The 69,177-nt window shown below is 34.8% G+C and overlaps 2 protein-coding genes, 1 long non-coding RNA gene and 1 other non-coding gene across 9 annotated transcripts; all 4 read right to left on the reverse strand.

Moving 5' to 3' along the window:
• Nucleotides 1-639: 639 nt before the first annotated feature.
• Nucleotides 640-34,283, reverse strand: LOC109011543 (putative receptor-like protein kinase At4g00960). 4 transcript variants are annotated; one of them, XM_035688422.1, is made up of 7 exons: nt 33,330-34,283; nt 2,774-2,908; nt 2,439-2,560; nt 2,104-2,314; nt 1,740-1,977; nt 1,471-1,624; nt 640-1,330 (listed from the first exon to the last, which is right to left on the reverse strand). In XM_035688422.1, the coding sequence occupies exons 1-7, from the start codon at nt 34,144-34,146 to the stop codon at nt 986-988; spliced, it is 2,022 nt and encodes a 673-aa protein (XP_035544315.1). In that variant the 5' UTR covers nt 34,147-34,283; the 3' UTR covers nt 640-985. The 4 variants fall into 4 exon arrangements, with proteins under 4 accessions (XP_035544315.1, XP_018848341.2, XP_018810434.2 ...); XM_018992796.2 differs by lacking the exon at nt 33,330-34,283 and adding an exon at nt 4,151-5,128 and having other exon boundaries at nt 642-1,330; XM_018954889.2 differs by lacking the exons at nt 640-1,330; nt 1,471-1,624; nt 1,740-1,977; ... (1 more) ...; nt 2,439-2,560; nt 2,774-2,908 and adding exons at nt 30,609-31,155; nt 31,295-31,448; nt 31,618-31,855; ... (1 more) ...; nt 32,310-32,431; nt 32,647-32,784 and having other exon boundaries at nt 33,330-34,277.
• LOC108983298 lies at nt 26,027-28,105 on the reverse strand. Of its 2 annotated transcripts, none has more exons than XR_001994840.2 (2): nt 27,692-28,105; nt 26,027-26,315 (listed from the first exon to the last, which is right to left on the reverse strand). It is a non-coding gene; the product is annotated as an uncharacterized LOC108983298 (long non-coding RNA). The 2 variants fall into 2 exon arrangements; XR_001994839.2 differs by having other exon boundaries at nt 26,027-27,035; nt 27,692-27,986.
• LOC118348115 lies at nt 27,167-27,274 on the reverse strand. Its single transcript, XR_004801260.1, has one exon. It is a non-coding gene; the product is annotated as a small nucleolar RNA Z152/R70/R12 (small nucleolar RNA).
• Nucleotides 34,284-39,693: 5,410 nt separating the features above from the next.
• Nucleotides 39,694-48,749, reverse strand: LOC109003501 (cysteine-rich receptor-like protein kinase 10). Of its 2 annotated transcripts, XM_018981651.2 has the most exons (7): nt 47,654-48,749; nt 41,683-41,811; nt 41,298-41,419; nt 40,961-41,171; nt 40,626-40,863; nt 40,279-40,429; nt 39,694-40,168 (listed from the first exon to the last, which is right to left on the reverse strand). In XM_018981651.2, exons 1-7 carry the CDS (start codon nt 48,474-48,476, stop codon nt 39,857-39,859), a joined length of 1,986 nt encoding a protein of 661 aa, XP_018837196.1. In that variant the 5' UTR covers nt 48,477-48,749; the 3' UTR covers nt 39,694-39,856. The 2 variants fall into 2 exon arrangements, with proteins under 2 accessions (XP_018837196.1, XP_035544321.1); XM_035688428.1 differs by lacking the exon at nt 47,654-48,749 and having other exon boundaries at nt 41,298-41,531; nt 41,683-41,784.
• Nucleotides 48,750-69,177: the final 20,428 nt, after the last annotated feature.

Raw genomic sequence — 69,177 nt, forward strand, 5'->3', positions numbered from 1 at the left:
ATTGGCGTCATTCCTTATAATGCTAAGCCGTGGGAGCAACAGGTACAGAGAAGAAAAGTATTCTCCAATTAACACATCTTGGTTGTTTCCATCTCTAGTCTACAAATTGAAAGATTCCAACGAAGGAGCGGTTTGAAATCATATATATGTGACTCCCGCAGTTTTTAAGGAGAATAGGAAGGATGTAGTGGCGCTGCTTCTTTGTAATTATGAAAATTGATGATGCTGAAAATTCCGATTCTTAAAAGAATTCAAGCACTGAAGTCCATAAATTAGATTATATGGACTAACAAATGTAATTCTGCACAGCGTCAAAAGCACCCACTGTATGTCTGTTTGAAGCACGAAGCAAGCAAAAATATGCAGTGTGCTTTGTTGTAAAAAAATGGTAAATTAATATCACAAATCTAATTTAAATACCCTCACAAGTATCCATACATTTCGTCACAAACAAGATGATCATCTTAATCAAGAAATTGATATATCGGTCTCTTAACTCTAAAATTTGAACCTTCTAATCTTTGAATTTTTCACCATTTATCAAAATTATTCTATTTGTCGTTACATTCATGTCAATAAACCACTCGAATAATTGTTCGAAATGTATAATTCACATGCTTTATATAGAATTTTAAGAAAAAATAACAAATTTCTTAATCAACAAATTTACTATAAAAGAAAATTGAGAAAATAATCGCAAAAATTAGATTTCAAACAAAAAAGAAAAAAAGAAAGGAAAAAATGACCTTCCTTGATTGGGGGAGGGAATTAATCACAACATTTACTACAGGGAAACTTTAAAGTTTAACCACATCTAAACATTTGGGATGAAGAAAATGACACCATATATATTTTTGCTGCCTAAGTACACACCGATGCACCATCTTCATTTATAGAGAAGTTGCTTAAGCAAATGAAAAATAGGGGGTGGGGGATGGGAATGTTGAACCTGTAGAATTGCATTCCCACTAGCTTCCATCAAAAGTTAGCGTCCATCTAGCTCAGATATTGAAGCTTCATTTATTGAGGCTTGGATAGATCTACTTTGACGCGTATCTGGTCTTGTTACCCCAACACCTTTCTCCAATTGGGACGACACATCTGATCTAGTGCTGTACATAAGAAATGCAGGTCTCGAGGGTACTGGTAGAGTAACAGAGTGGCTATTAAACATGAGGACGACTGTAGCCATGGTTGGTCTGGCAGCCACATTTTCTTGAACACATAATAATCCAATGTGGATGCATCTCATTATTTGAGTTGTTGACCTGGCCTTTAGTGTGGCATCTACAAGATTTGAGGTTGTCTCCTCCCTCCAGTTTTTCCATGCCTGCAGGATGGTTACATTGGGAGACACCACAATAAGCACAGAACATTCATTTATTTTTTCAACATCATATGACTTACCATTTGGTCGGACGTTGAGATGAAATGGAAATGCATATAAAAAAAGAAAATTTTTGCACTTACATAACTTAGAAGGCCGCCAGCTTCATTCTCTTCTTGAAAACTATAGTTATTTTTTTTACCGCTCACTATCTCCAGAACTAACACGCCAAAACTAAACACATCAGATTTTACTGAAAATTGTCCGTGCATTACATATTCTGGAGGCATGTATCCGCTGCAGGTGAACATTATCAGCATCATTAGTTTAAGTTGAAGGACATCATAGCTTTTGGTACATGTAGTTTTTTATGAAGTTCATTAATTCCATCTTATTTATTGGAGTTACTTACAAGGTCCCCACAATTTTGCTCGTATTGCCTTGAGTTTGATCAGGTACAAACAATCTTGCCGTGCCGAAATCTGAAATCTTTGGATTCATATCTGCATCTAACAAAATGTTGCTAGCCTTGAGATCACGATGAATAATACGAAGTCGTGAATCTTCGTGAAGGTAAAGAAGTCCTCGAGCTATGCCTTCTATAATTTTGTTACGCATTTCCCAATTCATTAGTGCACTCTTGTTTGGATCTGCATATTCATGCAAATGTACTGTGAATTACATGTTGAAGCAATATACGTGGAAGACAGGACAATTCCATTAAAATGTAATTACTATGAATAGAACTTGGGATTTGAGAGGAATGGCAAACATACCAAATATGAACTTCTCAAGGCTTGCATTAGGTACAAACTCATAGACTAGAAGTCTTTCCTTTCCTTCCAAACAGAATCCTAGGAGCCTTACCAAATTCCTGTGTTGAAGCGTAGCCACTAACTCGACCTCATTCTTAAATTCTAGATCTCCTTGTTGAGAAGCCTTGGACAACCTCTTCACAGCTATTTCATGTCCATTTGGAAGCACACCCTGAAAGATATGAATATACCAAAATTTAGCATATATAACCTCAACATTCATGATATTAGATTTAACTAACTATGACGATGACGAGTAAAATGAAATAATTTACGACTCGATTGGGTCTCATTACCTTGTAAACAATACCAAATCCACCTTCTCCAAGCTTGTTTGCAGCAGAAAAGTTGTCTGTAGCGACTTTAATTGTCCCGACGTCAAATTGCAAGGAATCAGCACTACAAATTTCATCCACGCCTTCATGTAAGAACAATCTGAATTAGATTAATGCATCGCCAGAAGAAAAGTAATGGAATTATTTAAAGAAATGCAATTAACTTAGAGAAGATCCTCTTTAGAGATGCATCACGTCAAAGGCATGCAGCAAGGTGTCTAGATATCTAAATTTTCCCCGCTACTTAAAAGAAATTATGATAGCAACAATGTAAAATAAACAAATACTGAACTTACTTTCAAGTTTGTCCCTTGGCTTCTTCACTCTTAAATAGAAGAGGTAGAAACATGACATGCAGAAGATTAGTATAGCTGAAACAACAACCGACACCACTATAGCCATTGTAGTTCTTGATGAGTTACTTTCCTTCCCTGCAGCCACCAGAGTTCTGCTTTTATAAAAACGAAACTAGAAATTTGTTTAAAAGGGACTGATTTTGAATTAGATATCTGATGTTAGGTATAAATAAAATTGTATGATCGAGTCAGTCTTTTTCTTTTCCCAAATTCGACTGAAAGATATTAGCGATTTGCGCGATCCGACTATAGACGAGAGGGTATTCACCCTTCATAGTTGAGGACCAAAAACAACTATGGATTCTTGCATTTCATATCTCCAAGTACTTTGTATTATTATTGTTGGTTTTCATTGAAAATAAATAAATGTCTCTAATAATTGCATGAGTTGGTGGGAAAAGAAGATTAATTATTTAATTAATATTTTAACAATTTTCTCACTTTTTAATCAAACTCTTATTTAATTTATTAATTCAATGCATTAAATACTTGCTTTAAATAATAATATTAAATATAAGTTTAGAGTGTACAAATTTCGTACAAATTCTATATATACAAAAAGATTAATTACCCTAAAAACAGAGATTTTTTTCATTTAAGTAGTTCTACTGTATTTTAAAGGACTTACATGACACTTGTAAATTAAAATTTTATATAAATGATTTTTTTGATTTTAGTCGATGAGATGTGGAGTTAGAAATAAATTTTAAAAATTAATTTATACTTAAATACTTAATATCATTTGAAAGGCCAAATGAATAAAAAGCGATGAACTGAATTATATAATTTTATATTCTAAAAATATAGATATGGACCACACGGCATCTCTGCTCCGCATGCCAGAGGCTCTTTATAAGAGGTCACTTTAATAATTAAAAAAAAAATTTGCTCAGCGGTATACTGTAGTGGTGCGGCATAGTATCCTTTCTCCTACTTCCTAACGCGTTTAGAGGGTACATACTTTAAAGGTAGTTTCAAAATTTCAGCTGGGGAGACGCCGAAACGGCACCGCCCAGGGGACCATTCGTTTACACCCACAAGTATGACTTTCTCTCTGTGGAATAAAGTTTATTTAGACAAGAAATACAGTGCTGCATAAAGACGGCTCATTTCGGCAGGTGAATATGGTAAAGTTAAAGATATATACCTACGATTACAAATAATAATTTTCTAATCACCAATCGAAATTCTAATTTATATGTAATATTCATCTCTCAAAATTCCTTTACGGTCCATAACTGATAAAACGTTGGCACAGTAGGATTTATATACGTTGTAGAACCAAAACAGAACGAAAAGGTCGCCTACCAAGCGTACCTTGTGTGGGTGGAAGCAGTTGTAGTGGTGGGGGAGAAACTGGCTGCGTTATAGGCGGTGGCGGAAGCGACGGAGGTGGTGACTCAGCTGCAGGGTCATAGAAACTGTATATCTCATACCTTATATAACAACTTGGTGTTACGAATACTCCTCCCACCTTTTGGCCACCACAACAAGTTGTCGTATATTCAGATAACTGTTGCAGGCAGTTGTTGCAGTCCAGCCAGTTCAAATCAGGAGTACACTGCAAATGTGACTGGATTGTTTGGAAGTTTGGGGCTGCCACGCTTCCCAGAGCGAACTTACGAGTAGAATTTCCGAGTGCGGTGCTATTTCTAAGCCTATCTAGCAGGGGTCTTAGCACCTTGTAGAACTCTTTTGGGTCGGGTGGGTTTTGTACGTTATAAGAAGCCATCATAGGCTGGACTTCCAAAACGCCAAATATAGATCTGTTTGAGTATCGTACAGTACAGTCACCGGACCATTGGATTGCCTCCTTCTGGTTGGGACAAGACTGTAGGAGTTCTTGAGTTGTGGAATTGATACAACGACGGCATCCCTCCGGCGTAACGTATCCTCTACAAACTGCAATTGCGTTCACTTTGTCGTCTTTTTCTCCGGCGGTAAAATTGTAAAATAAGTAATCGATCGTCGTGTTGGAAGACATGGAAGCCAGGAGGCCAACGAGGTTTGCCCTGTAGGTACTGTTGCTGGTGTAGTTACCAGTTTGAAAACAGTGCCGCTGAGCCGTGGAAGTAACAAAAAGTAAGATCAGAAGGATACCAAACAATAAAAGTCGTTTTGAATAACACATGATCTTCGTTGTTCCTCTGCAAATCAAGGAACCAATATGATTAGGTTTTGTGGAGAATAGGAAGGATGGACTTGCGCTGTACCTTAAAGATACCAATCTGGAAATTTGTGTTGCTTCTGTATTTGTAACAAACAAGCAGTACTGCGGGCAATTAGATGTTGAAAATTCAAAGTCTCTGGTCATACACTTTCATTTGTCATAATTAGCGGCTTCCAACTAATAATGTATGTAATGATATATTAATGGTATTAGCCATAAACTTTTAATCTTAACTTTTTTAAAAAAAATAAAAATAGTTAAGGATGATAAAAATATAATATTTTATATAATGGAACGAAAATAAGAAAAAAATACGTTATAAGATATTACTCTAATAATATTAAGAAAACTCTTATTATAAATGATATGAGATACTTCTAGCATCCAAAAAGAGTCTATTCTCAAGAGTTTCTTGCCCACTTAAATTCCCTCCGCTCCATCATCGACGCTCGATTCTTCATGAGCATTGAGCCAGGCCGATAAATTTATTAATACAACATGCCAATTCATAGAATCTTCAATCTTGAATCGACTTTGCGATCCAATTAAATCATTCAAAATCTAGCACTACACGTACAGTAAATTGTACCGTTTCAACCTCAGAGCACCAATATCTGACAGAGACAAATAATTAAGAGTAATACTACATATAAATTTTAAATAAATAAGTCTCATGCATGTCTTTTATAAAAAGTGAATCTCCTTTAAAAAAAAAAATTAACATTCTTTAAAAGTGAATTTCATTTTTTTATAAAAATTTTTGTTTACTGTAACGTTTCAACCTCAAAGCACCAATATTTTATAACATAGACGAATAACTAAGGCTTGGTTTGCATCTCTGAGAACAAACAAGTAATAAGAGAAATGTTAGTTATAAGTGTTAAATAAATCAATTTTTATAAAAAAATGAGTTTCAATGAAAGAAAAAATAATTATTTTAATATTTTTTAAAGTTTAGATTCACTTTTTTATAAATATTTGTGCAGAACTTATCTATCGGAACTAGCACAAATTATTTCACAACAATTAATGCGTTTATCGCCAATATGGGCGTGATTGAGGAATAACGTCATAAGCAATGCACTTGTACGATTAAGTTTCTTTTTTCCTTTTTTCTGTATCGGTAAGGTTGGTTTTGGTATTCCATGATGAGAGAGCATTTCATTTGTTTCCAAGAATTCGAAAAATCTATTTTTTAAAAAAAAAATAATAATAATAAGAATGTACACCTTTGCTGAAATTCTGAAACAAAATAATTAGAGAGAGCCTCCAGGCCGGTCGGGTGTTTCACCTCATTTTCCACCTGCAAATCATAAGCTGCCACGCAAGAGTTGCAGCAAAATATAATTTACACTTGCACACATATGAACATTTTATTTTACAGCTCTTTCCCTCCCTCCCTCACTCTCTTTTATCTCCCTCTAGAATACAATCTTTGCCTCATATAGGTGCAAATTAAAACTTGATAAATTAGAGTGGCAGTGTGGAATCTAAGGGCTGGTGGAAATAAGAAAACAAAAATAAAACTCAAGATCCCGCATTTTCCCAACGGCCAAACAGAAATAAATCTCACATTTTCTTCCATCCAAACAGAAATACATTTCTTTTACATCCAAACAGAAATTTAAAGACAACAAAATCAGACTAGGATTTCTAGTTATTTAGAACTCCCTCCTTTGTGTTATAAAGAAAAATTTTCACTTTGGCATTCTGGAACCGTTGGTTGAGCTCCAAGCTTTGAGTTTTCTCTAGATTGGTTTTGATTCAAGTGGTCTAATTGAATTTCGAGTTTTCTAAAAAATGTTGGCAAATTTTTTAGAAAGTAAAGGTTGTTAGTTCCAGGCTTGGTTAATATTGAATTTTTACAAGTGGGATTTGGAATTAAAGCTGTAGAAATGGAAGACCAAACTCTTGAGGGGGAGACAGTCTGTGACGGGCTTGAGATGAGAGAGAGAGAGAGCATGACTGAAGTCTAAGGGGCGAGAAAGAAGAGCTCAGGCTTGAAGAGAGATAGAGAGGACAAAGCTCAAATTTGTAAGAATATTATTTTCTGCCATCTCTTGGGTTCAAGGGAGAACTTCGGGGCTAGAGGAAAGAAAGAAGAGAGAGCGAGGAGAATGTATTTGCACCCATTGTAAATTTAATAAATCTACCACGTGTTACAATTTTATTAGTGAGTGTAAAAATGGAATGGACACCCGACTGATTTTAAGTTTTTCTCAAATAATTAATATGAGTGATGAAGTACTTTGTGTCGTTAAAGATATCGAATGAGGTGACGAGCACTGATGCTAGTCTCAGTACCATAAAATATTCGAAGACAATCACCTTTCACTTTATTCACTCATCTAGTATATATATCTGATTATTTTTTTTTTAAATATTACTTTACCTACTTCATTTATTCCCTCATTTTAACATCTTATTTATTTTTATTTTTTTTATTTTTTCTTTACGTAATTAAAGAAGTAATTATTAGTATATCAATTTTTTTTTTATAATTTTAAAAAATATTTTAAAATGATAAAAAAATAAGAATAAAAAAATTGAAGAAAAATTTAAAAAAAAAAAAAAAACTTTCCACCAACAGTAAGATGGAACGGTACATTCTAAAAGGAAGTTGCATTTTTTTAATCAAACTTTGATCAAAGAAAGATGAATGAGAAAAGGATACTGTTTCTGCGTGACTTTAGCATTTCAAGCCCCGAAGTGCACGACGTTGAAAATTCCAAGCAGTCGTGAAAATCATAAGCACCGTTTGTCTACTTTAGACAAGGCCCACACGTTTTATGTCGTGCGTGTAAGGACGATATTTTCTAAGCGAACTTTCAAGGATACATACATAAAGCCTGCGGGCAATTAGAAATTTATGTTGAAAATTCAAAGTCTCTAGTCATACACGTTCATTGGTCATTACCCTTCCAACTAATAATGTATCTAATGATATATTAATGGTATTAGCCATCAACTTTTAATCTCAAGTCTTTTTAAATAAAAATAATTTAAAGGTGATAAAAATATAATATTTTATATAATTGAATAAAAATAAGATAGAAATACGTTATAAAGTATTACTCTAATAAGGATAATGTTATCCTTGCACTTCTTTTATTACTTGTATTTTTTTAAATAACTATTTTTTTTATTTTGTTCTTTAAATCTGGATTAAAAATTCCAAAACATCACATTCTTGCATAATTAAAAATAAATAAATTTAATCAATAAACATAATCATATAATTTAATTAAAAATAAATTTAATTTTACAAAAAGATCTTCTATCAAACTTATATAATATTTTTATAATTTTATATTTAAGTACTTTCATCTCATCTCATGTATATAACAAAATGAAGCCTTAATATATTTAAAGCAATATTAGGTACAAGTCTCAAATCGACAAATACCATACAATTCCTTCGTAAAAAAAAATTGGTCTCAATATTTTTAAAATTTTTTTTTAAAGGTAGAGTTTACTTTTTTTGTAAAAATTTACTTGAGACTTATTTATTTAGTACTTGTAGTACTCTTAGAGCATTAGTAGTGGATTTAATAAAGTTTGATCAAAATTTAACTAGAAAATTTATTTTTATAAATTTAGCTAGTCACTTTTCAACAACATCAATTAACAGACTCTCCAAATCTATCATTATTTTATTAAAATATTAATTTTTAAATTTTTATTTATTTTAGTTCAAATTATAATTTAAATATTTATTTGTTATTTAAAAAGTACACATTAATTTTTATTTATTTATTATTATTACTAAGCCAACGACACGTTAAAAACTTAAAACCCTGCTTAATTTTGTTGTACATCAAATACTTATAAAAAAAAAGTTTATAAAATAGATGTTAAAAGTTTTTCTTTGTCAACATCAAACAAAATAGTGATCATAACAGATTCAAGATGTGTACTTAAAAGCTTCACCCCAGACAGGAATTCGGCGTGGGATTGAATCTCATATGTTTGTGGTTTTTCTTCATTTTTTCTTCTTGCGGAGGAGAGTAGCAGACAGTAGAAAGATAAATTATTTAGTCCAAAATAATATTTAAATTTGGCCAGTGATATAACATTGAGTTATAATTACTGTTCATTTGTTGAATCATTACTAATCTTCTTACAATCCGTATCGGCGTGATTGAGGAATAACGTCATAAATAATGCACTTGTATTTAGTACGTACGTTTCTTTTTCTTTTTTCTGTATCGGTAAGGTTAGATTTAGTATTAATGCGATGGGAGAGCATTTCATTTGTTTCCAAGCCAAGGATGTTTTTTTTTTTCTCAGGAAAATAACTTGCATTAAGATAAAAATGAACGATTACAGACATATCAAACATAGAAATAAAGACATAAATAAAAATCTGTAAATACGAAAAATCTGTACACCTTTGCTGAAATTATGAAACAAAAGAATTAGGGATAAAGAGATGCTTACATTTTATTTTATTTCATCTTAATATTTAAATATATAAATAAAAAAAATTTTTAATTTTAAATTTTCAACGTTTTCATCTAATCATTACCTAATTATTATAATTTTTTTAAATTTTTGAACAAAACAAAATAAAAATTAATTCAACTTTTTCAAATCACAAAATAAAAATAATATTAAAAAATCATATTCTAATAATATTTTTATTTTATAATATTTTTATTTAACATTTTTTCTCTTATTTTTCAAAATCCTATAAATCATTTCTAATTCAAATAATTTCTAATTCATCTCATCTCAACTAAAATATCTTACGACCATACCTTACCATGATGAGTGATGAATTACTTCTCGTCGTTAAAGATCTCGAATGAGGTGATGACTAGTACTGGTGCTCTCAATACCATAAAATATTTTCTCCTCCGATCTTGATCTCTGAAAGACAATCCCTTTCACTTTATCTACTGATCATCTCGTATATCTGATTATTTTTTCAATATTTTAACTTTGATTAGAGAAAATGATCCCGAATGAAAAAAGTGTACCTGTTTCTGCATGACTTTAGTATTTCAAGCCCCGAAGTGCACGATGTTGAAAATTCCAAGCAATGGGATGAGCCTACATACATCCGTGTATTTTACGTGGACCAGCTGAATCCGATGCGACCATATCTTATTGCATGACTTATTCAAAGCATTTAAATATCAATGCAACTCATCTTGATCGTGACTTGAGTGACACTGGTTGTGGGAAATGGGGAAGTCGAATGGAAAATCCTGAAGTATTTCAATTATTTTGTTGCAAGTTTTACCCTAAGATATTGTACTTATAATTTACACCAAGTTTTGATTTGCCAATCATTAACTCTGACATATATTTTATATATATATATATATATATATATATATATATATATTGAGTCCTGCTACAGCCCCCGCTCCCTCTCCCGCTCTCGGTCCCGCTCAGTGTAAAATGTAGTGTTTTTTTATTTTACTTTTTTATACATGTATTTTTTAACACTATAAAATATTTTTTTTAAAAATAAAAAAAAATTATAATATCATTAAAAAACACTTACTTAATCATTAAGTAAAAAAAAATATATTAAAAAAATAATTTTACACTGAGCGGGACCAAGAGCGGGACCGGGAGTGGTGAGAGTAGCATTATTCATATATATTTACTAGTAAGGGCTCAACATGCACTTTTGCCCAGTTGGAAGAACAGAAAAATTGTGCCTAAACATAAACTTTTCTGTAAAAGCAAATAATAGCATGAAATAGATTGAAATATGACTATTACGTGTATTAGGTAATAATAGGATAAACTTGCAGCCGTGAGAACAAATTGGATCCTATTAGGTTACATCTCACTCCACAATGAACAATAGGATGGAAAGAGGATGCAAAATCGATTGATAAACTGTGTAATGGACAGATGGATAAATCTCACTACAACAAAATATGTCTTTTGTGATAGAAAAAATTTTTCTCACTACAACAAACGTAAACATAAATGTTTAAACGTAACGCGTTTAAAGTTCAGACGTTATTTCAAATGTAAACGAAAGAGCGTTTGAATGCAAGTTCTTTCTTCGAACGTTAATTGCTTTATCGCTCAAACAATTTGTTTGTTTTAGAAAAATGATAGGATTAGTACTCATTTATTACTTATATTATATTTATTTTTTATCACTTTTTTTATATCTTTAATCATTAAGAAAAAATTAAAAAAATATATAATTTTATTAATAGTCATTTTTTTATCTATTAAGTAAAATTAAAAATTAAAAATAATTAAAAATAATAAAATAATAATAAGATAATAATCCTATCATTTTCGAAATAGTTAATATGAGTGATGTACTTTACGTCGTTAAAGCTATTGAAAGAGGTGATGAGTACCGGTGCTATCAGTACCATAAAATATTTTCTCCTCCGAACCTCTCTGAAACCAAAGACAGTCCCCTTTCAATTTATCTACTCATCTCGTATATCTGATTATTTTTTTAGAAAAATATTATTTTTTCTATTTTATTTATTTCTTTATTTTGACATCTCATCTATTTTTTTTTTACTTAATAGTTAAAAAAAGTGACTATTAATTTATCAATAATTTCTTTTATAATTTTTTAAAATATTTTAAAATGATAAAAAAAATAAAAATAAAAAAATTGAAAAGAAACTTTCAATAAGCGGTAAAATGTAACAGTACATTCTCAGTGATAGAATAACACTGCTCATTTTGTTAATCTAACGTTGATTAGAGAAAGATGAACGAGAAAAATATACCTGTTTCTGCATGACTTTAGTATTTTAAGCCCCGAAGTGCAAGATGTTGAAAATTCAAGTGAAAATCATAAGCGTCGACTCCGAGTCAAGTTTGGCAAGGCTTCGGAAGTCCTCGCAAGACCGCAGTCAACCAAATTTTTATTACAAAATTTTTAGTTTTAATGTCATTTTGATTATTTGAAAAGGAGATAAATCAGAGGATAAATATGAGAAACCGACTAAAAGGAGAGGAAAAAATGCAATAAGAATTGGCACGTCAAAACCACATCGTTCTATTGGTGATTTGGCTCCTCTAGGGTCTGGGTGTCGCAGAAATAAATTTTAAAATTAATTTATACGTTAATATCAGGCTAAATTAATAAAAAGCGATGAATGAATTATATAATTTTATATTCTAGAAATATAGATATGGAAATAAAATGGACTAGACAGCATCTCTGCATGCCAGAGGCTCTTTATAAGAGGTGACTTCAGGCTCTTTAATTTTTTTATTTTTTTTAGTTAATGAGTAAGTAAATGTTTTTAAATGAATATGTGTTTTTTTTTTTTTTTAAATATCTAAATACTTTAAAAAAATGGTGGAAAAAAAAAAAGAAAAAAGAGAGTTGAACTGTTCGGTAGAAATTCTTTGTGGACCTAATAACTTTCTTTTTCTTTAGAGTATCCTCGTTGGTTTAACCAAATAAGGAAGTTGGTTAAAATTTACATAATTGATATAAAAAACATCTTACATTGAATTGGATAAATCTAAAATAATTTAAACTTTTACTACACTAATTGGCCAAATATAGAGAACTATAATTGATTTATCAAATATTAAAATACTAATTTTTTACTCTAAATAAATATTAAAATATTAGTTACTCACTCCAAGCAAAAATATTATTTGGCTTGTAATTAAGAAATTTAAATAAATTTTAAATGAGTTTAATCAAATATTTTTTGTTATTAGCATTAATGACTTTTGAAAATATGATTTTTTTAATTTTAATTTAATTAGAATATAATTATTATTAATATTAATTAATAGAGATATAAAATGTGATAAAAATAAAATAAATAAAAAATTTATTAAATTAATAATATTTTATTATTATATAAAGAGTGAATAGATAATGTAATGTAAAGATTGAATTTAAATAAAATAAATAAATGTAAAAAAATATAATATTAATTAAATTTTAAAAATAAATTTGATTAAATCAATAAAGATGCTCTTAGAGAGTAAAGACTTGAAAGGGATTTATTGCACCGCACAGGGACCATTCGTTTTCTTCACGTTGGACCAGAATGCCTTTCTCTGTTCATGGAATAAAGATATTTTTTTTTTAAAGAGTAATTGTCATCCTTTATTGATCAAGGATGCCAATCCGGAAATGTGTTGCTTCAGTATTTGTAAGCTCCAAGCAAAACCACTGCGGGCAACTAGATGTTGAAAATTCCAAGTCTGATCATTCGCGTTCATTTGTCATTACCCTTCCAATCATGATAAAATTAAAGCTAAGTCCAGTCCTAAATGACAGGCTTTGTAAAACAGTGGCGCCACTAAAAAACAAATCAATTAATTATGTTTAGATATTGAGATAAGTTAAGTTAAATTATGAATAATAATATTTTATAAGTTCTATTAAAATATGTACCTGATGAGATGAGTTTAATTTTTTATATTAAAATATATTAAATAAGTTAAGATGTGTTTAATTTTTCTAAATGAGTACTCGATTTTCAAAAAGTTTGCATACAATCACGCGTGCCATCATGGCTCGTGGCCAAGTATAGACGAACGCATCTAGGCCTGCACACTGAACCGTCCAAGCCAAATTTGTGCCCGACCCGATCTGACCCACAATAAAAACTAACCATCTTAAACCTCGGGTTGATTTGTAAAATTCAGGTCGGGTTGAAACAGACATATTTTTTAAGCAAGTTAATTTTATTAAACAGGAAATGTGATATGTGAGGAGGAGGTGAGATTCCTCAACAATCATCCCAAAGTAATAGAAAACAGTACTAAAAACAAGAGGAGGGGGTGGGGTTTATTTGGGACCAATATCTTGATCCCTACCCTTGTCCTACAATAGGACGCATCTTATATAAAGACGAAAAAATGTTTGCAAAAAAATGAACAATAGAACTACCACTTGAGACTGTAGTGCTTCCGCTGGAAGCGATAGTGGTGGCGAGTGCACTGTCACATATTGTCTGGAATGGATTTTTGAAAATATCCACGATCTCTCTTACAAGATAACTGGTTAGGGAAAGCAGTAACATAGAACATTCGGAATCCAAGCCGAGTCAGCGGCAACTAACCAACACAGGCGGTGGCGGCGCGTGTATGACACACGCCACCTAAGGAGGTGAATGGACAAACAGAATTGAAGGATTTGAGGCCTCTGAGATTGGTAGGGCCGCGCGTGGCCTCCAAAGCCCCACTAGTACATAGTTGCGACTGAAAATCCTACACGACTGTGGCCGCGCATGCATCGAATTCGCATTCTTCTTCTTCAAGCATGAAGATCGGCGACCAAAGAGACTAAATCGGCGTCGCGTGTTGGTCAGAGGTTGTCGGAAGGCATTTGATCGGGGATGATCGGCGCTAAGGAGAGAAAACTAGATAAAAAGTTAGGGAAAAAAAAACAGCAAACTATATGCACTAAAAAGCCTCTAGGGCTGGCTAGGGGAGGAGGTGGTCGGAGCCTAAACTCCGAACCCCTTCCGCCCAGTGAAAACAATGGATCGGTAAACTTCATAGAGAAAGAGAACTAGAAAAATATTATTTTGTCCATTTTATTTATTCGTTTATTTTGACATATCATCTATTTTTATTTTTTCTTTCTTTCTTTACTTAATAGTTAAAAAAATTATTATTAGTGTATCGATATTTTTTTATAATTTTTAAAAATATTTTTAAAATGATAAAAAAATAAGAATAAAAAAATTTTAAAAAAAAACTTTTACCAAATGGTAAGATATAGCGGTGCACTCTTAGCGACAAGCAACGCTTATTTTTTCAATCTAACTTTGATTAGAGAAAGATGAATGAGAAAAGTATACCTGTTTCTGCATGACTTTAGTATTTCAAGTCCCGAAGTGCACGACGTTGAAAATTCATGTGAAAATCATAAGCACCGTCTGTCTACTGTAAACAAGGTCTACACGTTTTATGTCGTGCGTGTAAGGACGATATTTTCTAAGCGAACTTTATAGGATACAGTGCACTAAGTCCTTGTTTGGATTTGGGTGGGAGCTCCGACTTTCACGGAATGGAAAATTTAAAGTCTGGAATTGAAATCGGAATTGGAGGGAAAAATAATCGGAGTCAAGTTTGGCAAGGCTTCGGAAGTCCTCGCAAGACCGCAGTCAACCAAATTTTTATTACAAATGTTTTAGTTTTGATGTCGTTTTGATTATTGGAAAAGGAGATAAATCACGGGAGGATAATATATGAGAAACCGACTAAAAGGAGAGGAAAAAATGCAATAAAAATTGGCAAGTCAAACCACGTCGTTCTATAGGTGATTTGGCTCCTCCATGGTCTGGGTGTTGCAGAAATAAATTTTAAAATTAATTTATACGTTAATATCATTTGAAAGGCTAAATTAATAAAAAGCGATGAACTGAATTATATAATTTTATATTCTAGAAATATAGATATGAAATTAAAATGGACCAAACATGGACCAGACAGCATCTCTGCATGCCAGAGGCTCTTTATAAGAGGTGACTTCAGGTAGTTATTTCCTAACGTTAGAGCATCTCATAATTTTATCAAAAAAAGAAAAAAACATCTCATAATTGGTTCGGTCACATGTATATTTAAAATTTAATCAATATATATATATATATATATATTTTTTTTATATATTTGTTCATTTTATTTAAATTCAATCTCTACATTAAATTAGTCATTCACTCTCTATATAATAATTAATATTTTTTTATTTAATTTATTTATGTCACATTTTGTAATTCTATCAATTTAATATTAATAATAATTATATTATAATTAAATTAATATTAAAAAAATCATATTTTCAAATGTCATTTAATGTGTTAATAACTAAAAATTAAGATTAAACTTATATAAAATTTTATCTAAATTTCTTATTTATTAACCAAATATCTAACAACATATCCATTTTTAAAAAATCTGCACCGACGTAATACCTACAAGTGGTTGGAGTGAGAAATTACTATTTTAATGTTTGGTGAATCAATTGTAATTCTCCATCTTTAACTAATCACTGTAGTAGAAGTCTAAATTATTTTAAAAATATTCAATCTAATATAAAATCCTTTTAATACAAATTATTTAAATTTTAATCACCTTTCAATTTTAGCCAAATAATGAGAATCCTCTCAGAGGGTACAGACTTACTTCAAAGGGATTCATTGCACCGCGCCGGGGACAATTCGTTTTCTGCACGTTGGACCAGAATGCCTTTCTCTGTTCGTGGAATAAAGATTTTTTATTTTTTTGTAAGAGTAATTGTCATCATTTATTGATCAAGGATGCCAATGCGGAAATTTGTGCTGCTTCTGTATTTGTAACCTCCAAGCACAATCACTGCGGGCAACTAGATGTTGAAAATTCCAAGTCTGATCATTCACGTTCATTTGTCATTACCCTTCCAATCATGATAAAATTAATGCTAAGTCCAGTCCTAAATGACAGGCTTTGTAAAACAGTGGCGCCACTAAAAAAATAAATGAATTAATTATGTTTAGATATTAAGATAAGTTGAGTTAAATTGTGAATAGTAATATCTTATAAATTCTATTAAAATATGTATTTTTTTTTAAAGATGAGACGAGTTTAATTTTTTAGATTAAAATATATTAAATAAATTAAGATGTGTTTAATTTTCCTTAATGAGTACTCAATTTTCAAAAAGTTTGCATAGAACCACACGTGCCCGTCATGGCTCGTGGCCAAGAAGTATAGACGAACGCATCTAGGCCTACACACCGAACCATCCAACCCAAATTTGTGCCCGACCCGATCCGACCCGACAATTAAAAAACTAACCATCTTAAACCTCGAGCTGACCCATAAAATTCGGGTCGGGTCGAAACAGACATACCTTAATCATTAAAGAAAATGGAAAGCAGGAAAGTGATGGCATACGGATTGGAGGGTATTGGTAATATGTAAAGTGATAACACTATGCAAACTAACAGTAAAACCAAGCGCCATGCCGAAGAAATTTGTCTTCCGCCAAGAGTAGCAAGCGCCATGGCTAGAGATGCTCGAGCTTTGGTCTATCCTCATGCCCACCTGTGCCACCTTCATCATTGCAATATTTGAGAGTTGCTGGGCGTTTTTTTTTTTTCCCTGCGAGTGATCGGTTTTAACCGATGTTAGGGGTAATAAACCAGGTAATGGATTTAACCCATTCAACCCATTTTTGGTCGGGTGGGCCTATTTCAGGCCTTTCGGATTGATCGGGCCAGGCCTTTAATGCACAGGCCTAAACGTATCACTTGCTTCTCTCCTTCAATATTTTAGTCGAGGGTTAAAAACCAGTAAAAAATTATTTAAAACCTGGACGCGTTGCAGATGGCTGTAAAGGCTAACGTCAGTTCTCCTCTCATTTGGGGCCTCCCATCCCATACATTTATAAGTGTATAAGTGGATGGAGGTGATAATAATTAAGCGAAATATATATCTTATATTATCGTATACATATATTAATGCTTGATTTGCAGTGCATTAATGCTCGATTTGCAGTCCTGCCATCAAATTATAAATTTGTTCGATCGATAGGTACTTAATTCGTTTTTTTCCCAAAACACAAAAGTACTGACTAAAACAATTGGCATGATGTTGTAACTTGAATAGGCATGCGTGTATCATACTTGAGCAAATGCTCTTCAAATATTACCTTGCGTCTGTTGTTTTCGTACTAGAAGATACATGAAAGACTGTTAATTATTAGGTAATTTCAAAATATGAGCAAGTCTGTAGTCTCATCAATCCTATTGTAGTCTTACGCTTTGATGGGGATCAATATCTTGATCAATGCGTGGTGTCTTTATTGTACTAATGCCATGAAAATTTCTTTTTCGTTAGAAGAGAGAATGATTTGTGATTTTGACTTGGTAATTCTTTGTTTATTGGTTGGATTTAGGTTCTTAGTGCAAGCACATAAGATGAATCATAGCTATTGAATCAAGAGTCAGAGAAGACTTCAACATTAAATCATCAAATGAATCATATATAATAGCAAGTGAAATTTGCACAAATCCGGGGGGATGCGATACTTGGTTCCTAGGCTTTCTCGTCGGCATTGTAGGCCGAGGTAAGGGGCAAGGCAAGTCCTCAGGAACACGATGCCCTGTCCACCTTGATTTTCTCATCGGCCTCGTAGGCTAAGGCAAGGGTTAGGCAAGTCCATGATGACATGGTGCTTTGCTCACCCTGATCTTCTCGTCGACCTCGTAGACTGACTAGTCTGCAAAGATCTGGAAATGCTTGGAACCACGGCCACATGGCGAAACAATTTGAGGGTGCCGAGAGTGTAAATAATCCCTCTTGACCTGGCGTCAAAGCATGGGGCCTTGAAAGGAGTTGATCTCAAGTGCACTCTTAAGCAACCCCGCCAGCTGAACACTCCCCTCCTTGTATCGGTGTAGCCTTTGGGTTGTTGAGAGAATGAGCCTATATCCCATAGGGAGAGAGGCCAAGATGCTTTTAGGCTAAGTCTTCCTCTTTAGCATCCCTGAGAGAAGGGGGGGCATGAGCCGCCTTGTAGTCAATGAGTCATCTCACTCCGGTCATTTTGCAGAGGAGGATTTCGATAAGAATTTCAAGGTGCTATTTGTTTGGCGTTCCATCGTTAGAGATGGCGTAATGTCGGGCAGTTAAAGGACTAAGCCCACTCTCCACTAGGGGGGAAGGGGTTGGATGCCCCAGGCTAAGCCACCCCTTAGGTCCTTCTGAGGAGACTTCTAATGTATCACTGGAAAAAATAAATAAGTTAACATAACCCATTCTCGACCTACGAGTGTAAAATTTGCAAACCAATGTTGTTTTGCTGGAGGTGTGAGACATTAGTAGCTTGGAGTTTCGTTTGCTGGAGATGGATCGTGGAGAGGAGTCTTATGCGTTGCTCATTTGGTATCCCATTGTTGGAGATGACGTTGTGTCGGGTTGTCAAAGGACTAAACCCGCTCTCCTTTGGGGGAGGGGTCAGGATGCCTTAGGCCAAACCCGGCCCTTTAGTCTCTCAAGGAGGTAATTTGTCGGATGAATGAGAATTTGGTCCGCTCTTCATCGTGTGGGGGTGGGGTAAGTTGTTGAGCAGTTTGAGATTGGACTCGTTCACACCCGTTGATACCACAAGAAAGGTGAGTGTTGGGTCAAGCTGGTGCTAATCCCACTCTTCGTTGCGGCGGAGGTCCAAGTAAATTGTTGGGCAGCTGAGGGGCTGGACCCTCTCTTCGTCGTAGGGGGCTAGATGGCCTTAAGGCGCATCTTGCCCTCTATCTCCCGCGGGGAGGTAAGTTGTTAGGTAGTTTGAGACTGAACCTACTTCCGCCTATTGACGCTCACGAGGAAGCTAAGTGTCGGGCAGCTTAGCGTTGGCCTTCTATCTACCTCAAGAATGATAGAGCAGCCTTTTGCGTGACACATCTCTTTAGTACCTCACGGAGGTAAGTGTAGGACATGTGAGCAACCAGTCTGCTTTTCACCATGATGGGGGCAAGGTAAGTTGTTCAAGGAGCTAAGAAGCTGGACCCACTCTCCTCGCGAGGGAGGTTAGGCCATCCTTTAGTCCTCCTGGAGAGATAAGTAATTAGGCAGTTTGGGACCGGACCCGCTCCCACCTGTTGACATCACATGAAAGGTAAATGTTGGGTCAGGTTTGCGCTGACCTTGCTCTTCAGCTCACGTTGATCTCACTCTTCGTTGTGGTAGAGCTCGGGGTAAGTTGTAGGACAACCGAGGGGCTGGACCTACTCTCAGATATGGGAGGAGCGACATGGCCTTAAGGCGCATCTCACTCTCTATCTCCCGTGGTGAGGTAAATTGTTGGGCAGTCTGGGGCTGGATCATCTCCCGCTTGTTGATGCTCACAAGGAATGTAAGTGTCTGACAACCGAGGGTTGGTCCACTCTCCACCACAAGAAGGATACAATAGCCTCTGACGTGACTCGTATCTTTGGTGTATTGCGGAGAGGTAAGTAGTCGTTTGAAGTAGATTTTGTTGATGGAGATAAATTAATGAAGATTACGTCGATGGAGATTACGCTGGTGGAGATTACATCGATAGATATTACGTTGGTGGAGATTACATTGATGGAGATTACACTGATTGAGATTAAGTTGGTGGAGATTGCGTCGATGGGCGAGACGTATTTTATCCCTGAAAAGTCACACTTTACTTAATAGAATTTATACATCGTTGAGGAAATGTAAGTTACAAGTCATAAGGTTCCTTCACAGTGAAGCTCCTACAAACGCTTGGTGTCCTGTTGGCTGATTATGGCATTGTACGATGAAGTGACCTTCACCACCAAGGAATTGACCATGATAGAGGCCGTCGAAGGGGCTCTGACTGCCAAGACAAACAATGTAATGGTTCCGACTGGCTAGACCATGTCCTTGGAGAAGCCCTTCGATGCGGTGGGGTTGGTTGGAGTCCGAAGGCGTCTATTCCCATTCGTGTAAAGGCTTCCTAGAACAGAATATCTGCGAAACTGCCATTGTCAATAAGGATCCTCCGAGTAGTAAAGTTGGTGACCAACATAGTCACTACCAAGGTATCATTGTGAGGATAAAGGACTCCCTCCTCGTCATCCTCTCCAAAGGAAATGATTGGGGCCTGGTCATTCCTTTTGTACTTGGCGGGGCATCACTCCACCGAATACACCTCTTGGTTTCTCGCCCGTCTGGCGTACTCTTTCCGCCCGAATGAGGTTGCACCTTCACCGATGAAGCCTTCTGCGATAGTTTTGATCTCCCCTAGAGGCTGTCCTCCTTGATGCGATGTGCGGGGGCGATCGCGCTAGGGTCCTTGCACTACTATTCTCTACCTCGGGCTCCCTTCCTTTCTTGGCCTTTTGATCCTCTCCACACTTCTTTCCCGCCACCTCAATTTCCTCTCTAGCCTTCGGGTGGGAGGTTCGACTGCCTCAGCCGCCCAAGCTGCTCTCTTTCATCTTTCAGGAGAAGGTAATCTTCAGTGTTGTAGGTAGGGGACTGGTGGTAGGTGCAATAACAGCGGCTATCGCTCCTGTAGTCGTCCTCTTGGTCTAACTGGTGGTTTTCTTTCTAGATGGCGAGCGTTGTCAAGTTAAATTGAAGACGCGGGGCCTTCGTAGGGGCTTCTTCCCACCAACTATTGTGTGGCCCTCTTTCCAACTTCTCGCGAGCCTTGCCTTTGGTTGGAGCCTTGCCTCTGGTCGGTGCCTTCACCTTTTTCTTCACCTATTCCAGTTCTCTCATTCTCGACTCCTTTAAGGCTTGAAGCGTATCTTCGACATTGATGTAGTTGTCGTCCATGAATTTTCACAAGGTGGCGGGAGTTCTTCTTGCCAACTCTGCCATGAACTGGGATCGAGGCCACACTCCTCCCAAGAGGGCCGCCAGAGTTATCTTCTCATCTTGGTCATCCGTAGTCATCCGCTCTTTGTTAAACTTGGATAGGTATGTCTTCAGGCTCTTGACTTCTCCTTACTTGATGGTGAGGAGGCATGTTGTGGGTCGTCTCCTTCTTCGGCTCGCCATAAGCTGCGTGAGGAATAGACGAGCCAGCTCCCTGAAGCTGTCTATGGATCCAGGCACCAAAGACCCAAACCATACTCTTGTTGGCCCCTCAAATTCAATGGGAAGGCCCTGCAGGCCACCTCTCTCGAGAAACCATGCAGAGTCATGTGGGCTCTGAAGGTTTTTAGGTATTCGAGGGGATCTCTAGTCGTATCGTACATGTCCATGTGGGGCACCCGGAACTTTGGTGGCAGGGCAAGACCATCACCTCCACGCTGTATGTGAAGCTTGTGTTGGTGACCAATTGGTCTACCGACGACGACGTGTCCATCTTTTCGTACTTTTCCTTGAGGTTGTGCAGCTCGTCCTGCATATTTTTCCTTTCTTCTTCCGTATCACCTCCCCCTGCTGCGTTGATGGATTCCATGTGCTCGCTATCACTTAATCCTGCATCATTCTCTGGTTCATTGGTGGCTACCTTGAGCGTCTCGTTTTCTCTCCGGAAAGCTTCCACTTCCGTGGTTAGCTTTCCCACCAGTTGTTCCATCGTGGCGAGCCTTGCTTCCATGTTTGTTGATGTTATTGTTTCTTGTTCCCAAGTTGACTAAGAACGGGTTGTCGTAGGCATACGAAATACACGGGAAGTCTATAGAGATCCGTCAAATAGCGCCATTGTTAACGTCATGTTTTGCGCGCCTTTGGGCTGTGTTCCAGCAACTCAGGTCTTCAGACTTTCACCTACACACTTAAGCAAACATAGAGAATGGGGGACCTTAGTGGTGGCCGGGAAATCTCCGATGCTAAAGTTAATATATCTCCTTTTGTACTTTGTTCGTAAATTTAGAGGAATCAGATATAGTTCTTCGTACCTGGGGATAGACTTCTAAATTAGGTTTTTGGTGGGGATAGCTCATACCTGGTTTTGAGGAGCCTATATCATTTCCACTGTTCGTTCTGAATCCTTTAATGCGGCGTGACTTATGGGTCGGCGTCATTAATGTGGCGTAGAATCCTGGGAGTGGCGCCATTAATGCGGCATGGCTCCCTATTAAGTTCATTCATGCTTGATGTCAAGAGATTAAGGGTTTTCTCTATTTCCCGCCCACCTGTGTGCACATGTTCTAGAGTGTAGGGTGTCATCGGGAAGGTGTCAGGGCGATGAGTCTCCTCTGCCTCTATCGTCCAGTTTCCCCAAGTGTGAATTGCTTTGTGGGTGGGTGTCGCTCATGCGCTGAGTACTCTGTAGAGACCCACTGACTCTTTTTAGAGTAAGGTCATTGGCCCCTACCAAGCTCTTTGACTTACTTCCTAGTGGCCTTTCGTGTACTTGCCCTGTGGGCCAATGGCCCGATAGGGAAAAAACCCCTTTACAGCAAATATACAATCTTCAAAGTTTCTCTCTGCTTCTCCCTTTCCCATCTCTATTTTCTATTTTAATTTTTATTTTCTACAAATCTTATAAAAATACTTTCTATTCCTTGTAAAGTTATAAAAAAAAAAAAAAAAATAATAATAATAATAATAATAACAATAATAATAATAATAAATTGATCATTTCACTTACCATTCTAATTGGGAGATCATAATGTCCATTTTTAATAATTTTTAGTTGCATGGATGCATAGGAATAATTTAATTTATTAAATGAATAAATATAGCTAGCGACCCTTAGGCATGGACTAACTGACCGAAGTTTTGCTGGATACGAGATGGCACAACTGGAACTAAACGAAAATACAGACTATGTTGAATGTTCCCAATTGTGATCACAACACAAGTGCCAATTGAAACTGGTGGACCGATCGAAGATCAAACAAACTTTTCTTGCAGTCCAGAATAACGTGAGCACGTACGGAATGTTTTGGGTCTTCATGTTAATTTTTATATATAGTTTAATGGATTTTTTAAATTAATTCGACCAATTCCATATATAAATGTGAAACTAATATCTGGGAATGATCAAGTGGCACTTCGGTTAAGCATCACTTGCATACGGAAACATCTGATATTCCGATCGAACAATTAAAATTTGATGTTTAATTGGAGTCATCAATAAATTATTATATATTTGGTCTCCTTTTTACTATTTCGAGTTGAAGCAAATTAATGCTGATTTGTACATTCGCGGTATGCATGCATGAAGGTGTGTAGTTGGAATAGTTTTAGCGGCATATATAAAGCTTCTTAATTTCTACAATGACGAGGAAAAGTAAAGCAAGCCAAATAATAAGAAGAATAAGAAAAGTCAGCCAAAATAATAATCATATCTACGTACTATCCATAATTAATTAAGCATGGACCTCATAAGTGGCTTTTAAGGGTTAGGGATATTTGGAAATAATTCTCACCACAACCTATCTTATTCTATTATATTTTATTTATGATTTAAACATCACTCAAATATATATATTTTTAAATTAATTATTATAACTTTTTTAAGCTAATCACTTCTATATGGCTGCCTACACAGCACGACTTAGTGGATTTTTTTTTAGTAATGTTATTTATCATCTTAATTTTCATCATTTTATTATTCTATGATGTGGTAATAAATGATTAAAAATTATTTATTACATTTCACTTGTAAACCTATCACCACATCATGAGATAATGTGAAAATGATGGAAGTTGAGATGATGAATGGATTTTTTTTAAAAAAAATTATTTACATCAATCCGTAACCGCAGCACACTTAATGTATTGAGTTAAAAAAAACATCATGTGAGATGTGCTGCTGCTGTATAGCCATTCTCTCTTTTTTTTTTTTTCCTAATTACTAAAAGCCTAAAAGGTGTGTTTTGATTGTAAAATGTTTTCCAGCACACCCTCCATTCGTCCATTCGAAATCTTTTGCATCCCCCGCCATTAGAAATCTTCTCTAGCCCCCCTCCCCTTTACGACGCGCCATTACCCTCAAGGTAAATTTCTTTACATTAGCTTTTGCCCTAAGGTCCATTCGAATTTCTTTACCCATTGGTGCGTTTTTGTGTTGCCCAAATTTCTCTCTCTGAAGGTAAATTTATTTTCATTAGCTTTTGCCCTCAAGGTCCATTCGAATTTCTTTACCCATTGGTGCGTTTTTGTGTTGCCCAGCTTTCTCTCTCTCAAGGTAAATTTATTTTCATTAGCTTTTGCTTCAAATATTTGTTATTTTCTAAAAACTATGCCCCCAAAGATAATGTCTTTGCTTTAAGCTCTCTTTCAATGTCTTCCTCTACGTTTGTAATGGTGCTCAATGGGTAAAGCTGAGATCTTTCATGTCTTATTCGGAATTTCCAGCAAGTCATTGTGAAAACTAGGGCTTTTTTTTTTCTGTTTCTACAAATTATAATTTTAAGTTTGGTACATATTGAAGCTTAGGGTAGTTATGAGTGTTGATGTTGTTATTTTGAATATCGATGCTTGAAATGTTTCTCCACAATTGAAGCTTATGAGGTTTTTTTGTGTCACGAGATGTTATTTTGGAACATTAGGATTGATAGTTGTTCTTTTAGAGTGGGGGAGAGGTTCCAGAATTTTTATAGGCAGAACCATTGCCGTGGCTTGTCATTGTAGAATTTTCAATACATGAGTATGTTATGTAGATGATCTTAATGTAAGAAAATAGTGAATTAAATGGAAAGGATTGGAATGAATTGTGTTGAGTGTAATATGATTTTTGTAATGAATTGAAGTTGTTTGTGAAATGGAAACTGTGAAATGAAAATTGTATTGATAAGCTACAAAGTTATTATGCATGTGGTATTGAATATTATTTGTGTTGTTTCAAGTGTGTGACCATATTGATCCGTTGTAATTCCATGGAGTTGCCTAATTCAGATATGTATGAAAATTTTACTTATTAGTATTTTGGTCAATTATTAGTGTGCACTATTATTGACTAGACTTGCCTCTATTTCTTTGCAGCATCGTTTGACTAGACAAAGGCTTGAGAAGATTTTTCTGTAGCATCTAGCATGTGATTGGACTTGAGAATTATTTTTTGGGAGCTTGTGTACATACCGCTTTTCAAACATGTGCAGAATTTTTTGTGGACATAAATATTGGCAGCTTGTGTGGATAAACATGGCTAGATTGTGTATATGCTGTTTGTGGCCAGTTGTGTATAGCATGGCTAAATGTTGTGGATTGTGTCCAGGTGTATGTGTGTGGATGGTTTTGTGTCTAGTTGTGTATGAGTTTTGTATATTTTGGGGGTTGGAGACAAAAAAAATTGGAGATGTATAGATTTTGATTCAAAATCAAGAACCGGAAGTACTTTTTATAATGTTTATCATGTGAATTTGTATATAGAATCAATCATAGTTCAATGTAATTTCGGTTGATTACTGTCTATGCATGCTTGTGCAGATCTTTGTTCATGTATCATCCTATGTGTATAATAAATTGGAAAAAAAAAAAAATATATATATATATATATATATATATAGGGTATAGATTGTTGTATATAGCTTTTTGTTCCAATTATCATCCTATGTATATAATAGATTGATCCAAAATGTTATGAAGAATGTCTTAGATAAGCTCAAATGGAACTTTAAAAATGGAGTCAATATGTATATAGCCCAGTAGATTCAGAAAAGTGACAAAAAAACAACAGACTTTTCATAGCCTCCATAGTGCCATTACAATTTATTCATACAAGAAAAAAATATATATATCCACCTATTTACATGTGCCCTATAGTTTATCTGAACCAGGCAAAAACTATTACAATTGATACAATCTAATACAAATACAATAATATTCGTGCATTTCTATCCTCCATAGTCCTCCTCTCTCTTCTAAACTGCATTCTCTCTTCTTCGAATGTTCTCTTTTATCAAATTAAGTATATCTGCCCAATCCAAAAAATTCACATCTCGCATCTCTCTGCACACAGTACAAACATTTTACATGAGGAAGTAGCTTTACTATGTTATACAAAAAATGAGAAGCACAGCCAAAAAAATATACCAGTTGCCATACCTTGTTATAATTTGGGCAGGAAAAAAATTTTCTCTCAAGATTTCTGTTAGTGTGTGACATCTTTAGTGGTGCTTTCAACATCCAAGCATGTTAATTATTAACGAGTAGATACAAACAATGATGGGTCCTATGCAAAAAGTAATGTTTATCTAGTATTTTATTTCTTACCCATCCGCAGCATTTGCATCTTTGGCCTGTCAAATTCATGAAATGATGGGTCTTATGCCAACTTATTAATAAAACTTGGCTGCTTCAAGTGATTAGTTGCCTGCTTGAAGTGATGGATAATAATCTAGGCATATATGATGGGCATTCTTACCAAGAGAATATTTTTCTTCTTCATTAGAATTCTCACTAAGAGAACTTATCAAAAAAAAAAAAAAAGCAGGAATTACTACTAAGAGAATATACCACTCACAAACTTGAGTTGCCAAAATCACAAACTTGTTCAAGCATTGTGCCCATCATCCCAAGTTCATGATTTTTACTAATTATGGGTTTCATAAGGTTGATGACAGGGAAGTACCATAAACAAGTATAATTGCTATCTCAGCCTGTCGGTACAGAGTAGCACTTGGGGGAGTTCCAGAATTGGTGATGGACGAAACTCCATTCACATCCCATCTACATATCATATTCCAAAACCCCACCAAAAAAGAAAAACACAAAATCAATCTCCCACTCATGTTAAAAAACCATGCAGTTTCAAAGGACATTTAATATCAAATAGCAATGGATTATTTTTCTGGGACTAGTGTGATCAGTGGAAGGAGAAGTCGTTTAATAAAATGGGCTCATGGCGAGAAATCAATCTCATCCTCTGCCCCAAAACACATCTAGTGTTTAATCTCATTAATCTCATCATAGCATACACATCCCAAAAAATATATTTGTGAAATAATACAGAGATCATTCCAAAAACAACAAAAACAAATGGGAAAAAAATATTGAAACTTCAAAATGAGGGCTTTAGTGCAGTTGATGGGCACACATAGACTACAATTTTTGGACACACAATTTCCTTTTAGTTCAGGAATTCCAACAAATAGTTTATGGGCACAAAAAACATAATCAAAATTAAAGGAAAAGTTAGCACAAAACAACCTCTATACAACAAATTTGACAAACCACTATCTGCAGATAAATAGCAGATTTCTCCCTACTCTGCTTCACCTCTCACTCTCTCTCTCGCTCGCTAGCTTCGACGCTATTGATACAGACTTGAAGAAAATGATCATTGCAGAGAAGAAAGAGAAGAATGCGGAGAAGAAAGAGACTACCTCCGAGGCGAGGCGGGTTCAAGTGCTGAAGATTCAAAGGAATCGCGGTAGTAATTGGTGTCGTGGTGGTGGGTGGGATCCGAGAAAAGCACGCCGAAGATGATGCTCTATCTGAAACATGATCACTCGGGTGTTCTGAGGGAAGATTTTTTTTTTACCTTTCGGATGTTATTAGAAATAAGAGTGGAGGAAGGGTTTTGGGTTGAAAGGGCTCAGAATATGTATGAGAATATTGTGAAGGAGGTTGAAGATAAAAACTGAAAACTGACACGGGAATGAGAAGGAACTAACAGACGGGATCTGTTATAAGGGAAGAGAGGAGAGAGACGAAAGCTAAGACGGTCATTCGGGAACTCGTTGAACCGAACCGTGACTGGGATTCAACCGGGTTGTTACACGTCAGGTGTGTTGGGTAAGTCTCACGAACCGGCCGCTGAGTAGCTTTTCTTAAAATTTAAAAAAAAAATTAAAAAATTAAAAAAATCTAATTTAATCTATTTTATTACTATTTATATATCATGTAATAATTAATATTTATAAAATTCTCGTTTAATATTTTCCCAACAGTCCTGTATGTGTATACTTTTTCAACGCGGTTGCGGGGTGGATCGGACAAATAGCCCATCCATGGGGCCACTCATTTATTTTAAGTTGACTGCAACGGCCCCACAAAAGATGTAAAACAAATGCTCTGACCTTGCTCGAACTTTGCTAGCGGAGGAAGTTAATTCGTTTTTTTGGATGGAAAAGTTTCTTACGATCAAGTTCGCACACCAAATTGGGTATCAATATTGATATATAAGGTATATATTTAAGCAAACGATGTGAATCAAAGGTAAAAACGATTTTTATAAGATAGGAGACTTTTTTTTTCTCTCAATTTTTTTTCTTTCTATTTTTTTTTCAATTAAAAAAGAATAAGAAAAATGAGATGTTTTATGGTTGCTGTTTTGGATGCTTCATGTGTTCTGAATTATGAGAAAAATTATATTCAATTGATAATTTTTTTTTATCTTACTATTTTGTTGGAAGTTTCTTATTTTCTCATGGGTGTTCCAGTGTGATACTATTAGAAATAGGATAGCAGAATGACCATTATCCAAGATTTTTTTTTTTTTTAATCTATGTAAGTTTCTTCTTTTCTCATAAATGTTGTAATGTGATACTGTGATGCTTCATTTTTATTGAGATCGAAAAAGAGTGATAGGATTATATTTGATCTTGCGATTCATTCGAAGTTATTAAAAATGTAGAATTTTAAGAGAGTCTAGAGATGTTAAGAACCAATATGGGTTTAGTTTAAATCAGTTTTTCAAAATATGAAAACTAGTACCATATCAGTTTAGAACCAGTTTTTGTTCTTAAAACCGATATTGCACCAGACCGCTTATAAAGGCTCATTCTGGTCTGGTTTGGTTTAACCGATTTTTCAATTTTTTTTACATCTCTATTGCTATGTATGATTGAGGATCTTCTTCTTTTTTTAAGAAATACTAAATAAACTGACGGTTTGTCCAATGATTTTATTTTTAAAAAAATTTCAACGACTAAAGAAAGTAATTATTAGTGAATTTATGTATTTTTAAAAAATATTTTAATATTTTTAAAAAATTGTAAAAAGAAAAAAAAATAAAAGCAAATTACTATTATCGGTCAAACAATTGGTAACTGATATCCGGTAGCATGGCCTTTTTTTATTATTTATTGACATTTATCTTCGAATAAATAAGTATATTCTTATTTTATTTTCTGAAGAGTGCACCTAATCTGCTACGTAGAGATCAAATAAAAAAAAAGGTACTTGAAGTCTTGACCTGCTTCAGCCGCTCGGGTTGACATGGGTTAAGCAAACCCTTCTTCCTCGGTGCAAATGCTTTGCGTCTTCACCAACTACGAAGAAAAAGGTAAAATTTAGTTAAAATTATATGTTTTATTTTTTATTTTTGTCACTCCAAATAGCGTCGTCTTTGTCGGTATTTGCTCGGATGAAGAAATTGTAAAACCGGTTATCGACCTCTTTTTTGGAATTTGAATATATGGAGGACAGGAGGCCAACGAGGTTTGCCTTGAAAGTACTCATGTTGCTGGCGTAGTTACCAGTTTGATAGCAATGCTAAGCCGTGGGAGCAACAGGTACAGAGAACAAAAGTATTCTCCAATTAGCACATCTTGGTTGTTCCCCACCTCTAGTTTACAAATTGAAAGAATATTCCAAAGAAGTAACGGTTTGAACTCGTATATATGGGATTCCCGCAGTTTTTAAGGAGAATAGGAAGGATGTACTGGCGCTGCTTCTTTGTAATTCTGAATATTCATGATGCTAAAAATTCCGAGTTTTAAAAGAATTCAAGCACTGAAGTCCAGGATGTCGAAATCTCGAGTCTGTAAATTAGATTAAAAGATGGTCTTGGAGTATATATGGACTAGCACAACACGCATGATGTCATGATTAACAAATGTAATTCTGCACAGCGTCAAAAGCACCCATTGTATGTCTCTTTGAAGCACGAAGCAAGAAAAGATATGCAGTGTGCTTTGTTGTAAACAAATGGTAAATTAATATCACAAATCTAATTTAAATACCCTCACAAGTATCCATACTTTTCGTCACAAACAAGATGATCATCTTAATCAAGAAATCGGAAGGGTTGGAAAGCCTTTTCGCTTGTCTTAGTAGATGTCAATAAACCTTCTAATCTCTGAAATTTTCACCATTTATCAAAATTATTCTATTTGTCGTTACATCCATGTCAATAAATCACTGGAGACGTCTTGTCAGTTCCAATAATTGTTCGAAATGAGTCATTTAAGAAAAAATAACAAATTTCTTAATTAACAAATTTACTAGAAAAGAAAATTGAGAAAATAATCGCAAATGACACCATATATATTTTTGCTGCCTAAGTACACACCAACATTTACAGCAGGGAAACTTAATTATTTAAAGTTTAATCACGTCTAAACATTTGGGATGAAGAAAATGACATCATATATATTTTTGCTGCCTAAGTACACACCAATGCACCCACTAGCTTCCATTAAGAAATTGAAAAACAGGGGGTGGGGGATGGGAATCTTGAACCTTAAAGAATTGCATTCCCACTAGCTTCCATTAAAAGTTAGCGTCCATCTAGCTCAGATATTGAAACTTCATTTATTGAGGCTTGGATAGATCTACTTCGTCTCCTATCTAGTCTTGTTACCCCAACAACGTTCTCCGATTGGGACGACACATCTGATCTAGCGCTGTGCATAAGAAATGCAGGTCTCGAGGGTACTGGTAGAGTAACAGAGTGGCTATTAAACATGAGGACGACTGTAGCCATGGTTGGTCTGGCATGCACATTTTCTTGAACACATAATAATCCAATGTGGATGCATCTCATTATTTGAGTTGTTGACCTGGTCTTTAATGTGGCATCTACAAGATTTGAGGTTGTCCCCTCCCTCCAATTTTTCCATGCCTGCAGGATGGTTACATTGGGAGACACCATAATAAGCAAAACATTCATTTATTTTTTCAAAATTATATGACTTACTATCTGGTCGGACTTTGAGACAAAAAGGAAATGCATATATTAAAGAGAAAATATTTGCACTTACATAACTTAGAAGGCCGCCAGCTTCATTCTCACCCTGAAAATTAGAGTTATTTTTTTTACCGCTTACTATCTCCAAAACTAACACGCCGAAACTAAACACATCAGATTTTACTGAAAATTGTCCGTGCATTACATATTCTGGAGGCATGTATCCGCTGCAGGTGAACATTATCAGCAGCATTAGTTTAATTTGAAGGACATGATCATAGCTTTTGGTACATGTAGTTTTTTATGAAGTTCATTCCATCTTATTTATTGGAGATGGTTTAAAGGACCTCCTTGTTCATGCTTGTTTCTATGGCACAGACTATAGGTGTTACTTACAAGGTCCCCACAATTTTGCTTGTATTGCCTTGAGTTTGATCTGGTACAAACAATCTTGCCGTGCCGAAATCTGAAATCTTTGGATTCATATCTGCATCTAACAAAATGTTGCTAGCCTTGAGATCACGATGAATAATACGAAGTCGCGAATCTTCGTGAAGGTAAAGAAGTCCTCGAGCTATGCCTTCTATAATTTTGTTACGCATTTTCCAATTCATTAGTGCACTCTTGTTTGGATCTGCATATTCATGCAAATGTACTGTGAATTACATGTTGAAGCAATATACGTGTAAGACAGGAAAATGTAATTACTAAGAATAGAATTTGGGATTTGAGAGGAATGGCAAACATACCAAATATGAACTTTTCAAGGCTTGCATTAGGTACAAACTCATAGACTAGAAGTCTTTCCTTTCCTTCCAAACAGAATCCTAGGAGCCTTACCAAATTCCTGTGTTGAAGCGTTGCCACTAACTCGACCTCATTCTTAAATTCTGGATCTCCTTGTTGAGAAGCCTTGGACAACCTCTTCACAGCTATTTCTTGTCCATTTGGAAGCTCACCCTGAAAGATATGAATGAATATACCAAAATCTAGCATATATAACCTCAACATTCATGATTTTAGATTTAACTAACTATGACGATGCCGAGTAAAATGACATAATTTACGACTGGATTGGGTCTCATTACCTTGTATACAATACCAAATCCACCTTTTCCAAGCACGTTTGCATCAGAAAAGTTGTCCGTAGCAACTTTAATTGTCCCGATGTCAAATTGCAAGGAATCAGCACTACTAATTTCATCCACGCCTTCACGTAAGAACAATCTGAATTAGATCATTAATGCATTGCCAGAAGAAAAGTAATGCAATTATTTAAAGAAATGCAATTAACTTGGAGAAGATCTTTTCTAGTGGTGCATCACGTCAAACGCATGCAGCAAGGTGTCTAGATATCTATATTTTCCCTGCTACTTAAAGAAATTATGATAGCAAAAATGTAAAATAAACAAATACTGAACTTACTTTCAAGTTTCTGCCTTGGCTTCTTCACTCTTAAATAGAAGTGGTAGAAACATGACATGCAGAAGATTACTACAGCAGAAACAACAACCGACAGTACCACTATAGCAATTGTAGTTCTTGATGAGTTACTTTCCTTCCCTGCAGACACCAGAGTTGTGCTTTTATATAAATGCTTTTATTGATTTTAGTCGGATGAGATGTGGAGTTAGAAATAAATTTTAAAATTAATTTATACGTAAATAAATAAATAAAAAGCGATTAACTGACTTATATAATTTTATATTCTAAAAATATAGATATGGACCACACGGCATCTCTGCTCTGCATGCCAGAGGCACTTCATAAGAGGTCACTTCAGGGATTTACTTCCTAACGCGTTTAGAGGATACAGACTTGAAAGGTAGTTTCAAAATTTCAGCTGGGGATACGCCGAGACGGCACCGCCCAGGGGACCATTCGTTTACACCCACAAGTATGAATATGGTAAAGTTAAAGATATATTTATACCTATTACCTACGATTACAAGAAATAATTGTCTAATCGCCTATCGAAATTCTAATTTATATGTAATATTCTTCTCTCAAAATCCCTTTACGGTCCATAAATGATAAAACGTTGGCACAGTAGGATTTATATACGTTGTAGAGCCAAAACAGAACGAAATGTCGCTTACCATACGTACCTTTTGTGGGTGGAAGCAGTTGTTGTGGTGGGGGGGGAACTGGCTGCGCTATAGGCGTTGGCGGAGGCGGCGGCGACGGAGGTGGTGACTCAGCTGCAGGGTCATAGAAACTGTATATCTCATACCTTAAATCACAACTGGGTGCTACGAATCTTCCTCCTACCTTTCGGCCATTACAACAAGATGACGTATATCTAGCCAAACTCTCCAGGCAGTTGTTGCAGTCAATCGAGGCCAAATCAGGAGTACACTCCAAAAGTGCATAGATTGTTTGGAAGTCTGGGGCTTTCTCGCTTCCCAGAGCGAACTTGCGAGTAGAATTTCCAAATGCGGCGCTTTTTCTTAGCCTATCTAGCAGGGGTCTTAGCACGTTGTAGAACCCTTCTACGTCGGATGCGTTTTGTGTGTTATAAAAAGCAAACATTGGCATCTCTTCCTTAATGCCAAATATAGATCTGTTTGAGTATCGTACAGAACATTTATCGTACCATTGGATTGCCTCCTTCTGGTAGGGACAAGACTGTAAGAGTTGTTGACTTGTGGAATTGATACAACTACGGCACTCATCCGGCGTAACGTCTCCTCTACAAAGTGCAATCGCGTTCACTTTGTCGGCATTTTCTCCGGCGGTGAAATTATAAAATCCATAATCGATCTTCGTGTTGTTAGACATGGAGGCTAGGAGGCCAAGGAGGTTTGCCCTGTAGGTACTGTTGCTGGTGTAGTTACCAGTTTGATAACAGTGCTGAGCCATGGGAGTAACAAAAAGTAAGACAAGAAGGATGCCGAGCAATAAAAGTCGTTTTGAATAACACATGTCTTCGTTGTTCCTCTCTCTTTGGCCTGCAAATCAAAGGAACCAATATGATTAGGTTTTATGGAGAATAGGAAGGATGGACTTGCGCTGTACGTTAAAGATACCAATCTGGAAATTTGTGTTGCTTCTGTATTTTAACATAAAGCCTGCGGCCAATTAGAAATTTATGTTGAAAATTCCAAGTCTCTAGTCATACGCGTTCATTGGTCATTACCCTTCCAGCTAATAATGTATCGAATGATATATTAATGGTATTAGCCATAGTCTTTTTAAATAAAAATAATTTAAAGGTGATAAAAATATAATATTTTATACAAGGGAATAAAAATAAGACAAAAATACGTTATAAAGTATTACTCTAATAAGTATAACGATATTCTTATATTTTTTTTATTATTAATACTTTTCTAAATAACTATTTTTTTTATCATTTTGTTATTTGAATCTGAATTAAAAATTTCAGATCGAACATGATATTTTTGCATAATCTAAAAAAATAAATAAATTAAATCAACAAATATAATCATATAATTTAATTAAAAATAGATTTAATTTTATAAAAAGATCTTCTATCAAACTTATATAATATTTTTATAATTTTATATTCAAATACTTTCATCTCATCTCGTCTCATGTATATAATAAAATAAAACCTTAATATATTTAGAGTAATGCTAGATACAAGCTTCAAATCGAAAAGTCTCATACATTTCCTTTATAAAAAAATGGATCTTTTTAATAAAGAATATTTTTTTAAAATGGAGTCTACTTTTTTTTGTATAAAAATTAGAATATTTTTTTAAAATGGAGTCTACTTTTTTTGTATAAAAATTTACGTAAGACTTATGTATTTAGAATTTGTACTCTTAAACATTAGTAGTGAACTCAATAAAATTTGATCAAAATTTAGCTAGAAAATTTATTTTTATAAATTTAGCTAATCATTTGTTAACAACATCAAATAACAGACTCTCTAAATTTATCACTATTATATTAAAATATTGATAATGAAATTTACATTTATTTTAATTCAAATTATAATTCAAATATTTATTCGAATATCTTAACTAAATTTTAACTTTGTTGAATCTTTTACTAGTGTTCTAATTATAATCCGTATCAGCGTATAAACAATGCACTTGTACGATTACGTTTCTTTTTTTATTTTCTGTATCAGTAAGGTTAGGTTTGGTATTAATGCGTGATGGGAGAGCATTTCATTTGTTTCCAAGCCCGGGATTTTTTTTTTTCTCAGGAAAATAACTGGCATTAAGATATAAATGTACGATTACAGACATCAAACATAGAAATAAAGACAAAAATAATAATCTGTAAATACGAAAAATCTAGATCTTAAGTACACCTTTGTTGAAATTATGAAACAAAACAATAAGGGCAAGTTTGGTAACCAAAACAAAATACAAAATTCTCATCTCATCTCATCTCATCATTACACATTTTTCAAATCTTTATACAAAATATAATAAACAATTTAATTTTTTCAAATTCCAATACATATTTCTCAAAACAATAATAATATTAAAACATAATATTTTAAACTTAAAAAAAAAATACAAAATTCTCATCTCACCCCCCAAATCTGCCCTTAGGGATAAAGAGATGCTTACATTTCATTTCATTTTATTTCAATATTTAAATATATAAACACAAATATTTTTTAATTTCAAATCTTCAATGTGTTTATCTAATCATTACTAAATTATTACAACTTTTCTAAATTTTTAAACAAAACAAAACAAAAATTAATTCAATTTTTTCAATTCACAAAACAAAAATTATATTAAAAAAATTATATTCTAACAATATTTTAATTTTATAATATTTTTATTTAACATTTTCTCTCTTATTTTCTAAAATCTCATAAAACATTTTTAACTCAAATCATTTCTAACTCATCTCATCTCATCTCATCTCAACTCAACTCAAATATCTCACTACTATTCACAAGCTATTTTAATTCATCAACTCATTTCATCTCAACTGACAATACAATCATCCATACCTTAACATGATGAGTGATGACTTACTTTTAGGAGGGGTTTGGATTTAGAGATGAGTTGAGATAGTTTGTGAATAGTAGAATAAAAATTGAATTATTTATTATATTTTGTGTGAAAATTTGAGAAAGTTATTTTGATATTTAAAAATGTTGAATTGTTTATTATATTTTGTATGAAAATTTGAGAAAATTCTGATGATGAGATGAGATAAGTTACGAATATAAACGAGGCCTTAGTCGTTAAAGATCTCGAATGAGGTGATAAGTACTGGTGCTCTCAGTACCATAAAATATTTTCTCCTCCGATTCTGATCTCTGAAACTAAAGACAACCCCCTTTCACTTTATCTACTGATCATCTCGTATATCTTAATCTGATTATTTTTTCAATCCAACTTTGATTAGGGAAAGATGATCCCGAATGAGAAAAGTGTACCTATTTCTGCATGACTTGAGTATTTCAAGCCCCGAAGTGCACGATGTTGAAAATTCCAAGCAATGGGATGAGCCTACGTACATCCGTGTTTTTTTACGTGGACCGGCTGAATCCGATGCGACCATATCTTATTGCATGACTGATTCAAAGCATCTAAATACCAATACAACTCATCTTGATCATGACTTGAGTGACACTGGTTGTGGAAAATGGGGAAGTCGAATGGAAAATCCAGCTCACAATGAACGTACGTTCTACGTACTTTCGTCTGCCTCACGTTTTATCTACTAAGTAAATTTCTGAAACATAGATCTATTCAATCTCTTATATAAAAGAGCCAAGCATCCTGAAGTATTTCAATTATTTTGTTGAAAGTTTTACCCTAACATATTATACTTATAATTTACACCAAGTTTTGATTTGCCAATCATTAACTCTGACACACACACACACACACACACACATATATATATATATATAAACACACACACTAGTAAGGGCTCAACATTCACTTTTGTCCAGTTGTAAGAATTGGAAAATTATGCCTAAACATAAAACTTTTCTGTAAAAGCAAATAATAGCAGAAAGTAGATTGAAATATGACTATTACGTGTATTAGGTAATAATAGGATAAACTTTCAGCTGTGAGAACAAATTGGATCCTATTAGGTTACATGTCACTCCACAATGAACAATAGGATGGAAAGAAGGATGCAAAACCGATTGATAAACTGTGTAATGGACAGATAGATAGATGAAAATATAATATTTTGTATAATGGAACGAAAATAAGAAAAAAAAGGTTATAAAGTATTACTCTAATAAATGATATGAGATACTTTTAGCATTCAAAAAAAGTTATTTTTCAAGAGTTTCTTGCCCACTTAAATTCCCTCCGCTCAATCATCGTTCGATTCTTCATGAGCATTGAGCCAGGCCGATAAATTTATTACATCCACTCCAGCTAGCCACTACAAAGTTTATTACAACATTCCAATTAATAGAATCTTCAATCTTGAATCGACTTTGCGATCCAATTAATCATTCAAAATCTAGCACTACACGTACAGTAATTAATTGTAACATTTCACCCTCAAAGCACCGATATATGATAATAGAGACGAATAATTAAGAGAAATATTAGGTATAAGTCTTAAATAGATAAGATTCATGCATATCTTTTATAAAAAAGTGAATCTCACTAAAAAAAATAATTTATTTTAACATTCTTTAAAGGTATGATTCACTTTTTTTATAAAGATTTATGTTAATTTACTCTTAACGTTTCAACCTCAAAGTATCAATATTTGATAATAGAGACGAACAATTAAAATTAATACTAGATACAAATTTTAAATAGATAAGACTTGTGCATGTTCTTTATAAAAAAAAAAAAAAGTGTGTTTACTATAAAAAAAAAAAAATTAACATTTTTTAAATATTAGATTCACTTTTTATAAAATATTTGGACAGAAATTATCTATTTGAAATTGTACAAATTATCTCTCAAGAATTAATGTATTTATGGCCGATATCGGCGTGATTGAGGATTATATCGTCATAAACAATGCACTTGTACGATAACGTTTCTTTTTTCCTTTTTTTTTTTTCTATCGATAAGGTTGGTTTTGGGTATTGCATGATGAGAGAGCATTTCATTTGTTTCCAAGAATACAAAAAATCTATTTTTAAAAAAAACAAAAAAAAAATAAAAGAATACGAAAAATCGGTACACCTTTGCTGAAATTCTGAAATAAAATAATTAATACGAGTGATGAGTACTGGTGCTCTCAGTACCATAAAATATTTTGGAAAATGATTAACCCACAACCAAAGTGCACGATTAGAGAAAGATGAATGAGAAAAGTATATGACTTTAGTATTTCAAGCCCCGAAGTGCACGATGTTGAAAATTCCAAGCAGCCATGTGAAAATCCTAAGCACCGTCAGCCTACTGTAGACAAGGTCTACACGTTTTATGTCGTGCGTGTAAGGACGATATTTTCTAAGCGAACTTTCTAAGATACAGGGCACTAACTCCATATTTGAATTTGGGGTGGGAGCTCAGACTTTGACCGAATCGAAAAATTTAAAGTTTGGAAACGAAATCGGAATTGGAAGAGTGAAAAATAATCGGTGTTTGACAAGGCTTCGACTCCTATAAATATTTAATATTTTATCTAAATTTAAATAAGGTAAAGTAGCTAGACAGTCAGGACCGTGTTTGTAAATGAATGGCCCATGTTCAAGCCCTCGGAAGACAAATTTTCATTACAAATATTTTAGTTTTAATGTCGTTTTGATTATTGGAAAAGGAGACAAATCACGGGAGGATAAATACGAGAAACCGACTAAAAGGAGAGGAAAAAATACAATAAAAATTGGCACGTTAAAACCATGTCGTTTTATAGGTGGTTTGGCTCCTCTAGTGTCTGGGTGTTGCAGAAATAAATTTTAAAATTAATTTATACGTTAATATCATTTGAAAGGCTAAATTAATAAAAAGCGATGAATTGAATTATATAATTTTATATTCTAGAAATATAGATATGGAATTAAAATGGACCTAACATGGACCAGACAGCATCTCTGCATGCCAGAGGCTCTCTATAAGAGGTATAATTGGTCTTTTTTATTTTGTTTTTTTATATGCGTTTTTTAATACTTTTAAATATTTTTTTAAAAAATAAAAAAATATAATATTAATAAAAAATACTTTTTTAATCATTACATAAAAAGAAAAATAAAAAATTTCAACAACAATACTGAGTGGTAAAAACCAATGATGAGAGTATATTTTTTTAAAAAGATTACAAAAAAAATAAAGTACTACAGCCACCACTAAGAGATACATAAAAGGCTGTTAATTATTAGGTAATTTCAGAATATGAGCAACTCTGTAGTCTCATCCTATTGTATTCTCAGGCTTTGACGGGGATCAATATCTTGATCAGCGCGTGGTGTCTTTCTTGTGCTAATGCTATGAAAATATCTTTTTCGTTGGAAGAGAAAATGATATGTGATTTTGACTTGGTAATTCTTTGTATGTTGGTTGGATTTAGGTTCTTGGTGCAAGCACATCAGACGAATCATAGCTATTGAATCAAGAGTCAGTCAGAGAAGACTAAAACCTTAAAGCATCAAATGAATCTCACACACACACACACACACACACACATATATATATATATATATATATAATAGCAAGTGAAATTTGCACAAAAACACGTACACCGTGGCCACACCCACAAAACACTACCTAGGATCTAACTCTGTAATCGAAACCTCGTACTGACTCACCGGCTTGCAATCAGTGTCCAGTTTCATTGATGTGGTTAATGGAAACCCATTTTGCATAAAACTTGCTGGTTGTGTGGGCAAAGGGAGAGCAATGGAATTGCTATTAAGCATGAGAACAACTGTAGCCATGTCTAGTCTGTCGGCAACATTTGCTTGAACACACAGCAATCCAATGTGAATACATCGTATCATTTCGCTCAGTGGACCACTCCTCAATGTGAGATCTATGAGATTCGCAGCTGTCCCCTCTCTCCAGTTTTTCCAAGCCTGAAGATATACATTAATTCACGCATACATGTCAAAGAAAATAGTGTAGAATATTGTTGATTTTCATTTTAACAAAGAATAGGGGTCTAATAATTTATGTATACACTCACATAGCTTAGAAGGTACTCTCTATTCTCCCCTTCACGGAAAGATGTAATTTTTTGACCACTTACAATCTCCAACATCAACACACCAAAACTAAAGACATCTGACTTGATCGAGAATTGTCCAAGCATTGCATACTCTGGTGCCATATATCCACTGCATATCAATATTAATAAACTCAACTTCAATTTGAAGGCAGTAGAGCTTTGATTATTATTTTCAATTGATTTGATTTCCATCTCTTTATATGCCTAGCTTTCTTGATGCAAATAATCAACATAAATCAATCATATAGAAAATGAAAAATTGTATTTATTAGCTCTACCCTATTTGGATGTGTTTATATACTTACTAGGTCCCCACAATTCTGTTTGTATTGCCTTCAGTTTGATCCAGTACACACATCCTTGCCATGCCAAAATCTGAAATCTTAGGATTCATTTCTATATCTAATAGAACGTTAGCAGCTTTGAGATCACGATGAATAATCCGAAGCCGAGAATCCTCATGAAGGTATAAAAGCCCTCGAGCAATGCCTTTTATAATTTTATATCGACTCTCCCAATCTAGATTTGCACTCTTCTTGGGATCTACATATGCATGAAATAAATATTTAACATTTATGATCTTTTAAGGAAATGAATGAAATTATCTTTATCGCAATGTAAACATAGAATGCAATGGTACCAAATATATGGTGATCAAGGCTTCTGTTTGTCACGAACTCATACACAAGAAGACGTTCATTCCCTTCCAAGCAAAATCCAAGGAGCCTAACTAAATTCCGGTGTTGGAGCTTGGCCACTAATACAACCTCATTCTTAAATTCCAAATCTCCTTGTCCAGAGTTTTTCGATAGTCTTTTTACTGCTATCTCTTGTCCATTCGAAAGCTTACCCTGAATATGTGGGAGAATAAGGCACAATAAAACAATTCGAATCAATTTTCAGGAACAAAATACATTGGTTTGACAAATTCTAAAAGATTCTTGATAATACTTTTCATTGTCATATTGTTTTCATACCTTATAAACGGGCCCAAATCCTCCTCTTCCAAGCTTATTTGCATCAGAAAAGTCGGCTGTGGCAGCTCTAATAACGTCGAAATCAAATTGAAGGGATTCCACGTTTCCCATTTCATCCATGGCTTCAGAAAAGGAACCGCCGGGTTGATACATACTCGAAAGATTTATTAATTTGCTCCATATGAAAGCATACAACAAGGTATGGCATCTAATTTGATTTGTGGGTTCGTATCTCTAGTAACCATTTATAAGATTTAAAAAAAAAAAAAAAATTATTTATCTTCTAGCTAGCGCTCAGTGTTACCGAAGTGCAAAAAGAAAGTCACGAATTTTCATAATTAACTGTTATATATAACGAGGAATACATGAACCATGTTGTACTTACTTTCAAAATTATCTTTGCGCTTCCTCAATCTTAAAAATAAATAAATAATACTGATGACCAGTATGATACCAACAAGAGTGGGCACAACAATGACGACGACAGTTCGAGTTGTGTTGTTTCTCTTAGTTCCTGCAAAAACCAAAAGCATCGTTGTCTTAGAAGGCAAGCCAACTACAAATTAACTTGAAACTGTCAAATTTGTCTCACAAATCACAACTTATCACGTACAACATAAAGAGTAAGGAGAGCACCTACGCCGACCCAATAAAAATAATTATGATTTCATCTATGTGGGATATATGAGGATTATAAATTTATTATACCTTTTATGGGAGGAGGTGGGATAGGTTATTGAAAGATAAATTTCTTGTACCTCTTTTCATCAGCTTAAATACTTATCTCATTTGCATTTTTTTTCCATCAAGAAAACAAAATCTGAACACTTAGTTTTCACCCAAAGGTGAAGTTCTTGAACTATCAAAGGATTCTCAATCTCTCGGCAGTTCCAACTTAGGCAATTCATGACTATTTCAACTTATCCTGATTAAGGCACAACTCAGGATAGAACCCTGGTTGAAGTCTTTTAACCATAGGACAGATTAGATTAGAGCTCATCGTCTAACCCCTAGTTTCCTCCCCTCCTTACAAGCATATGTATCAACATAATCAAAAACAACTGCTTCCCTAGCTCTTCTCTTCCAGGAAGATTTCTTTGGGAGACCAGCATTACTATTATTAGAAATTTCCACATAGGAATTAACATGTTTCATCTCAGGACAACTTATCAATTGACAATATCATAGTAGCAAACAGGCTTATATCTGACAATATCATAGTAGCTTTTGAGGCCCTCCATACTATGAAGTGCAAGATGACAGGGAAGGAGGGTTTCATGGCATTGAAACTCGATATGAGCAAGGCCTATGATAGAATAGAATGGAGTTTTCTGAGAGCTGTCATGCTCAAGCTGGGTTTCTGTAATAAATGGGTGGAACTTGTAATGCAGTGTGTTGACACAGTCACTTATGAACTTCTGATGAATGGCATACCCCAAGAACCCATCCATCCAACAAGAGGACTAAGACAAGGTGACCCAATATCACCTTATCTCTTTATCCTGTGTGCTGAGGCACTTAGCAACTTAATTACTCAAGCTGAAGCCAAGAGCCTGATCCATGGTGTACCAATAGCTAAAGGGAAAATCAGTGTTTCACACTTATTTTTTGCTGATGACAGCCTACTTTTTTGCAAGGCAAATGCCTTTGAATGGAGCAGGGTACTCAACCTACTGAAAACCTATGAGTTAGCCTCGGGACAAAGGCTTAACCTTGAGAAAACTTCAATCATGTTTAGCAAGAATACCAGTCAGGCAGCTCAGAGGCACATCATTTCCATGGCGGGTATGAGGTCAGCCACATCATATGAAAAATATCTTGGACTGCCTTCTGTGGTAGGAAGAGGTCGATATAGTTCTTTCAAGAGCATTTTAGACAATGTTAGAAACAGAACTAGCTTCCACAGAGTCAAGACTCTCTCCCAGGCAGGAAAAGAAATCTATATCAAAGCTGTCCTACAAGCCCTCCCCACCTATACTATGAGCGTGTTCAAGCTACCTGTCTCACTCCTAAAGGACATAAATGGAATAATCCACAATTTTTGGTGGGGACAGCAAGATAAAGAAAACAGAATACACTGGGTTTCTTGGAAGAGAATGGGACAACCAAAGTCAGTAGGAGGGTTGGGTTTCAGGGACTTGGAAGTATTCAACAAAGCACTGCTTGCTAAACAGTGTTGGAGATTAATCCAACAACCCGAGACTCTAGCAGCCAAAGTAGTGAAAGCCAAATATTATCCAAACTCCAGTTTCCAGCAGGCTAAACTCGGCTCCAAACCATCATTCATCTGGAGAAGCTTCCTCTCAGCCAGACCTCTTGTTGAAGCAGGGGCATATTGGAGGATTGGTAATGGCAAGGATACACTTATATGGGGGGACAGATGGATTGCACATGAGACACCTAGCAAGAGCATTAGTCCTATCAAAATGCTGGACAGCAAAGCAACTGTTTCAAACCTGATCAACTCTGAATCAAAGCAATGGCATGCTGACTTGGTAAAAGAAATATTTGTCCCGAGAGAAGCTGACACTATTTTAAAAACCCCAATTAGCAGTCTAAATTCCAGTGACAAAATCATTTGGCTAGGATCTAAGAATGGCTCCTTCTCTGTAAGTAGTGCGTACCATTTAGAAAATAAAAGGATCATCTCAGAAAAGTCCCAAGCCTCGAGTAGTAATTTGTTTACAGATGTATGGAGACTACTGTGGCAGCTTAAAATCTCACCTGGAGATAAGGTTTTTCTATGGAGAGCTTGTCTAGAATCCCTCCCCACACAACTTAACCTTTTCAAGAGAAAGATTGTGCAGCATCCATTTTGCCCCATTTGCAAGCAAGAAGAGGAAAGCACAGTGCATGCAATCTGGAGGTGTGAAGCTGCTAAGGACGTATGGAGTGCATGCTCAAAAAGGCTACAAAAAAGTTATTTACCTCAAGAATCAATGCTACAACTTTTGGAGGTCATGACAAAAAGTATGCCGCCACAAGTGATTCAAGAATTTGCAGTGGTAGCAAAACAGATATGGTGGAGGAGAAATTCTGTCATCTTCAAGGAAACCTTTACACACCCCTCAACCATAATCAGGGAGACTCGACACACTCTAGAACTACTAAATGAGGAACCTCCAAGAACAGATTTCAGAATTGTTCATGGACATACCTCCACTAACTCATGGCAGGCTCCTCCGTTGAACTGGATCAAGCTGAACTGGGATGGGGCAACAGATAAGGCAAAAGGTATTATTGGGGTAGGCGTGGTGGCCAGAGACAATGCAGGCCATATCCTCTCCACATTGAGAACTAGCAAACATCTTTTTCCTGATCCTCTACTGGCTGAGGCTTACGGGGCGCTGCAAGCAGTGAATTTTGGAATCGAGCTTGGCTGCACACATATCATACTCGAAGGAGACTCTCTTGAAGTTGTAAGGGCTCTCAATACTGAGAATGAAGGATGGAGTAGCGCTAGTATGTTCATGAATGAAACTAAAGTGTTACTTCAAAAGCTTGCTAAGTGGGAGGTTTCTCATGTTAGGAGAAATGGCAATACTATAGCTCACTTGCTAGCAAAAAACTCTCTTTCATTTCCTGACCACACTGTAATTTCGGAGGAAATCCCAACATGTATTTCTCCCTTGTTTTAATGAAATGAAGATGAGATCTTGGTTTCAAAAAAAAAAAAAAAAATTGAAATTCCTTAGATTTAGCAGTTGAGACCACCCAATCAGCTTTGGTTCCCACATTATCCTCATTTCCAAAATTATTCAGAATATCCACAGTTTCCGTATTCTCATTAATAAAACCATGTCCATCTACAGCTGTAATTTTAGCAAATTCATGAAAAGAATTAAGGAAAGAGGAGTCCTTGATACTATCTCTCTTTTGAAATCTGAAAATTCCATCATTTACTTCCATAAAATCAGAGGAATTAGTGATTGAATTACTAGGATTATCCTTCGAAATCTCCTTAGTCTGTGCCACAAAATCTGCACTTTGATTTCCTTCCCCTTCCTTAGTTGCATTGTTGTCATCACTGTCGAAGTTTGGTGATTGTCGGTGAACTGAAGATCTTCCTCCCCGGTACTTTCATGCTCCAAAGAGAAAGGAGTTCATGGGCTATGCTAGAAGCCAAGGACCATATTGCTGAGTAGAGGCACCATTTCTTTTGGATCAGTTCTAAGAAAAGGACACTCCTTATCCTTTTGTTTCACCACTCCACACCGAAAACAAAAATTCTACAATCTTTCATATTTGAAGCCAGACTTTGTTTCCACCTATACTTAGCATTGTGCCCCGAAGCAGAGGCTTTGTCAAGTCTACATCCGCACGAATTCGAGGGTACTTTCCCTATCCCAAGCCTTCCTTGTCGACATCCACTTCATGCACTACCCCAATTCTCCAGCCAATTTGCATCCCAATCTCCTAAGGGATATCCTTTATGGCCATACCACCATCAAAAGCATGGAGCGCTAGAAGAGCGTCAAGGAACCATGGCCTGCCATGCAAAACTTTGTCCTTATCAGATTGCTCTTGAAAATCTATGATAAAACGACTATCACCAACTTCTTTGAATGCCACCCATCCATCCAACTTCCAAACTTTGGACATAGTAGCCTTAAAAGCTTCTCTGTTGAAACCTTTATCTAAGATAAGTAACGCCATCAAACAATGTTTCCCTCTAACAGTATCATTTGTTATCTGCATCACTTCATTTACACTTTCCGTGAGATGGAAACCCTCCCATCTCCTTTAAAGATCATCCCCCTCCATTGCTATGCACGAGACTCAGACTAGGCTGAGAAAATAATCGAACTACCACCTTACTCTCTCAACCGAGAAGAGAAGGACCAGCTTAAAAAATATGTGAAGCCACTTGGCAGTCTTGGTTTTTAGGCAGAAGGGAATTAATAAATGAATGTTTATATCATGATTCTACTTTTTTTCTTTTTTTTTTTTATACCTGCATTATCAATTTATCAGGTAGTTCATCACTCATAATTGCGACCCGACAAGCTAGGCATGACTTCCACGTTTGTACCAAACTCTCCTATATTTTAAAGAATTTTTACTTATTTTTCTGAGCATAAATAAATGAGCTTTTAATGTAAATACTGATAGTGGCCTTTTATTTATGGGCTTCTTTTTAATTAGCTAGGAAAGAGTGATAGTGTGATACACGGTCTTCCTTTCTTAATGAGCAGGCTACACAATTTTCTCTGCACACTATATTTTTTAAAAAAATTTAAATTTTTAATTTTTTTTTAAATTTTTTTTGAGTTTATTCTTTTTAAACTAATTCAATTCTTCTATTCATTATTCATATCTTAAATATTTGATAAAAGAAAAAAATAATAAAAATTAAAAAAAATATATAGTGTATAGAGATTATGTAAATAGTAAAAAATTGTATAGATTTTTTCAAAATGATAATGATATATTTATTACTTTATACTACTCATTTAGCATATTTGAAAATTTTCTTTTTTATATGATTTTTTTAACATTCTTAATCATTAAAAAAAATATACAACTTAAATAATACTTCCTTAACTATTAAAAAACAAAAATTAAAATTAAAATTAAATTAAAAATAAAAAAATAATAATAAATAAGTGAGAGAGAAGGTAGCGAGTCTATTATTATCTTTACAAACTTATAAAGATATTCACAAAATTAAAATCACAAGTGTTATAATTTTATACCATAAAAATAACTTTATAATGAATTTATCGTACCAGATTAAGTCATTTTTAGGTCTTGTTTATTTTCACAGATGAGATAAGATTAATTAAAATAAAAATTAAAAATTGAATAAAATATTGTTAAAATATATTTTTGTTTTAAAATTTGAAAAAATAGAATAATTTATTTTATTTTATATGAAAATTTAAGAAAGTTATAATAATTAGATAAAATGAAATAAAAAATTTTATAAAAGAAAATAATTTATACACAATATTTTTTATAATATTTTACACAATTATATTTTTAAAAAAATATATTTTTATAAAACATCTTATAAAAATAATATTATTTTATAAAATTATTTTTATTTTATAATATCTTGTGTAATGTGTTGTCTTATATCATAGTTAACGAGTCCTAAGTTTAGTTTTGTTGCAAGTTTATCTAATAATAATAAAAAGAAAAATTCTAAACATAAGCCTCACACCCTGCACATCCATTTAAAAAAATGTAATTTTATTTTTTTATCCTCATATTTCATATTGAATTTAATATGAAATATGAGGATAAAAAAATAAAATCACATGTTTTTAAATAGGTGTGCAGGGTGTGAGGTTTCTATGTAGCACAACTCTAATTGGAAAATGAAAAGCAGCCAGTCGGGTTCTCCACTTTACCCTTTGATCCAGCTGCTAAGCCCGGAGATGGAGGCCATGGCGTAGGAGGGGGCGCCGTAGATGCATCCTTGTAAAATGGGTACAATTCGTACCTAATATTACAACTAGGAAGCAGAACCCTTCCCCCTCGCTTCCCATCACAACATATCGGAAGACGGTTGATAGCTATCCTGAGACACAGGTTGCAATCGCCGCTAGACAGGTCCGGCGTGCACTGTACAAGGCTGTACAGATCTTGAAACTCGAGAAATTTCGTTCGATTGGTTCCAAATTTTTTGACACCGATTGGAAAGTTCGACACCCGACTCGCCAAGTCAGTCATCGTCATGCTTACCAGTGGGTTAAATCGGTCCCGCTCCGTGATGTTCCCATTGTCCTGCGTGTTCAACATAGAAATCCTAGGCCTTACGGCCATGGTGGAGAAGATAGACTCGTTGGAATAGTGAATCATGCACTCGTCGTACCAAATAACCGCAAGCTTTTCCTTGGAACACTTAGTGGCGAGCTCTTTAGTCGCGGCAGCCACGCATGCTTGGCACTTTTGGGAATTGACATCGCCGCGGCAGAGGAAAAGGCCGTATAGGATGTCGGAGGTGTTCTGGCCGGAGGTAGTGTTGTAGAATTCGATGTTGCGGGTGACGTTGGAGGAGAGGGAAGAAAGGAGGGATTTGAGACTGGAATTGTAGGGGCTATTTTGGGAGAAGGTACGGTTTTCACAGACCTGGTAGAGGGGAGGTGGGTCGGCGGCATGAGTGGTCAGGCTGAGGGAGCCAAGCAGGAGAAGTAACACGACGGGAAGAAAGAAAGGATTGAAGGAAAGCATTTTGATGAAAGAATCTCTTCCACTTGAAATTGTGCAAGATTTGCAGAACTAATTGTGCAATCAACCAGGAAACAGAATGATATAGGGAAAGAAAAAAGCTAGAGCCAAGCCTGGACTTGAGAGTGCTGGAAACGGACGAGATTTGCCATCGGGGAAGGGGTTTGTTGACCAAGTCAACCACGCTGGTGAAGGATCAATAAGAAGAACATCCTTGATCCTCGTGGGATAGGAAATAAGATATCGTTGATCGGTGGAGGGGAATTGAAGAGGAAACTGTTGAGTACACATTTCTCATTATATATATATATATATATATATATATATATATATATATATATTCTCTGAACTTAAAACTTTTCATAAAAATATATTAATTACAAAATATTTTTTAATTTTAAATTTACTTTTTTTCGTTACCTAATCATTACAATTTCACTTTAAATAAAAAATAATTAAATTCATAACTTTTTATATCACATACTATTTACATGATATAATTTAATTTAAATCTTACCAATCAAAATATGTAATGTGAATAGAGTGTAGTGAATAGGCCTATAAATAGTATAACTTTTCAACGAAAACATAAAAATAATATAATTTTTTTAAATTTTAAAATAAAATTATATTTAACAATATTTTAATTTTATAATATTTTTATTCAATTTTTTCTATTTTTATTTTCAAAACCCATATCTTAATATGAAAAATTTTATTATTATTCACAAATTTTTTATAATTATTCACAACATTTCCATCGCATTTCATTATCTAACCACGCCTTAAGTTATAAAATGACCTCTCTCTAGACTGTTAATATCATTTCATTATCTCTCTCATAAAGTGTACGAACATGTTAATATCATTCACAAAATATTATTAAATTAAAATATTATTATAATATAATTTTTAAAAATTTTAAAAATATTGTATTATTTTTTATATTTTATTTAAAAATTTAAAAAAATTACAATTATTAACGTTTAAACGGAGATGACCTAACATTTGACATACGCTTGGATAATGAGTTATTCTTAATATTTTCAAAACTTCATTCCCAAACATTATTAAATATAAAATATTTTTTAATTTCAAACTCGTGATCATTACATAATTATTATCCAAGCACATTCAAATAATTTTTTAATTTTTTAATATTTTTATATAATTTTTTCTCTCTCATTTTTTAAAATTCAATTAAACAATATCTTAACTTAAATCACTTCATTACTATTAACAAACTATGAATCTAATATTCACGTCATTATATACTCTAATTTAGTAAGCATGACCTTAATTGAGCAACCTACCATCAATACCTTGTAATTCATGGAGTCTACTTTTCTTCCGGTTAATCATCTAGAGTTTGGCTGCTAATTCAGAGCCATGCTTTTGGTTTGAGTTTTGTTATAGAAAAATGATAGAGCCACCGCTGGTGGCTCCCGCTGGGAGTCACCGTTGGCTCTATCATTTGTTTTTTTATGTGTTTTTTTTATAATTATTTTTATATAGATGTTTTTAACAATTTCAAATATTAAAAAATAAATAAAAAAATTATAATATTATTAAAAAATACTTCCTTAATTATGAAATAAAAAAATTATTTTTTTATTTTACTTCGTGATTAAGAAAATATTTTTTAATATTTTTTTTACTTCATGATTAAGGAATTGTTTTTTAATAATATTATAAATTTATATTATTTTTTTAAAATATTTAAAATTGTTAAAAACATCTATATAAAAATAATTGTAAAAAAAATACATAAAAAAACACATGTTAGAGCCAGCGGTGACTTCCAGCGGGAGGTGGCTCTCGCATCACTCTTTGTTATATATAAGTAAGTTTGTATATCAATCTATATATTAATATTGTTATTTTTATATTTTAAATTTAAATTAACACTCCCTTCATATTGTAGGTGCCGTGTACGTATGTATTTGCCAAGGAATTTCTGGTTAACATTGTTCAAAAATGGCTCCATCACTGTGGACCAATTTCACAGCTAGCGGAAAAGATGGGCAAGTATTAAAGCTAGAGTACGATGTTCGTCTTCAAAACATGTGGGTGATGTGATAACATACCATGAAATATTGGTGATTTGATCAGAAAAAACAAAACATAGCGTTATATCTTGTTTTAGTTCTAGTAACTCCGCATACTGGATCGATCTGTTTCTGCAAGAATAGGAAATTAATTTGACCAAGTCCATATAAATGTGACGCTAATAGCTAGAAATGATCAAGTGGCACTTCGGTTAAGCATCACTTGCATACGGAAACATCTGATATTCCGATCGAACAATTAATATTTGCTGGCTGTTTAATTGGAGTCATGAATAAATTATTATATATTTGGTCTCCTTTTTACTATTTCGAGTAGAAGCAAATTAATGCTGATTTGTATATTCGCGGTATGCATGCATGAAGGTGGGGTAGTTGGAATAGTTTTATCATCATATATAAAGTTTCTTAATTTCTACATTGACGAGGAAAAGTAAAGCAAGCCAAATAATAAGAAGAATAAGAAAAGTCAGCCAAAATAATAATCATATCTACATACTAACCATAATTAATTAAGCATGGACCTCATATATAAGTGGCTTTTAAGGGTTAGGGATGTTTGGAAATAGTTCTCACCACATCCTATCTTATTTTATTTTATCTTATTTTTTATCCAAACAGTACTAAAAAAATAAACACTTTTAAAATAATTATAACAACTTTTTTAAATTAATCATTACAACTTTTAAACAAAAAATAATTTAATTTTTTAAGATTTTAAAATAAAATAATATTAAAAAATAATATTTTAACAATTTTTTAATTTTTTAATATTATTTATTTTTTAAAATTTTAAAAAATATTTTAAATTATTTTATTATTATTCACAAATCATATTACTACCGTTTACAAAATTCTCGTTCAATCTTTTTCCAGCATCCCCTAGTTTGTGTATACTTTTCTAACGCGGTTGCAGGGTGGAGAGGACAATAGCCCATCCATGGGCCACTCATTTATTTTAGGCTGACTGCGATGGCCCCACAGAAGATATAAAACAAGATCTCTGAACTTCCTTGAACTTTTCAAGTGGGAGGAAAATAATTCGTTTTCTGGATATTTATTGAATGGTTAGTTGAGTTCATAATATATAGGACCCAATTTCAATATTGTATGAAAGAATACTTCAAAGTTCCCCCTTCATCAGGAACAAATATCCCTTTCAAACTCATTAAAAAATTCTTATAGTGGTAGTCGGCCTTTGCAAATGGTGGGCAGTCGACCCTTTACACATCAACTGTTATATTCTATTTAAGAAAAAAAAGGACACACAAGAAATGCAGAAAAGATGAAAATGTTAGCTCGTTCTTCAAGTTTCCGAATAAGTTTTGCAGAAAAGTGAAAAAACTGGAATGTGCTCTTCTTACTTCACATTGTGCTTTGATTGTTAAAAGAAAGTGGAAAAAAATGAAAAAAACACTGAGTTCATCGTCTTCTTCTACGTTTAGTCTTCGGCGTCATCGTTTGAATTGGCTTGAAGTATTTTCACATGTCTAAAAATAGATTTCGGTTTCTCACAATTGTTTTTGCATGATAAAGACAACGCACCAGCACATATGTCATCAATCCAAGAGATCCAAACCCTGTAACCATGCATTTAGAAGTTAGTGATCAGGAAAAAAGTAAAAATGCCCAAACAAATGTATATTTTACAGAATAAAAAGGTTTAAAACACAAACCATGGGCTAAGAAATCACTCCGGACATCACCATCATAGCTCCCACCATAGTCCTTCCGATTCACAACAAGGTAAGAACATAAATGATTTTTTCTTTTTGAGTCTCAATTAAAAAAGACAACTCGAGAGGAGAGAATGGGAGACCCACCTGGCAGTGGAGAAGACTGGGCGGCGATGGGGCCAAGCTGGAATTAGAGGCCAAGTAAGGATGATGTAGAGGAGAATGAGCGTTGGTTTGGGGAGGATCTGCAGGTAGAGAGCAGAGATCTCGAAATGGATCTGGAGCACCAAGCCATTGTTTTCGTCTATGAGTTGAGTGAATCCCCCAGCAGCAAGGGTTTAAAGGGATGGGATTCGAGGGAGAGAAAAAAAGATATGGAGGGAAATCGTTTTCGAGGAAGAGAAATGTCGAGAAGGAAGCATCGTCTTCAATGAAATTGTGTGTTGTTATTTTGTTGAAACGGTGTGTTGTTATTTTGTTGAAACGGTGTGTTTTTATTTACACCACGTAGGACCCATTTGCACTGTGTTTGCAAGAGGCGACTACAGCCAAAGTTTTTCTTAAAACAATGTGATACTGATGGAACTAGGATCTTATTACAATAAATAATGATAAATTACGATCCACTTACAACATTCTTATTCGATTAGCTATAGTCCAACTTCAGTTAAAATTTAGCTAATATACCTTTTAAAACCCCACATTAGATTAGACATTGATATATAAATTTGATTATGAGTTATAGTAGCTCAAAAATATGTTTTATATTATTTCTCACTCATCTTAAATTCGTGAGAAACAAAACTTTATGTTTTACCTCCCGCGCGAAGCATGTTCCCATTCTCTGTCACTCCATAAGCTTCTCTCCATTCTCTCTCTTACTCTCGAAATCCCCCACCCCGCATGAACTTTATCTCTTTCTCACTCTCGAAATCCCTATCCTCGTTCTCCCTCACTCCTGAAGCTACCCCTCCCCCTCACCAGCAAAAGCTTCACCCCATTCTCTCTCTCACTCCCAAATCCTCACCCTTCCATCACCCCTAAAGCCCCTCCCAAAACCCTCACCCCCACTCGACTGAAACCCCTCCCGAAAACTCTCAACCCCGTGAAGCCCCTAGCGAACCATTCCCCTCTCCCTCTACCACTGAGCCCCGTGAAGTCTCTCCTCCTTGACAACAACTCTCTCTCTCAACAACAACTTGCTTGTTAACCATTCATTGTACTTTTTCTCTTCTACTAGTTGTCCCATTATTTCTTTCATCTTTTGCTCCTATTCATTGCATATTAGCATGGTTATTATTAGGCCTGCACACCGTTCAACCTGCACAGGATTTGGACCCGACTCGACCCGACCCGTGTCCAACCTAACAAGAAAAGAATCGACCCGAATTTAGTCGGGTCAACCCGTCTGCCAGTTTAGAACTTAAAAGTCGAAACTGTCCATTCCTTCTCATCTTCCATTTCTTGAAGATTACAAATACGAGAAATAAGAAAATTTTTCTTCTGCACTGCAAAAACCCGTATGCCAGTTTACAGCCCAACAAGAATGGTCGAGTGAATTTATGGCTTTGCATCTTCCTCGTCATTCTCCAGAATTGCTTCGCCTCCTCCCCTTCCAAACTTGCTGCCGATCAGTTCTTCCACTCTTTCCATTTTCGTATCGACGACATTCTCCTCAATGGGGATGAGTTGGGTCTCATGATGTTTATCTTCGGGCTACCAAAATGTTTTAAGTTGAGCTTTGTTGATAAATTTCTGGTTGCTTGGTGGACGAGGGCTTGTGATGAATTTCTGGTTGTTTGGTGGACGAGGGCTACGTTATTGGGTCGTGGGTAAGTGAAGTGAAGTGAATTTCTGATTGCTTGTGATGAATTTCTGGTTGATTGGTGGACTGGGTACTCCTCTATTTTCCTTATTTTCTCTGTTTGAGCTTATGCTTGTTGCTTGTTGGAGTTGACGAGGAAGACAAATGAAGTCGACAATGATGAAGAACGGAGTTGACGGTGATGACAGAGAGAAATTGGGAGAGATGGTAGCTAGGGTTTGAAATTTGGGAAATTTTAGTCGGATCGAAACCGACAGTTAGCGGGTTTGACCCGCAAGTTTGTTCAACCCGCTTTTATCGGGTCGGGTCGATTGATAGGGACGGTGCGGTTTGACGGCTATTCTGCAGAGCCCTAGTTATTATTGTGATTTGTAAAATTTATAGCTTATTTTATTAGTTATTGGCATGGTTATTTTTGTGATATGTGATTTGATGGAGATGGGCATGCTAATTTAGTTATTTGCATGCTTATTTCGTTTACTCCAGTAGCAAAGGCCTCGGAAGTTTCTTATTTTCTCACGGGTGTTACAGTATAATACTATTAGAAATAGGGTAGCAGAATGAACATTCTCCAAAAACATACAAAGCACACTTAGTTATGAGCTTTATTTTCTTCTCTTTTTATTTTTTTAATTTTTTAATCTAGGAAAGTTTTTTTTTTTTCTCAGGAGTATTGTAGTGTTCGTTCGTTTCATAAATTCATCTTAACTCATCATTATAATTTTTTTAAATTTCAATACAAAATATAATAAATAATTCAACTTTTTTAAATTTTAAAATAATAATAATATTAAAAAATAATATTCTAATAATATTTTATCATTTCAACTCAACTCAATTTAACATTCAAACACAGCCTTAGGCCTACAACCCGAGCTGAAGAAACCGGATTTGTACCCAACCCGACCCGAGCATTCATAATGAGGTGAAAACCTGATCTAAACCAATCCATCAAAACAAAATCGGGTCAAACCCGTATGACCCGACCTGGTAAAAAAAAAAATTTGAAAATGCTAGACTCTTTCTTCTTCATCGGGTCCAACCAATGCTGCTCCTCTCACGAGAACTATTTTCGCCTCCCGGAGCTTCGGAAGCTATGGAGTTCCAAAGAGTTTCCGAGTTGGAAAAAGAATCTGTTTTGAAACCGGCCTTGCAGGCTTTAGAGATTTTGTTCCGGTTCATCTCGACGTTCTTGTCGGATTTGAGGCTGTATACGAAGCGGCGAGAGTGGAGGCGGAGGCCCAAGTCGCTTGCAACATCTCAGATAGAGATCATTGCCAATCTCTGCGAGGATGAGGAACAAATTGCCAGTCTCTGCAAGGATGCAAGGATGACGAACAAGACGGTGCGACACGTGGAACAACTCCTATCGTCGATCTCAGGTCTTTGAATGGCATCTTGGCTGGCGATGGGAGCTACGCTGAGGTGTGGAAGATTCTAGGCGAGACAACGATGGTGAGCTGCACCAGCAAGGCCAGCTTGCCACGTGGCATAAATCAGAGCGCATCACGCAGAAGATCCTCCTCCAGATTATGGTTCTATTCACACGTCCGTATTTTTCTCTTTCGCTTTCCTAGCAAAGCATAAAGTTTAGCAAAACAACGAAAAAGAACGAGAAAGAAGGCGTCATTCTCTCGGGGCTACGGTTTCGCCCGATAAGTTGTTGAGTTGGGAGATGTCTAACCCGTAGTTAATTTCAACCCGACTTTATTTGGGTGGGCGAATCAGTTCTTACGGACGAACGGGTTACAAATTTTATTTTGCACAGGCTTAGTGATACTATGATGCTTCATTTTTATTGAGATCGAAAAAGAGTGATCGGATTATATTTGATCCTGGGATTCATTTGAAGTCATTAAATATGTAGAATTTTAAGAGAGGCTAGTGATGTTGTCCTAAAGAAAGTTTGGGATTTTTTTTCATTTACTGAAAGAAAGTTCGGGATGTTATTTACAGTGTTAGAGTCACTTTGCCAAGCAGGGTGAGTTATGTGTTTTTATGTGTTTTAGGCCTTAGGAATGAAAAGTCCCTAACCTCAAGGCAAATATGAAATCTGTCAACAAAGGCAATTATAATCACATAGTTGCAAGATAAATCATTGTCATTGCCCCATGGATCGCCACCCCTTTTCTGCCCCACCACTTTGCCGTTTTATGGTTGTTTTTTTTTGTGGTTATATGATTTGTTTTATGGTTGTTGTTGTATAAAGTTTGAGTGGAGTTTGTGACTTTGTACAATGTTATTTCGTTGAAGAAGGATGGACTCACAAATTTATGAAAATCCCTTTTACACCACACTCTTGCAAAGTGGTGGACAAGGTATTAACTACCCCTTATGGCTAGTGTCTTTCGTGATAATATTGAGGTCGGGGTCGAAGTGACACAACCCGAAAGAGAAGTAAGCGCACCAACTAAGAAATTCCAACGGGTGTGTCCTTCATAATAGAGGAAGACAACCTTCTTATATTATGGTAGCTTCACATTAGCATAGACACTATCATGAGGACTGACCAAATGTCCATACAAATGTGGATAAGAATTCATAATTACTTCAATACCTTTAAAAAACCTAATTGGCCTGAACATTTTGTAGTCTTGTTGACTAATTGATGGTCAACCATCCAAAAATGCACAAACAAATTTTGTGGTTGCTTGGCCCAAGTTAAATCAATACATCTCAACAGTACCAATGAACAAGACAAGGTACGATTCTAATTATTATAAATGATAAAGCAGTGGTTCTAACCAATACAACACTTAAAGGGGGTGAATAGGTATAGTTCGATTTTTCTGGTCTAATAAAATATATTGACAAATAAGCAATCAAAAGATGAAACAAATCATACAAATAATCAACACAGAGATTTGGTCACGAAGTGGAAACTCATTTGAAGAACGTCTTTAAATTCTAAAATCAATTTTGGTGTAAGGCACCACCTAAAATTCACTATAGAAAAAGTTTGTTACAACCAATATAGAGACACTCACAAAACCTTTATAGTTCCTAAACTTGGCTTGCAACATCACGAGTGACCCACTCAATCTCTACACACATGTAGTGTCGGAACTCCGACCTTTCTATAGCTTCCCACGAGAACCTCTCGATCTCTGCATCAATAGCAACTCCAGTCTCTTTCGGCCAATCAACACGTTCACTTCAAGGGACTTTGAATAAGATTTGATCTTAAGTGTGGTGTGGGGGAGATGTGTTTGTCCAAGAAAGATTCACAAGGTGAGGAAAGGTTTCTCTCTATGGCTCTTGAAGCACTTAGGTTTTTTGCTCTGTTTCTCCACACCAAAGAACAGAAATGAGTTGTTCTATATATAGTCCTAACAAATCACGGTACTCAAAACCCTGAATTTTAAGTTGTCTTGAACATTAGCTCGAGCGAGGTGTCGAGCGCACGTTGTCTTGAACATTGGCTCAAGTGAGGTGTCGAGTGCAAGTCGAGCGAACCTCTCTGGAAGAGTTCTGCTCGAGCTCTGAGTTTAGCGTACATCGAGCGAACCTCTCTAGAAGAGTTCTGCTCGAACGCCACGTCGAGCGAACCTCTCTAGATGGGTTCCGCTCGAACATACATCAAGCGAACCTCTCTGGAAGGTTCCGCTCGAGCGCCAGTCGAGCGCCAGTCGAGCGCCAGTTAAGCCGTGTTGAGCACACTTCAATCTTTTTCATGTTATGCCGCTTCAACACTTGTTACAACTCAATTTTACATAGGTTTTCACAATAATATGACAATCAACTAAATTTTTTCTCAACAATAAACTTTTATTGAACTACGTATTTATGTTTTTATGATTGTTGTTTAGATTGAAAAAGCAAAGATAATGTACCGATCGACACAAAAAGCTGTCTTTAATTTGGACCATTGTTGGAACCTATTGAGGCACCAACCAAAATGGCATGTACATATGGATAATTGGTCAACAAAGAGAAAGGGAGGTTGCTCTACCATTCCAACTGCTAATGTCGGGGATGGCAATATTTGTAAGAGCATATTTGTCAATGTGGAGAGATCACTAGACAAAAAAGTTGAAAAAGGAAACACAAAAAATCTTCACCTACTGATTTTGATGATGTGTTAAGTCACATAGAAAGTAATAAGAAGATAATGATGATTGAGCGATGGGAAGCAATTAGCAGGTTGAAAGGGACATATTTGAATTGATACACCTTACGAAAATGAGGATGGAGATGAAAATCATGAGTTTGGATTATGATAACATGAATGCGAGGCAGTGAGAATATTTTAGGTCTCTTCAAATGAAAATCTTTGAGAACATAAGAATAGATCACCATCTCAATGTTAATATATTTGGTCTTTGTTTTTGTAAGTTGTAGTGGCAGGGATAACTTGCTGTTTTGATCCATATATTTTGTTTTGCTGTTTTGATAAACTTTTGATGGCTGGACAGATTATGTAGTAGCGAGAAAAACATTTTCCCTTTCGATGGATAGATTATGTAATGGCTTGACAAATGTATGAACTCTTGATGGCTGGACAAGAGTCGTTTGGATTCAGAGATGAGTTGAGATGGTTTGTAAATAGTAGAATAAAAGTTGAATTGTATATTATATTTTGTGTGGAAATTTGAAAAAGTTGTTTTGAGATTTGAAAAAGTTGAATTGTTTATTATATTTTGTGTAAAATTTTGAAAAAATTATAATGATGAGATAAGATGAGTTGATGTGAGTTTTGAATTCAAATGACCCCTTAATGATTTGTTGTTGAGAAATTATAAAAATGAGGTGACTGAACAGATTATGAAAATGATTTGGTGTTGAGAAATTATGCAAGTTAATGTTTTGTATTTGAATATGAAGTTAATTTAGGTTGGATGAAGTTTATGTATTTTGATATATAATATATATATATATTGTTGGAAATTATGAAAATGAAAATAAATTTTTTTTAAAAAATAATTATATAATGCGTTAAAAAAGTAGATACAAAATTTTAAAACAATATTATTATTTTATCATGATAGAGAATAAGATAGCTAATCCATTGTGAAGTTTAACTTTTGACCGATTCACTACCAAAACCAGAACTTCAAGTTTCGGTCTGATTTTTTTAATTTTATGGATTATCTATATCAGTAATAATATGATGTTTATATATACTAAACTAATAGTCTATTTGTATTACAGTATAAGTATATTATTTTATAATAATTAACACATACTAGTATAATATTAAATTTAGCTATATTCTATACAAGTTCTAGACTTTTTTATACAAATATATATGATTAAATGTGTGAAAATGTATTTACAAAAAAATATATATTATAATTTATTATGTCAAAAATGTATTTATCCTTGTTATATATATAGATATATATCAAAAGTAAATTTATATTAATAACTTAATATTAATTTTTACGTCTAATATTAAAATTTTATGTTATAAGATTAAACTTTATATGTTATATCAAATGCTATATTAAAAAATATAAAATTAATTTTATGTTATATCACATTTTATATTAATTTTATGTTATAAGATTAATATACTTGAATAATAAAATTAGAATTTTATGTTATATTAATTTCCAATTTAGCATATAATATATATAATATAATATAAAAAGTTATAAATATATATACTGATTTGGTTCAGTTTAAACTGATTTTCAAAATACAAAAATCGATACCACACAGATTTTTTACTGGTTTTGATTCTTAAGAACTAGTATAGCACCAGACTGCTTACAAAGGTTCATTCCGGTCCGATCTGATTCAACCTATTTTTAAATTTTTTTACACCCTTATTGCTACATACAACCTACCTTCTTCCTTTTTTTTCTTGAGAAATGCTAAATAACAAATGGTTTGACCAGTGATTTTTTTTTTAATTTAAGAAAGTAATTATTAGTGAATTTATGTATTTTTTAAAAAGTATTTAAATATTTTTTAAAATTTTGTGAAAGAAAAAAAATAAAAACAAATTACTTTTATCGGTCAAACAATTGGTACCTGTGATGTACTGGTAGCATGACTTTTTTATTTTTTAATTATTTATTGACATTTATATTTCGAATAAATAAGTATATTCTTATTTTATTTTTTGAAGAGTCCACCTAATCTGCTATGTAGAGATCAAATCACAAAGAAGTAATCTACACAATTTCTTATTATTCAAACAATCTCTACATATTATATATTTTTTAATTTTATTTTTTTTTCTTTTATCAAATATTTAATATATGAATGATGAATAGAAAAATTAAACTAATTTAAAAAGAATAAACTCAAAAAAAATTTAAAATATTTAAAAATTTTAAAAAATTTAAAAATTTTAAAAAATGTTATGTGTGGAGGTTGGGGAGTTTGCGTCTTCTCCAACTATAAAGAAAAAGGTAAAATTCAGTAAAAATTATATGTTTTGTTTTTTGTTTTTGCCATTCAAAATATAACTCTACATTATTATTCATCTATTAATCAAAATATAATAAAATATTTATTTTTTAATAATAATCTTTAATTTTTTTTTTCATATTTTATAATTATACTAGAACATGTTAATTTTGCAATTATACTAACCATGCTAAATTTCATAGCATGACCCTGCGGGCCTGCATTAGTTCAGTTTTCTCAATTATAATAATATTTCTTGCAGTTGGAAGGAGTTTTTGGGAATAAAATAATTCCTTTTGGTCTGTGAGCAGTGTCCGCCAAACTTAACTTTTCGAGAAACTGTGGCTCCACTGTCCATAGAGAAAATGTAGTTTCCACAAGAAATAAGTCGTCCGTGTTTATATCTACTTTTGTTCCCTACTTAATTACACACACCTAGTACTTCAAATCTTGCACAATTTCAAAGTGGAAGAGACTCCATTCATCAGAATGCTTCCCTTCAATATGCTCCCGTCGTGTTACTTCTCCTGCTTGGCTTCCTCACTGACCGCTCATGCAGCCAACCCATTTCCCCTCTACCATGTCTGTGAAAACACTACTTTCAGCCCCAGTAGCAACTACCTATCCAGTCTCAACTCCCTCCTCTCTTCTCTATCCTCCTACCTGCCTACAACAACCAATTATACAGTGTCGACTCCTCTATGTTGGCGTGAGTTGTAATATACGGGTAAATGGGAGGAATTATAGGAAGAGGGGTGGAAAGAAATTCTTTCCATCACACGAGAGCATGATTATAGGAACATGATTTGTATAGCCTAAAATAGAAGATTTATTCTAGTCGTATATATTTGTAACAATCGTTTGTAATTGATTATGAATGAAAGAATAAATATTTTGACATGGTATTAGAGAATAATTTTGGACCTTCTTGTTCCCGAAAATCCTAATACTTGCCTTCCCTTACGTCGCCAACCATGTCGTCGGATTCTGATACAGAGCACAAGTCCATGTTTATCGAATTCACTTCAAAAATTACTGAAGCTCTTAGTAGAGTCCAAACACCGACCATGTCCAACGAACCCCCTACTACTTCGATTGGCATTAAGTTGGACGGCACCAACTATGCCCTCTGGTCTCAAGTTGTCGAAATGTACATCTCGGACAAAGACAAGTTGGGATATATCAATGGTGATTTTCCACAACCATCGTCGACAGATCCCTCCTTTCGCAAATGGCATACAGATAACGCCATTGTCAAAGGTTGGCTAATTAACTCAATGGATTCCTCATTGATAGGGAATTTCATTCGGTTTCCTACTGTCAAAATGGTGTGGGACTCCATTGCTACCACTTATTTTGATGGTAGTGACACGTCTCAGGTCTATGACCTTTGACGTCGTGTGATGCAGGTTAAACAAGCTGGAGGCTCCTTGGAGCAATACTACAATGATCTTCAGAGCTTATGGCGTGAGATTGATTTTCGGCATCCTAATCCGATGGAGTGTACAGTTGATATTCACCTATATAATACTATCCTTCAAGAAGACCGAGAGTACGTTTTCTTGGATGGCCTTGACGACTGACTGGACAATATTTGGGGTGACGTGCTGCAACTTCGTCCATTCCCTACTATAGAGCAAGCATATGCTCACGTCTGCAGCGAAGAAATTCGCCAGTCTGTTATGATCACTGGCAGCGCAGATGGTGTTCCTAGTGCTGCTCTCGCCACCAAAGAACTTCGACTTGGGCCTGCCAATGGGAAGTAGAAATCTCGTGTGTCGTTTGACGGCTTGAAATGCACTAATTGTGGAAATTAGAGGCATACACGTGAAACTTACTTTAAGCTACACGTGTATCCTGATTGGTGGAATGATCTCCAAGCTAAGAAACATCGTGACATAGCTAGCAACGAAGAGGGTGTTGGTACTGCAGCGGTGGCTCATGCAGAACCTCACTTGTCTTTTACACCAGCAGTTGCCCACGGTTCAGACATTCCTTCTTCTCCTGACTCAAGTAATCTTGGCTGTGTTTGTTTTAGTTCACCTGGTAATGCTGAACGTGGTGGATGGATGCTGAACTCTGGCGCCACTAACCACATGACGTTTGATGCTAAGGATTTTACACAGACTTCCTTACCAAGACATACCAATATTGCCAATGCAAATGGCATTATTTCCCCTGTTACTGGCGCAGGCACCGTAACCTTAACCCCTACTCTGCAGCTGCCTAATACGTTACTTGTTCCATCGCTATCTCATAAGCTTCTCTCTGTAAGCTAAGTGACTTCTGATCTTAATTGTATTGTGCTTATGTACCCTACTTTTTGTCTTCTCCAGGACATTTTCACCAAGGAGATCATTGGGCGTGGTACTAAGAGAGAGGGGGCTCTATTATATGGAAGACTTTAGTGTGGGCAGAGCTCATCACATGTAGCATTTTGTTGGTGTCAAAGAGAAAGAGATTTGGCTTTGGCATCGTTGTTTAGGACACTCGTCCTTCACCTACATGAAACACTTGTTTCCGGATTTGTTTTCTAAATTGAAGCATTTTGTTTTTCAATGTGAAACTTGCATTTTAGCAAAAAGTCATAGAGTTTCTTATCCTTTGCATCTGAATAAAAAAGATACCCATTTCTCCTTGATATATTCTGATGTGTGGGGTCCTTCCCCAATTACTACTGTGTCTGGGTTCAGATGGTTTGTGTTGTTTGTTCATGATTATACCCGCATGACTTGGCTTTATTTGCTAAAACATAAAGATGAAGTTTTCGGTGTGTTTAAGTCATTTCATGTTATGATAAACACACAATTTTCTGCTAAGGTTCAAGTGTTTCGATCGGACAACGGTGGTGAATAAGTTAATCACCAATTTTAAACATCATGGCATTCTTCATGAAACTTCATGTCCCTAAACCCCTCAGCAAAACGGTATTGCTGAGCGAAAAAATCGACACGTTCTTGAGACTGCAAGAGCTCTCTTAATAGGTGCCCATGCTCCATCTCAGTATTAGGTGAATGCCGTTACTACTTTCGTGCATCTTCTGAACCAAATGCCCTCTAAAGTGTTGGGGTTCCAAACAACATTACATGCTCTTGTGGCACATACTACCTTGCCCACAGTCTTGATGCTTCCACCCCGTGTGTTTGGGTGTGTTGCTTACGTCCATTTCTATAAAAACCAACAGACAAAGCTAGACCCGTGTGCTCGTCTGTGCTTATTTTTGGGGTATGCATTTCACAAAAAAGGCTATAGATGCTATGGCTCCACCTCTCATCGCAGCTATATCTCCATGGATGTCACCTTCATGGAAACCGAAACCTCATTCCCACCCACTTCTCCTCTTCAGGGGGAGACTGGCAAGGAAGAGCAAAAATGGGTGGACCTAGACTGGTCGGGCTTGTCTGAAGCACATATGGAGCCGATGCAATCAGTAGGTGTTTCTCAAGCTCCTGAACATCAAGCTGTCAATCACGAAGCTGCAATTTCTTCCCCCTCTGTAGTACCCGAAGACCCAACTCCTGAGAATAGCCCTGAGGTAAGCTCTTTGAACAACAGTAATATAGAATCTCTTGCTGGTTATGTATTACCTCACAGGCACAATCATGGCAAACCACCAAGCCGTTAGCCCCAGATATTGAAGAAAGAAGATCACTATATCCCTTTGCTAACTATGCGTCCACAAAGGGGCTGACCAAACCCCTCAAGACCTTCATGCATGACGTTTCTACCCAGCATGTTCCAACAAGGGTGGTGGAAGCCATGGAAGACCCGAAGTGGACTCAAGCCATCAAAGAAGAAATGGAAGCCTTAATGAAAATAAGACATGGAACCTAGTACCATTACTGAGAGGAAAGAAAACAGTTGGGTGCAAGTGGGTGTTCTCTATCAAACACAAAGCTTATGGTTCTATAGAGAGGTACAAGGCGAGACTCGTGACAAAAGGGTATACACAAACATATGCTGTAGACTATCAAGAAGCTTTCTCACCAGTAGCTAAACTAAACTACATCAATTTGACGTGAAGAACGTCTTTCTTCATGGTGACCTTGAAGAAGAGGTGTATATGGAAATTCCTCCAGGCTACTCAGTGACCACAGGAACCAATGAGGTGTGCAAATTGCAGCAAGCTTTGTATGGATTCAAGCAATCGCCGCGGGCATGGTTTGGGAGATTTAGCTTGACAATGAAGAAATATGGTTTTAAACAAAGCAACTCAGATCATACTTTGTTTCTCAAAAGACAACAGGGCAAGGTAACTGCTTTAATTGTCTATGTCGATGATATGATTATAACATGAGATGATAGAGAAGAAATATCACGACTCCAAGGGCAATTGACTAGTGAATTTGAAATGAAAAATCTAGGTGGGCTCAAGAATTTTCTAGGGATCGAAGTTGCTAGGTCAAACCATGGCATCTTTCTATCCCAAAGAAAATATATCCTAGATTTATTATCTGAGGTTGGATTGTTGGAGTGCAAACCAGTTATACCCCGATTGTCCAGAATCACAAGCTTGGGAATTATCCAGACCAGAAACCAGCTAATAAGGGGAGATATCAATGGTTAGTTGGCAAATTCATTTATTTATCTCATACTCGTCCAAATATTGCATATGCCGTGAGTGTGGCGTTGTCCAAGTGAGGAACATATGGAGGTTGTAACTCGGATACTAAAATACTTGAAGTCATCTCCAGGGAAAGGGCTCATGTTTTCTAAGAATAATCACTTGGAAGTCAAGGGTTATATAGACGCAAATTGGGCAGGGAACATCTCAAATAGGAAGTCAACCTCAGGATATTTCACATTTGTTGGTGGGAACCTTGTGACATGGAGAAGTAAGAAACAAAAAGTAGTGGCACTCTCTAGTGCAGAAGCAGAGTTCCGAGGGATGGCCAAGGGTTTGTGTGAACTTCTTTGGCTGAGAAGGTTGCTAACCGAGGTTGTCTTTGTTCCCACATCAGAAATGAGTCTTTTTTGTGATAATAAAGCTGCAATAGATTTTTCTCATAATCCGGTTCAGCACGATAGAACTGAACATGTGGAGGTGGATCGGCACTTCATCAAACATAATCTCGAGATAAAGATAATTCGATTCCCATTTGTCAAATCTGAAGACCAGCTAGCAGATATACTTACCAAAGTCGTGTCCAGCAAAGAATTCTACAACTCACTAGTCAAGTTGTGCATAAGGGATCCGTATGCATCAACTTGAGGGGGAGTGTTGGCATGAGTTGTAATATACGAGTAAATGGGAGGAATTATAGGAAGAGGGATGGAAAGAATTCTTTCCATCACACGAGAGCATGATTATAGGAACATGATTTGTATAACCAAAAATAGAAGATTTATTCTCGTCGTATATATTTGTAACAACCGTTTATAATTGATTATGAATGAAAGAATAAATATTTTGACACTCTATCCATCCCCCTTTCTCTAACACTTACAGCAAAATTCAAATTTCAATTAATAAGACCTCCGACCCCATCCACACCCTCTACAACTGCCGTGGTGACATCACTTCCGAAATGTGCCGAGCATGTGTGGCTGCCGCAGTTCGATTCTATTTAAATTGATTTTCAAAATTATATATATCGGTCCGGTTCGATTTAAATTGATTTTCAAAATATAAAAATTGACACCAAACCAATTTAAGAACGGTTCAGTTCTTAAAATCCAATATCAAACTAGACCGATTACGAATCGGACCACAGGTTTGGTCCGATTCGATCGGGTCAATTGATTTTTCAATTCTTTTACACCATATCAACAATTCGCTACATACTTTAGAAAGCTTTGTATCATTTGTTTTTCTCAAAGTTTTGAATAATGTTTCGATTAAGGTACTGGAATGAAATATTTCGATACCAGTGTCATTTTGGGATAGTCTATATATAATAAATTAATTATATATGTATAAATTATATTTTAAAATAACATCAATGCAAGTCTTTAAAAGTTAAAACACATATATATAAAACTCAATAATACTTTTAAGTTCTTAATCCAATTATTTAAAAAAATAATTACTCATCTTCATCACCAAAAGGGAAGTAAATATTTGATTTTCAGTCCTCAAGAAAATGAAATTAAAAAAATTTAAAAAAAAAAATAGTATTCAGATGTGAGAATTAGAGTACAAATTATAAAAAAATCAGAAATTTTATATTAATTACAAAAAAAAAATAATTTCAGCTTATACACCTAAAACTGGCCAGTATTGATTGAAATGCACCGATATAGTTGATATTTGACATGATACGAAACACATATATTTTCTATACTGGTCACTATCCTGATAAGATAAGTAACGACCGATATGGTATGAAATTTAAAATCAGTGTTTGGACTTTGGACTTCGACTTACCAGATCGATTACACCCTGCTTAATGGTCTTTGGACTTGGCAAGTCGGGCCTCAAAGTTTCCAATCGGTTTCAAAAAATCTGGAACCAATCGAATGAAAATTAATATTCGTACACAACATTAATACCCATAAAACACGGGTAGCACGCCTAATTGCTACATAACATTAATATTAATATTTGATTATTTAATATCTCAAACTATTAAACCTTTTTTAATATATAATATTATTTTATAGAAAAATTAATTATATATGTATATATATATATGTTATCGTTTTGAGTAATGATCATAAAATACTTTACAATCAATCTAGTGGGAGTTATGGCCTCGGGGCACCAACCGGTCCCACGGGAGCAGGTGCTCTCGTCTGGCTAACAGAAGGCAGATTGGGCCAAGGCCTGTTCACCCAATGGCTCCGTGGCGACAATGAGAGGGAGAGGGGCGAGAGACTGGCAACGGCCATGGCAACAGAGAGGGAGTGGCCGGGGAGGTTTTTAAATAAAACCTAATAGGAAACGATGACGTTTTGGGAGAACTCTATACATACATACATACATACATATAGGCTAGGTCAGGTGGACAAGGTATAAAGAGTTCTATTTCAATATTTCAACTTTACATTTAATCATTACCCAATTATATATTTCAATCATTCACAATTAATATATAATCATTCATAGTTTTAACTAAACTAGAAGGATAAATATATAAATGAAACTTTTGGTTGATTTTAAAAATTCTTGAAAAAATTCCTAACCAAACATGACCTTTATTTTTATAAAATGTCCAAAAACTTAGAAATCAAAATACATAGGTGCTGCAAAAAATAGAAAAACAATATGTATATGTATATGTATAAGGTATGCAATATCTGTGCAAGTCATTTCAAAAAAGAGATGCATTTTTCATGGAGAAAATAATTTTGTACAATTCTAAAGTGAGTAAATCTCATGGAGTTGCTCATTTCAAAAAAGGGAGACTCATAGTGAATCCCAAAAATCGCACAATGCGATGGAACATGAGAAATAGTCATTTCTGGCCCATTGAGGTGGTCCAAGGACTAGATGAAGTGTTCTGAAACACAATGGTGGTCTAAAGCGGTGGTACGATGCTCGTACGTATATGCATAGTAGTGAATATAATATATATATATATATAGGAAAAGTAAATAGAGATGAAAACAATTTACGTAGTTCGACAACGGGCCTGCGTTCATGAGTTGTTTGGAAGGTAAATCACTATAATATGATTATTTACAGTCTCTCAAGATCTCTAATTTCTATCTATACAATAGAGTTCAAAGTAATGTTTTAAATTTAGTATCGCACCAGCCGGTACAACGGTATTTACCGTACCTGGATAGTGACCAGTACAGGAAATGTATGTATTTCATACTGGGCCAAATACTGGCAATACCAGTGCGTTTCGGTCAATATCGGTCGGTTTTCGGTGTACTGGCCTTTTTTTTTTTTTTTTGCAATTAATGTAAAAATTTTGACTTTTTATAATTTTTACTCTAATTCTCACATTTAAAGACTATTTTCTTAACTTTTTTTAATCTTATTTTCTCGAGAACTGAAAATCAAATCCCTATTTCCTTTTTCGTGATGAGGATGAGTAATTATTTTTTTAAATAGTTGGATTAAGAAATTAGAAGTATTATTGAGTTTTATAAATATGTATTTTAACTTTTTAAGACTTGCATTGATGTATTTTAAAATCTTATTTATACATATATAATTAATTTATTATATATAGATAATCCCAAAACGGTACCAATATCGAAATATTTCATTCCAGTGCCTTAACCGAAACGGTCACCGAAATGGTATTCAAAACTTTGGTTCAGATACCTCTATTTTGGATAAAATAATATCCTGGAGCTCTCGTTCTCAAGTTGAAGGTGATGCTTTGTCTTCTCATAATCGTCCCTAGGAGTCTGCTCTCAAATCCCTTTTATTACGGCCCCCGTCAGTGGTAGGTGAGGAAGTCAGCTTTATTCCACTCGTCCTTGCGTGTCTGACTTGTTTTTCCCCATTTCTTATTTTTTCTCTCTTTTCTCTATATTTTCTCTTCTCCTCTTACATTTGTTTTTCTTTGTCCCCTCCTTATTCTTTCCCACTTGCCTCATCATGGTGGCCGCTTAATGGGCTGGGCCTAATATATCTGGGCCTATTATTTTTACCCACTTCACTCACCATGAATAGTGTATCACTTTATGACTATATCTAATATTACTTTTTTCAAAAAATATCCTTTTTAAAATTAAAATAAAAAAGAAGTCTGCGCGAGACTTACACACTCTAGGCCTGCATATAATCGTACTCAGTTTTCAATTTATTTTAAAATCAACAAAGCCAGCCATGCCATTTCATTGAAAATGAATTGCAATTTTACAAAATTATGTTT

The sequence above is a fragment of the Juglans regia genome, chromosome 3 (genome assembly GCF_001411555.2).
Source record: "Juglans regia cultivar Chandler chromosome 3, Walnut 2.0, whole genome shotgun sequence".
Classification (NCBI taxonomy): Eukaryota; Viridiplantae; Streptophyta; class Magnoliopsida; order Fagales; family Juglandaceae; genus Juglans; species Juglans regia.

Coding starts and splice junctions, on each gene's coding strand:
- LOC109011543 (XM_018954888.2), bottom strand. CDS start 34,146: ATGTGTTATTCAAAACGACTTTTATTGCTCGGCATCCTTCTTGTCTTA. Junction 32,432..32,646: donor GCCAAGGCAGAAACTTGAAA/GTAAGTTCAGTA, acceptor TCTTACGTGAAG/GCGTGGATGAAATTAGTAGT. Junction 31,156..31,294: donor CTGGCGGCCTTCTAAGTTAT/GTAAGTGCAAAT, acceptor ACCATCCTGCAG/GCATGGAAAAATTGGAGGGA.
- LOC109003501 (XM_018981651.2), bottom strand. CDS start 48,476: ATGCTTTCCTTCAATCCTTTCTTTCTTCCCGTCGTGTTACTTCTCCTG. Junction 41,172..41,297: donor GATTTGGGCCCGTTTATAAG/GTATGAAAACAA, acceptor CCACATATTCAG/GGTAAGCTTTCGAATGGACA. Junction 40,169..40,278: donor GAGAGTACCTTCTAAGCTAT/GTGAGTGTATAC, acceptor GTATATCTTCAG/GCTTGGAAAAACTGGAGAGA.